Source organism: Carassius carassius, chromosome 4, assembly GCF_963082965.1.
Source record: "Carassius carassius chromosome 4, fCarCar2.1, whole genome shotgun sequence".
Taxonomy (NCBI): domain Eukaryota; kingdom Metazoa; phylum Chordata; class Actinopteri; order Cypriniformes; family Cyprinidae; genus Carassius; species Carassius carassius.
The window spans coordinates 29,260,511-29,332,236 of NC_081758.1; the positions used below are offsets into that span (position 1 = coordinate 29,260,511).

Here is a 71,726-nt window from a genome sequence, read left to right on the forward strand (position 1 = left end):
TGAACGGCTCTCGGCCTCCCTCTGAGTACACTCGGTCTCGGGGCGCCGGCCGTGGTTCCTCCCGCGCCCGTCCTTGGCGCAATTCTCCTACGAGGGCTTTAGACAGTTCAGACATCTGATCGCGGACATCTTTCAAAAGTTCAGCCTTCAGTGCTTGCTTCCAGTCAGGGCCTCCGGGTTGTGCTGGTGCTACTTCACTGACAACCGCACACACTGGGGAACCACTCACCTCAGTCTCATCACCTTCCAGGGCCAGTGCCTCTTTCTTCAGATCTTCGAACGTAAGACCCGGGTCCCTTCGAAACTGGATACGTAGGCTCTGTCTCACCGGACCCTCCTTCAACCCCAGAAGAAACTGGTCCCGCAATAGAGTCTCTCCATCTCCCAACCCGTGGTCCCGACGGGTCTGTAGTCGGGCGAATTGCTCTCGCAACCTCAGGGCGAAAGCTCTAATCGGTTGGCGGGGGCCCTGCTTACAATTGAAGAACTGGGAGCGAAGGACAGCTACGGGGGTGTGGTCACCATACTGTTCAGTGAGGAACTGGAACACGGTTTGGGCGTTGGCTCTAACGGCTTCGGGGGCGGCATGCACCTCTCGCCGCGCTTCTCCATCCAGGGAGTTTAACACAAATTGAAGCCGCTGGGCTGCACTAAGGCCCTGTAGGTCGGCCAAGTACTCTAGTTGAGCCTTCCATTCAGACAATCGTACCTCGGATTCTGTCCCCCCATATTTTTGAATCCAGGGGCTCCCCATAAAAACGGGCATGGCACGGGGTTGGGCTGAAAGCCCCGCGTTGTCGGTCATTGGACGACCTTGGTTACTCAACTCGAGGTGGAAATCCTGCCGACTACGCCAAATCTGTCACACCCAGGGGCTGGCTATGCTTTAACTAAGCCACACCCCTTCTCAACTTCCACCTCGAGGAGGTCCCCAAACCCGACCCAATGGCCAAGCAACACGAGAACAAGTAAGTGATAAAACAATCTTTATTTAAATATTTAAAAATAGCTTAGGGAATAGGGAAAGGGCAATTAAAACTAAACTCTGACTCGGCCCTCCAGATGGGCTATGGCCGGGAAGAGGTCAGGGAGCAAGGGGGCCACGGGGATCCGGGGCGTGGGGCTCGGGCCCCGGCCTGAGTCTTAGGTATCCGTAGCGCCCTCCTTCTTCCTCCTCTTCGCTGAATACAGCTCACGGTAAGTACTGGTTCACTCAGTTCGTTCTCGAGGTGCCCACTCTCTTTCTCTTCCTCCACAGGCAACAGCTCTTCGCTGATTACAGCTCACAGTAAGTACTGATTCACCCAGTTCGTTCCTTGGGTGCTCACGCTCTTTCTCTTTCTCCACAGGCAACGGCTGGGACACACAGGCACAGTTAGTTCAGCTTGGTTTTGCTCTCACCTCTTCGCTGATTACAGCTCACAGTAAGTACTGGTTCACACAGTTCGTTCCTTGGGTGCTCACTCGCTTTCTCTTTCTCCACAGGCAGCGGCGTAAGTACAGGTTCCCTCAGTCTCTCCTCGTGTTACCCACTCTCTCTCCTTTTCTCTCCACAGGTATCAACTTGGGCACAATAGCACAGTTAGTTTGCTTTGAATGGCTCTCACCTCTGGGCTGGACACAGCGTACTGTAAGTACAGGGTTCGCTCTATTCCTCCTCGTGTTATTCACTCTCTCTCTCCTTTCCTCTCCACAGGTATCAACTTGGGCACAATAGCACAGTTAGTTTGCTTTGAATGGCTCTCACCTCTGGGCTGGACACAGCGTACTGTAAGTACAGGGTTCGCTCTATTCCTCCTCGTGTTATTCACTCTCTCTCCTTTTCTCTCCACAGGTATCAACTTGGGCACAATAGCACAGTTAGTTTGCTTTGAATGGCTCTCACCTCTGGGCTGGACACAGCGTACTGTAAGTACAGGGTTCGCTCTATTCCTCCTCGTGTTATTCCCTCTCTCTCCTTTTCTCTCCACAGATATCAACTTGGGCACAATAGCACCGTTAGTTTGCTTTGAATGGCTCTCACCTCTGGGCTGAACACAGCGCACTGTAAGTACAGGTTTCCTCTGTTTCTCCTTGTGTTACTCACTCTCTTTCCTTTCCTCTCCACAGGTATCAACTTAGACACAAAACACAGTTACTCTGCTTTGGATGGCTTTCACCTCTGGGCTGGACACAGCGTACCGTGCTATCTCCGGAGATCTGAAGCACGCTCACAACATATACTGTACTGAACTAGGCCAGGACCAGCAATCTCCTTGTCCTCCCACGCCGAAGTGCGTGAAGGCGGGGGTTTATCTGACAGGACACACGGCAATACACAGCAGCCCACAGCAATATACAACACCACGTCAAAATTATAGGTTTTCACAGCACGAAGACTCACCCACCACACTCAGTGTACGGAAAGGACACCCGTCTTCCTTCACTTCGCTTGGTTCGGATCTGGCGATGGAATATGCGGCCTAGCTAGTGATGTCGTCGTTGCGACTACTTCAATAAGTATTCCTTCGGCTCTCCCACCACACTATATTAGGGGTAGGGCCACCCTCCTCCTCCTGGAGAGATCTACACAACGCCAGGTCAATATACAGGGCACTTTCGACTGGCTCTTAGTACTCACATCAATGCCACTTCCAATCCCCTTTTTCACGTCGTCTCAGTTCGCCGTATAATCTGTTCACTTCTCAACCTTTAAGGTTCGCGATGTCTTCACAATCATACAATTCCAGCCTGAGGGAGAGAGAGAGTTAGACAGCTACCAGCAGCGTACCAAGACGGGCACAACCCAGTGCTTCACACACACCAAAGAGAGCTTCCCAGACTGTAAAATAACTTGGCCTTAAGTACTGCCTTGTCCAGCGTATCCTCCAATCACCAACCGCTGTCCCTAACTAGGCACAGGTGCATCGAATTCCCTGATTTTCCTTCTTACGGCGCTACCGGAAGTTCCGGTGTTCTGTTTTTCCGGTCCGGGCGGAAACACTTCCGGGCGGAACCAAACTTCCCGAATTTTGGTTCCGCCCCTAAAGATCGTCACCTTGTGACATCGGCATTGCATAAGTATAAGGTAATATTAATTGTCTTTCCGCATATGTAAATGAGGACTTGCTGAGGCATGTTTAAACTCACTTTGATGGAATGCCATGCTATTCTCCTTCCAGGTGCTTCCCTGATAAACCCTGCAGGTATAGGTGTACGCGCGGTCATCGGACATAGGCATCCAGGTCAGGCGACAAATGTTAGGTGGCACCAGGGTCACATTGGCTCGCCGTCGGGTCTCAATAGGTGGAATCATGTGGACCGGGGTGTTTGGGTAGGTGGATCCCATGAGTCGTCCATCCTGTTTGAACTCACAGAATGGCCCAGGGATCTTGTGGGTCTCTGGGAATTCACAATCAACCCGGAGGTTCTTCTCAATGTAAGCAATGCAAGAGTACATCTGTGGCCCCCGATGGGTGTACCAGAACCAAGAGTTAAAATCCAAGAAGCTGGGTTTCTGGTATGGATTTGTTGCTGTGATCACACCCACCATACATGACAGACATGCTACTGGGAGAGAAGCACATGCACTTTAAAATATGAAATATGATTTTGCAGGTTTGCTATATGGAGTATACTAATTTTAATTTTCAGGAATAAGATGAGCATTTTTAAATAGTATAATTATGTGCCTCTAAATACCTATACGTATACATTTCAGATATATCTATGGCCTATTATAAAACCATTTTTACTATAAACAGACACGGAAAAGTGTTATGAGCACGTCTAGTAGTCTTGTATGAGCTTTAAAAATCTATTAAATAGAAACTTTTTTTTTTGTAGAAGAAGATGTATGGGTAATTGGAACTGATTTGTTTGCCCAGTATTGGAATGTACTCTCTTTTTATTTTAATTTAATTTAATTTTATTTTTATTTTTTACTTCATTGGAACAGTAAAAAATTTGGGAAAGTTTTTGCCACTTGCTATGTGGACACACTCACAAAATCATGGACATGTTCCTGAAAAAAAAAAGAGTCAAACTTGTATTGTTCACAGTTAAAAATGAACACATTGAAAATGAATTTCATCTAGTGGAAACGTTTAGTACTGCACCCAAGCAAAATCTTACGGAAATCACTTTTTTATGAGATATCTAGTTTCAGCCTCAGATGTCACGCCCACGGACTGTTGGCTGAACGTCTGATGCCTATGGGACACAAAAGTGAAAACACTTCAGGAGTGTCGAAGTCGTCATCTGGTTGAATTCTACAGGTTTTCTGGGAGGCGTGTGTGTCACATTCTTTAACGTTCCGCCTGGACACAAAAATGTTGGGGAGCCAAACTCCCTCACGAAAAAAGAAAGCTATCAAGTTTTAACTGTGACGATGAGTCCTTATCAGGATCAACTACATGCTGGATATTCAAAAGTATGTGAAATATTTAAAGTTTGTGGCATAGAATCTTTAAAATATGTCCGAGAGTTTAACACTTTTATTGTGGCGACATTTCCACACCCTGAAAAGTGACGCTGAATGAAACGAACTGTGATTGGTTGTTTGATATGTCAGTCAAACGGCCTCATGGGCCATGGGCAGACCTTGGCTAATGAAAGCTGCCATGGATTCCAGACCTACAGCCGTCTGAAGGACTGGCTATGTGAGACTGTGAGATATCAGTCTCAAATATGGAACACAACATGTGTAGGTTTATGGATTTCATTTTCTTGCCATTTTAGAGTAAAATATATTTTGGAAAATATAAATAGTATTTTTGTGCATTTTTCATAAAATTAAAATTGAACTTTTGTTTCACTTTTAAATGTTCATTTCAGCAATAGTCTTCCAAGTGTCTTCTTTAAAAAGAGACCAAACTTAAGTCTGTGCTCCAAAGCATTCAAGGTTTACGACAGTTTAAGTTGGAAACATCATTTTTTTCTCAAAAAGTGGTCAATTAACAGGTAATAAATGGATCATAACTATTCCATAAATATTATTTAGTACTATAAAATTCCCTTAAAACAGAAAAGAATAAATTAAAAAAACATTATTAAATTAAAATATTATACATTCATTTATTTGAAATAAAAATAATATAATAATTGTAATTTTTGACAGCCACGCAAATAACACTAGAGGTTTAAAAAAATTCATGTATTGTGGCTTAATATATAATTATTTTTTTTAAATGAAAAAAAATATTGGTTTGGGATTTTGTTCTATCCATCAGTTGTTAATTAAATGGAAATCTGAATCTACAGTTCTGAATTCTGAATATGCAGTCAATTGTACAAAAGAAGAGAAGTTTTAGCTGAATAAATGATTGGAGAAGTCTGAGAGTCAGAGTCAAATAAATAAATAAATAGGCTTTAAAGGAACTGATCATGAGGAATTTAAAAAATATATCAATTACCCTGCAGCATATCAAAGGGATTTTTTTAAAAGCTATAACATTCCATATAGTCGTTCAATTCAAATGAGGTCGTAATAACTTCATAATAATTATACAACAATTTTTAAAAAATTGTTTAAGATACTAAATCGATGAAGCATGTTGGAAAATGTTCCATCTACATTCCACCTAATTACATACAGTATAGCTAGAGTTACTCAAACCATCTCATAACATATAAATAAACAAGGACCTTTCTGCACTAATGTTAATGGCTAATTGTCAAGGCTTAGGAGGAAGAACTGTCCACTTGTATTTATTGTCTTAATTTTCTCTACAAAATTAATGTTAAAGGACATGTTACTTACATAACTCAAAACAAGCTGCTAATGATGGATAGGACTTCATTCTGTGCAGGGTCCAAATTTCCTTCTTTAATCAACTGTGGAGAAAAATGTTAAAATGTTGGTCCTATATCTTATCTAGCCTACATAAAAGCATGCATGAGCTCTGAATACAGAACCTGGGAGAGATATAAGATCATTATGTGACCCACCATTTAATAGGTCACGGTGACACAACCTGGGATATTTCAGGATCAGACATTTCACCCATACACCTTTCAAATAGGTCTATTCAAAATATGAATATACATTTAACAAATTCCGTCGGGTAAAATTACCGCATACCGCAGACCGACCCATCCCATATCTGTTCAAGGAGAGTTCATGTCATTCGGTTTACATCTTTTACTGAAACAAACGCTTGCGATTCTGAAAACGCATGCAAATGCATACTGCCATATAGCTACAGGACAATGTTTATGTTACCTCCACGCTGATACTGTAGCGCCGTCTCCTCTTCTGCACGTCACGTAAAGATGCGAGTCGACGGAGAAGCTGATGCTGAGGAAGCTCTGTTCCAACGCGGTCGAGCATAGACGGCAGCCACAGGGTTCTGCATGCACGAATGTCAACTCTCCTTACGGCGACAACCCTGTCTCTGACTAATCTTCAACGTCTTGATCTATATTTTCCCCTTTGTTAAAATAAGTGGGAACCCTTAACATCGCTTTATAACTACACATAGGCAGGCTGTGACTGGGCTTGTGGCTATGAATAGCATATAAACCGATTTTTAGACATTATTAAGGGTGTGATAACTTTTAAATGACACCATAGGACTATATAGGCAATATTTGGTCATCTGTGGGAATTCAGTCCGCCATAAATCGTGCAAATGATGACGCGGCAGATTTGAGAAATTACTCGTCTGTGTTAAGTTTTCCGCCAGCAGATGTCGCTGTAGGTACACTAGAAATTAAGAGCTGCAGTTATACTAAAAAAAAAAAAAGATTAATTATATATATATATATATAAATTATATATGTACTGTAATTATTATTTTATTATAAGTATAGCCTACATGCAATGGGGGTGGACAAATTTTAGGTTTAAGTGTCTTCTCTTAAATTGCTTGATTATTTAAAAATAGTCAACTTTTAGTCAAATAAATGCATGCAGTGCATGTACAGTTTCTACGCAGGAAATTTCAGGTGTTCTTGTTAACATTTAATCTAGGTGTATGCGGTTTGCTTTAGACTATGACTTGAATTGAAAATACAATACTCGTATTCTCAATGCAGGTTTTAAGCAAACAACTACAACCTATTGGATAAAGTGAAAAAACCGAATAGTTCAGGTTTAGTAATAACTCTTTTATTATTCCAAATGTTATGGCTATAATGTGTGTAATTAATTTATTAATCCAATATCCCATTACCATCAATAACCCATTTTGGTTTCTGCATCAAATGAAATTTACAAAAGTGATTTTATATCCATAGAAAGCATATTAAGTGGAAGTAAAGTGTCTACTTTGATGTTTTATAATGAAAATAAAATAAATATCAGTGAAATAATGTGCTTTCGTTATTCAGAGTAACAGCAGTATATTATAACAACAAATGACCCCAGCCCACATTTATATAATATAAGCCTATACAGCCCTACAGTGTTAGCCTATATTTTAAACAATAAAAGCATTGTGGAATAAATTTGTGGATGGTAAAACGAAGCATCAGTCGCTCACACAATACATAAATGTTGTATCCTGCTAACATACTACTAATAATATACATAATAAAATACATTTAAAATAATTTTTTTTCAGTTTGTGTGCTATCTTCTGTTTGCATCCGTTGTTCAATGCTTCCCTCTATCGTACTGGAGTGACTTTGGTATTTTAAATATATTAGGTTTTTGACTTTCAAAATGCAGCATATAACACTATTAAGTGTGCAAGCATTAAGTTCAAAAGAATCATAAGCTTAAATAATAACATCGCGACACTCGTGCTCACGGAAGCGTCCCATCTCCATGACAACGCAAGACGACCAGGAAGAAGGTTCGTGTCACGGCAATAGACTGTATAAAAACACGGCCTGTGAAATCGCTTAAATATTAAATATATTTGTGTATAACAGTGCTTTTGAACGGCAGATATCACATCAAGGTCCAGTAAGGTTTGTTTATCCACAGAAAGCACCCGGGAATCGTGTTTTCAAGCTGTCGTCTCGCCCTACAGGTTGGAGATATTCGTGTAATCGATATGTAAACATTTTTATTTTTACTTTTTTATGATATCGTACAATCATCTATACTTTTATTTTACAATTGTGGTTTAAAGGAGTCCGAAATGGAAAGTCCTCGTGTTGGAGTGGTGAGAGAGTCTATGCTGCATCGTCCTCTGTTAATTAAGGTCAGGACTGATATGATGATGGCTTTGACTAACTTACTGGGGAAGTTAACTTTGTAAACGTATTTCTATTCCTTGCATATATAATAAACAAACAAATGAGTCTTAATGTAAATCCCTGCTGTGTTTTCACAAATAAATGTTGGAATTTCCACCTTATTGTTTGGAAACGCACAACAAAATAACGTCCTAGCCTAACTAAAATGACCACTAGATGGCAAAGTTTGTCTCTGAATAAATCCGTGACACTGATGTTTGTGTGATTCTAGTGCAGTGTTTCTCAGCACTGTTCCTGGAACACCACAGCAGGACTACATTACACACACCCGCGCGGGTGAAATTAAGAAACCTTGGTTTACTCTTTAGCTTATTAATTTTCGTGCTACATGACTTGAGCGATGTGTGTGAGATAAAGTAGGCTAGACATGCACATGTCTACTTTATCTCACACACATCGCTCAAGTCATGTAGCACGAAAATTAATAAGCTAAAGAGTAAACCAGGGTTTCTTAATTTTTTATTTATTTTTTTATCAAATACACATCCAGAATGTGTAACTCACACTTGTTCGATCACTCCGTTTACAGTTTGACACTTTTAACGTGCACATTTCCTTAATTTAATAATTCAGAAGAAATAATACTAATTTGTTGGCAGTGTTGGGGAGTAACTAGTTACATGTAACGGCGTTACGTAATTTAATTACAAAATAAATGTAACAGTAATCAGTTACAGTTACTAAGAAAAAATGAGTAATTAAATGAAAATTGTAACGATTACAAAGAGGATTACATTTGAATATTTACACACATCCACATACAGCTTATTTCTTTCCCAAATTGCACTAAGACATATGGCCCATAATCTCCGAGACGCGGAAAACACATTCGTAGAATCCAGTCATAAAAGTGGAATTCAGCCTATAACGCGGACGCAATATGCCACATTTTGAACGAATAAATCAAAAGTAGGTCAGTACACTTGAATCAAAACCCGATATGGACTGATGTCTGTGAATATTAAGCCGCAAAAAGACTGAATATGAATCTTGCACGTTCTGCGTGTCTGTGGAAATCAGGCGCTGACTGGACATCGTGAGAACCGGGACTATTCACGGTGGCCTGGCAGACGATTTGGCCTTCTACTTTAATATAGTTATTGTATAATTGCAGGCCGAATATACTAAAGCGATTATTTCCGAATCCGCCATTCGATAATTAAATCTTTAATAAATCATGAATCGGTTAGTCGTGACTGGCAATGGTTGGGCTCGCGCGCTCTCTGCGCCTCCGACAAACGGTTTGGATCAGACTCCGAGTAATCAATGCGAGAGAGAGAGACCGGAGTGAACTGTGTAAGCGCACAGCTGGAGCAGAGAAGCGACACTTCTGTTCAGGGTTTCAGGTGCAGGTCAGTTTCATCTGTAAATATGCTAATGTAGTTTTGTCTTTGTTTACTTAGTCAAGCAGCAGCAGCACATTGCTCACAATCACTCAAAATACTGTATAAACGACGTCATTATTATCTTTTGTAATGTTACAGTAGTAAGTTAGCAGACAAATCATCATATTTTATCATAGGTTTAGGGGAGCTAGTGGATACAAAAACACAACGCTTAGGAAAATTAATGTAGCCTATGGTATGGCACTAACCGTGGTTTAACTATGGAATTTGTAGTAAAAATAAATACAAGTGGTAATTAATTTGCCAAAAAAAACAAAATTGCACTTACAAAACATGGTAAAAGTCAAATAAAAATCTTCAGTATTAAAGTCATGAGAGAGATGGATGGATAATGGAAGTGAAGGGGCAGTTCAGGAGAGAACTCTTAATTACGTTGCAAGTCCCCCAACCTAAGGATTCAAATCTTTTTCATGTCAGGTCCAAAAAAAAATAGGGTTGTCCATGTTTCAGAATGGGTTGTGGGTGTATGAGTGTGAGATTTCCCAGCCTATTTTTTTCCCAGTCCGCCCCTCATGGAAATTAATCTCTAGAACAGTCACTTCATGAGCATTTTTTACTTATTTTGAGAAACTATCATCATATCATATACAAAGAGACAGCAGTGTTTCAAAAAGACACCAATGTTTCAGGAGTTTAGTACACAAAATAGGACACATGCTTATTAGATAACCGTATTTGAGTTGATGTATATGCTTTTATTTTTTTATTAACTATTTTTCCCCAAACCATTGTTAGATGCAGTTAGTTGCCTGTAGTTATGCAAAGATTTGGTTTCAAAAACAGTATCTATAAACTATTTCTTTTGATTTTAAATCTGCTTTGAACTTCAGATCAATCTCGAAGTAAAAGGCAGTACTAAAGTCTGATTGTGTGGTGGATGTGTTCAAATTTGATCATCTTAATTCAGGTGATGAAGGATGGTGAAAGTCTGACAGTATTGAGCACTACTTTAAGGTTAAACCTGCATGGTGTAAAATGGTTGAAGATGATTAACAGTTGCAAATTAACATTCATTAGAAATTTATAAAAGTAATCAAAATGTACTCAAAAGTAATTAGTTACATTACTTTATTAAAGTAATTAAAAAAGTTACACTACTATTACATTTTAAATAGGGTAACTTGTAATCTGTAACCTATTACATTTCCAATGTAACCTTCCCAACACTGTTTGTTGGTAACAAAAACAGTAATTTAAACACAGAGTCCCCTTGAGACAATAAACAGGGCTCGACATTAACGCTTGTCCGAGAGACCGAGACAAGTGGATTTTTTTGATGGGACAAGTTCTGTCGATTTGTCCTACGCTGTCAGATTTTCCTACCTCCCATTAAAACAGTGTGTAGTACAATTCGATAACGCGACAGCACACATAGAAACAAACATGAACAAACATACTGCGGTAGAAAAAAATATAAATATTCTATGTATGCAACATCACACGACCAGGAGTGATGTTTTCCCGACTTTCAGCTCGATTGCAAATGTTAAATTGATTTTATACAACTTTAGTTAAATAAACAACTAATATTAACTTACTTACATTTTAAACACATTATTGTTCGCTTTTGCTCCATTTCGCTAACAAAAATAGTTCTAAGCGAAGCCACAGCACTGAGCAGTCGAGCACCTCCGAGCAACACACAACAGACTTTCGTTACTCGATGATTCATTTTTGAACGAGTCAATGATTCAGTGAGCCATTTATAAAAACGGTTACTTGCCATGTTACTTGCTTCGTTTGTTAGCCTAAATGAATCAGTTGTTTGAACAAATCGGTTGAATCAATGATTCACTCAATAAGAAAGTGACTTGGCAAAAAGTGTAACCGCAATCAACTTAAGGCTAATATCTGTTGATTAGTAATACCTGATAGAGCACTGATGAGACTGCTTCAGAATAAATTACATTTGTTTAAAAAAAAAAACTAATTTTTACCCCGGACAAGTAACTTTTGTACTTGGACAAGTGAATGATTGATTTACTTATCCGAAGGACAAGCTCATGTCAAAGCTTAATGTCGAGCCCTATAATGTTTCACGTTTTATGAATGAAATAAAATCATATTCAATAAATTTAACAAAATAAAGGCAAGAAATCACATACCATTAACAGCTTTCTGAGAATAACTTCATGTGTTTACAACAAAGTGTGTTGTAAAAAAAAAGTGTGTTTCCACAATAATGCCATGGAAAAACTTTCAGGCAATCATTTTTTCTTGTTTTTTTTTCTTACAGTGTAATAATCTGAAGAACCTTTAAAAACTTTTAGTGCAGTTAAAATGTTTCATTGATGGTAAAGGTTCGTCTATAGATTGCACCCAAGAACTTTTATTTTTAAGAGAGTGCAGTACTGAGATTTGAGTTCTAATAAAGATGGTGCAGATCATGTTTTGCTCTCTCTCTCTCTCTCTCTCTCTCTCTCTCTGCCTTCTCCTCTAGTTAACCCTCTTTCTGAAACCCAGTGCAAGTCTTGGATCTTTAACTAAGTACTTCCCGCGTATCTTTTATCTAATTCTGCTTCATTTCAACTTCATCAAGTCTTCCATTGGAGCAGAAGGAAGAATGAAATGAACCTGCACAATCCTCAGTGTTTCTCCTTTTCCTTCGCTCCCATGGCCTTTCTCTCTTTTTACACTCATCCAATCATCCTGTCCATCCCTGGTGGGACAAGAGACCTCTGTTAGACCTTTGCTTGCTCTCGCCCCTCCTTCCTCTCTAATGTTCTCTAGGGTTATTTGATATGCCCCTTTTGACTGATGCAGAAAATAGGATTACTGTATTTAAATGACTATGATAATGAACTGCCTGCATGTTCCTATAGTCTCATGAGATCAAGGATTTCTCATTCTTTTTCATTGTGAGCAGTCATATCTACAGGTTTTGGCAATGCGCTGGAACAATGACAGAGTCATCTGTGAGGATTTAAGCCTTTGTTCTTATGGCGTTGCCTGATGTTGCTCTATTTCTTCCCTCTCGCACATCTAGCTTTGAGAGCTGTATAGGTTTGAACATTGAACCTTCTTTGCTAACCTGCAATATAAAGGGAGATCTGTGAAAGGCTCATATTCATTAAGAAATAGGCCAACTGCAGCAAGTCCCTTGTGCTGAGCACATCTCTTGTCGGTCTGTGCAGCAGTTCATCATCGCAGAAGTTTTCTCTGCTTATGCAGGGCTGATGTATGGCTGTCCCGTGGGGAAAAGGGATATATATCTTAGTAATGTGCTAATGGGCCTCAAAGTAAAAAGGAGATGAATTAGTTTGCATCTAGAACGAGCACCCAAAGTGTGGTTTTCTGTGCTTGTGACCAAAAAGTCAATAGTGAGAAAAGTACAAAAAGAACTCTCCTCTCCATTCCTCTCCTCTTGTTAATTACTTTTTGATGAGGCATGGCCAATAAATCCTGTTTTCATGCCTGTATTCCCTGATGACCAGTAAATTAGAAATCAGGGGAGTAGATTTGGGGCTTTTGTTGTTCTCTGGTGTCTGAGAGAGCCCTGCTGTGCATCAGGCTGGCTGGGCCCCATTCACAGTCCGCTCTTCCCACTCATTACCATTCACTTCATTCAGCCTATATAGCTAATGTTAGACACACGGCAATCTGCGGTTCATTCTTAAGCAAATCTGTACTGTGGCCAATATTCGCCTGCAGTGCAAATCTATTATGTACATGTGGTCTGCCCTAAAGCTGTTTTTCTTCATGAAGTAACTAAACCAGATTAATACAAATATATTTTAAAAAGCATTATCAGAGAGAGAGAGAGAGAGTTGGTAAGAATTAAGCAAAAATTTTGTACAGTTGCCTAGAGACTTTAACTGGCCTGTAGATTTTATTTGAATTGCACAGGAACTGGCCTCATAGTTGACCTTCACCCAACCTAACTGTTCGAAGGCATCTACACTTAGGTCCATGCAAAGAGTGCCTCTCTATCACCTCTGCAAGGTGCTTTAGCTTCCACACAGTCTCTGTAGCAAACCAGGGCCTTATTATTAATGGGATCCAGCTGGGACTGCTGCAGACACAAGCAGAGAGACAGATACATGAACCCAATACATAACTGTAAACTGCTTGCATAATATATAAATGTAATTGAGATATGAAAAGAGACCTTTGGCATGTAGTCTGTTCACTTATGGTTTGAAAGAATGTTAATACATATATCATGCTTGTCTTGGTTCAGTTATAATGCTAATTATTTATGTAGACTGCGGGGTTCTTACTAGATTTCTTTATGAATTTTAATGAATTAATCTATTAAAATTAGTCATTTTCAACTTCAACTTAAATTTATTTGTATAGCACATTTATACACAACTTCGTTGCCCAAAGTGCTTCACAGTGTAAAATAAAAACAAAGTAGACATACAAATTTACAAGGACAGAATTAAACAAGAACTACTTAAAAAGCCAAGCTAAAAGACTTAAAGACCTCCTCTGATGGAGCTTGTCGAATATTAGGAGGGAGATTGTTCCACAGTTTAGGGCCTGCTACTGAGAAAGCACAATCACCTTTTAACTTATTTTTGGACTGAGGAGTAACTAGCAAAAGTTGATTTGACGATCTTAAAGACAAATTATGTAAAGCTTAAAAAAAAAAACAGTAAAATCTTGAAATCAATCCTAAACTTGACTGGTAACCCGTGAAGAGAACGCAGCGCTGGAGTGATGTGCTCTCTTTTTTTTGGTGCCCGTCAGAAGTCTAGCTGCAGCATTCTGTACAAGCTGCAGACGTGACAGTTGTATTTTAGTTCAGCAATTAAAACAGGTTCAATACAGGAGAGGTGTATTCAAGTCAATGCATATATACACTCTCATTAAAAAGTATGAAACAGTAAAAGCAGTAATATCATGAAATATTGTTACGGTTTAAAAATTATAATAGTATTTTATTTTTTTGTCATTGTAAAGCTGAATTGTCAGTAGGCAGATTTGGTGCTCAACAAACATTCCTTACTATTATTCATGTTGAGAACAGCAGTTTAAAATATTTGTGGATACCATGATACATTTCTTACAGGATTCTTTAAGTAATGGAAAATTAAAAAGAACAGAATTTATTTGAAATAGAAATCTTTCTAGAATTATGAACGTCTTTACTGCCATTTACTAATTCATTGTTTCAAAAAAGATCTTAATGATGGCAGACTTTTGAACAGTGGCATATCAATTGCATTGTTCATGAATTTAAAAATAAATTAATAGATACAGAAAATAACTAAATAAATAATGCTACTGACCCAGCTGCATGTTTGATTGTCCATGCACAAGTTTAGTCCAGGTTAAGGACAGCTTGAACTCTTGGACATGTCTAATTAATGTACCTCTTAAACACATGGTTTAAACGCAGTTGGTGATCCAAGTTGTGGACCGTTTTTTATTAAACACACTCATACATACATGCTCAAGCATACATACATCTAAAGCGGTAGGATAACACTCATCTGTATTGAAGAAGGGTAGCACAAGCTTGCCCAGACACATGCTCCCAATTAGCTGGCCCTCTTTATGGAAATGCCTCATCAATTATACCCAAAGCTTCAGGATTTGCCACACATAAAGAGAGTTAGCATCTTAATAACCAGCCAGACTATAGAGGAGATGAGATGAGATGAATGTGCGTGTATGTTTGCGTTGCACATATGCGCGCATTGACATTCTGGGGATTTTAGAAGTGGGCTGATATTAATTTAGAGTTGACGGATTTAGCTTGAGAAGAGAAAAGCTGTGATCTGATGAGAAAGTTATGGTTATGATTCCACTTTCTCTCCTCTCAGCATTTTGACATGTTGGCATTTTCTGGATTGCCTTCTTGCATATGCAATGATGAGGTAGAAATTATCAATATTTTTTTTTACTCTGCTTCTTCATGACAGGGAATATATTTGAATTCTCTCCCCATGAATTGTATCAGATCACATAGTGACAAAGATACAGATTCTTTCTTGTGCTTTCCCTCTTACACTTTCTCTCCGCCATTCCTTCCCTCTATTTAGTTTAGTTGAGATGAAGAGATTAGTGTTAAGCCAATGTGCCTGCTGTCCTGTAACCAGGCACCAGATGGCGCTAAACTGGGTTGGAAGAGCGGAAAAAGACAGTTCGGTGAGCATTACTGCCGTGATCCTCTAATCATCATTATGGGCACTTTTATTTGTAAGTCTGACGGAGAAACTCATGGCGAAGCTGTCTGTCAGCACTGTTGAGATGAGATGATCAGGCCTGGCTTGCAATTCTCCATGCCGCTGCCTGATAAGATTAAACCGGTTCCACGGGGACCAAATAAACCCACTAGGTCTTGGACAGGAGGAGCAGACCAGTTTTATCCAGAAGCTTCCTCTCTAAAATGTGTGCAAATCTAGTAGCAAATACCACATGGATTTCGCAACATTTAAAAAAAAACAAAAAAAAAACAACTTGTGCAAGTGTTCAAACAGGACGGTCAACGGGACGGAAAAATTCAGCGATGGACTCAGTGGTCAGTGCTAAGCTAATCACAGCAGCTCAAGCGAAATCCTAAAAGCACACATGAGTAAGAAAATCTCAAAGGGACGGTTAAATTAAAGCACAGGGGCCTGAATAGACTGAAGGGGTCTCCTTAATAAGAGATGATTATGCTGACCCTCGTGTAGCCTATCCTGAAGCGGCCCTATTCTCTTTGGCTCATTCAGCCTGGTTAATGAAAACACAAAATAGAGACAGATCACCAATAAATGACAATATAAAAGGAGCTTTTGCTTAACATAATCCTTTGCCTTACTTGCCTTTTCTGTTGTTCCCTTCCCTTTCAGTGCTTTTATTGCGAATGAAATGTCCAATAATGTTTTTAGGGGTCTGATTAGCCGTTTTACGCCAACAGTCCACACGTTCCTTCAGGCATCTCTAAGTGATCTCCTCAAAACAATCTGCAGATTAAAATTGCGAAGGGGATTATAGGGCTGGCCGAGAAGCCTGGTGGCACTTGCTCAAAAGATTGGTTCTTTTAAGAAGCGTTTGATACGTTTCAGCAGATAATGTTAACTAAAGGTTGGGTGTCTTTGAGTTAAAAAGGCCAAGAAAGATTTATATGATCTCAGTTTGGCCGTGCTTAGGAATTCGCCATAAAAAAGAGTCAAGCTTGGCAGTCGAATTCGGTTTTTGGTGGGCCTTACTTGCCCAGAATGATTGGTGGGAGTCCAGTGACAAATATCTTTCAAATCCATTTTTCAATGTAGACTATTCAAAGCTCAGAATAATGAAGGATTGAGGGTTTTTAACCAAGAATTAAGTCTTTAGAGCACAGCAAACACACAGAGATCTCCAGAGATGATGACAGACTCACTGCGCTGATTCCTTTCTCCCTCCAAAAATCGCATACGGCAGCGTGAGGAGAGCCGCTGACATGAATGTAACTCTGTGACTGACACATGAGCACACCTCCCTCATGTTCCATCACAGATCAAAGATATGTGCTTCTGGTGTGCTCAGGCAACATATTCCACCGATCACTTTTGATACATCCGGTTGTCACCTTTGCCGTGGTTTGATTCACAATTTTCCACTTTTTCACAGCTAATCTGCTCTTAAAACTAGGCTTTGAGCTGTTTAACAGAGCTTAGAGAAATATAGTGGTTTTTTTTTTTTCCCCATGAGAGCTTCTCTCTGAGTAGACGATGATAGGGGGTAAATATCCCCCTCCCAAACAACCCCCCAACACACACATGGCAGGATAAATGTTGCCTTTTTCAACTCTTTAGCTGTCAATCATCTTACAGTTATGACTCTGGAGACATAAATCATACTCTGCATGAACTGACTGGACTACATTGTGCTAGTGATTCAGACTGAGTCCTGACTGAAGAAATCAGCCATCAAGATCACTCACATCAACGTTCAATGGGAATTCGTTTTTTATTGTGCTGCCAGACACTGCAGTCATTTGGGCTTCTTTTGCGGCATTTTTTATGGTAATAAGTTTGTGCATAATTATGATTTTATTAATAGAAACAATCAGATGCTTTGGTGTGCTAGGGTTTGAAGGTAAGGGTTGGAAAACTGCCTGTCAATCAAGAAATCAGCCGCCGCTCTGGTCCATAAAACTTTGACATTGTGATGCATGCATTGTCTTGTGTCGTTAAGTGCTTCAGTTTAACAGCGCCTTTATCGTGGTGATGTAATTGAGGGTGATTGACAGTTTGATTGACACTTTATAGGTTCAGAAAAAAAAAGTTTTGAAAAACCAGAACTAGTGCTCTGTCAAAAAATAGACAAAAAAGGCTTTTGTGTGGCAAAATTAAATAAATATTTAGATTAAAGTAATAATTATTTATATATACTGTATATCAATATTTAGATTTGAATAATGATTCAAATGCACTTACAATTAAAAAAACTATATTAATAATAATAATTTCATTTATATTTAGAATTTAAGTTATGTTTATATCTATTTAAGTTCCCTTGCACACAGAAGGAATTTGTCTTGGTGAAGCTTCCAAAGCATGATAGAAAGATAAACATTTATTAAAAAAAAAAAAAATAAATAAGGAGGACACTATTCATGAAATATTTGCATTTATCTCATCACTGTGTTTTCTCGATAGCCAGCTCTTGGAAAGACCAAGTCGAGAGGTTTGTCCTATCCAGGACCTGACTTTGTTTTTGGGACAGCAACCTGTGACGTCCCTGAGTCTCCTGATCCCATTGGTCCTGGACGTGGGAGTTCCTGATTGGTCTTCCTCATCCTAATTGATAATCAGTTGTGTATAAAAGAGTGTTGTGTCTTGTTTAGAGCAGGCACTCCATGGGGATACTCTCCTCATGAGTGGCTCATTGTGTTTTGCTTACACATGTTGTCAATCTTTTGTTTTCCCTTAACCCTAGACTTTTGTTTATTATTATTATTGTTACTGTTTGTTATATGTTTAACTCAATAAATCTTATTTTTGAATGAACATTTCCGTTTGATCCCTCTTTTGTGTTATGGCTTGAGCTGGTCGTAACATAAAATTGGGCGCTCGTCCGGGATTGCTGCATGTGTAAGTAAATACATTAATGTCCTTAGTGTGTTTACCTTTTTGGAATGAGTAGACTTCATGTATTTAGTGTTCTCAGCTGGGTTAAAATCCTTCCATCGAGACACTGTTTGTTATTTTTTTTGTTATTTTGCCTTTCTTATTTTTGAAGGTTATTCTGGGCGGAGGTTTTAAATCTCTGTTGGGGGTACGCTTCAGGCTTTTGGTGTAAAACGCCAATTGTCCATGAGTTTAGCGTTTAAATACCACCCCGAGTCCGGTACACCTTTGAAGATTAGTTAGGTTTAGTTAGTGTTGTTTATAGTTAGGATCTGGAGTCTCTCATTTTTCATTTAAGGTAACACTTTGTTGTTTTTCTGTATCTCTGCGTATTTGAAGCCTGCTGAGTATGAGGATAATTTGAGCGATGACTTTCGGTAAGTCTTTATTTATCTCATAACCAAGGTGCGGGTTGAAGCTAGAGCGTGTATGTGTGACAATTCCGGGCGAAGTGGCTGATGGGATTTGTAGTTCTAATGCTCTAGTTTAGCGCGGCGTCTCACACGTGTTTTTGTTTTGCTATTGTGTTTCTCTGCTGCATCTTTTAACAGATATGTCGTCGGTAATTGAGGATTTCTTCTCATTTCCTTCGGAAATTCTCCTGGAAAGATGTACGAAGGATGAGTTGTTGCAGATTGCCGAGCGCTTTGATGTGGAGGTAACGAGTAATGATAAGAAGCTTAAAGAAACACTGTTGAAAGTTGTGAAAAATGCACTTGTTGAGCGGGGCGTTTTAGAGGTAAGAGCTCAAGATATTGATCCTGAAGAGTCTTTAACCTCTCCTCTTGATGCTGCCGATCGAAATGTAAAGTTTAGTGAGATGTCTCTGCAAGAGAAACAGTTAAGTGTTGATGCGGAAAAACTACGTGCTGAGCGTGATGCTTGTGCACTGAAAGAACGTGATTTAGAAATGAGAAAATTAGTGTTACAACAGGAACTTGAGTTACGTAAACTGGAGTTGCAATCTGAAAGGGAGGAAAGAGATTTTCAGTTGAGGAAATTGGAGTTAGAATTGCACGCCCAAACAGTTGAAACTCCACGTCGCGCATCGTCTGTTGAAACCTTGTTTACTGCACCTGTTTTTGATGTTTACAAAAACATTAGACTTGTGCCACTGTTTTTAGAGAAAGAAGTAGAGAAGTATTTCCAACATTTTGAGCGCGTTGCTGAGTCTTTAAAAAGGCCAAAAGAATTTTGGACCTTACTGTTGCAATGTGTTTTAGTAGGAAGAGCTCAGGAAGTTTATTCAGCGCTGACTATGGAACAAAGTGGTGATTATGAAATCGTTAAGACTGCTATTTTGCATGCTTATGAACTGGCACCTGAAGCATATCGCCAGAAATTTAGAAGTCATTTTAGGGTTGAAAACTGTTCATATCTTGAGTTTGCCAGAGAAAAGGAAAATTTGTTTGACCGCTGGTGTACTTCAGTAAAAGTGACCACCAAAGAACAGCTTAGAGAATTGATTCTTTTAGAGGAATTCAAAAACTGTGTTCCAAATGCTGTTGCTATGTATCTCAATGAGCATAAAGTCAGTAAAATGTCAGATGCTGCTCTTATGGCAGATGAATTTGTTCTTACTCATCAAATTGCTGTTAATCATTTTAATGATTCAAGTAGATCTAAGTTGAGCGTTTCTGTTAAACCTAAAAAGATGGTTTCACACCAGAATGCGGTGTCAAATTTTCCTGATAATACTTCCGTTACACGTATGAAAGGTGTGATGGTCTGTTTTTATTGTAAGAAGCCAGGACATAAAATCTCAGACTGTATTGCTCTCAAAAAGAAAGAGAAAGGTGTTAAACCTGTTGGTTTAATTTCTACATCAAATGTGAATCATACTCCTGCTCGAGTTAACAAACAGATTGAACAAGTAGATATCACTGAGATGGAGAGTGTTAAACATAGTGTTGATTTTGCACCATTTATCACCGAAGGGACCGTGTCTTTGCCCAATTCGGATGAGACTGTACCTGTACGCATCCTACGAGATACTGGGGCGGGGCAATCTTTTTTTGTTGGAAGGACTTTTGCCCTTGTCTGAACGTACTGATACAGGAACACATGTACTGGTTAGAGGACTTGAGATGGCGTTTATGGAAGTTCCACTACACCGCATATATCTTGATTCTAAACTTGTGTCAGGTGAGGTGATAGTTGGAGTTCGTGCTATGCTTCCTGTCTCAGGTGTCACTTTCATCCTTGGCAATGATTTAGCCGGGGGAAATGTTTGGGAAAAGTCAGACACTGGGGTTCCACCTATAGTAGCTTCTGCTGTTGATAAATTAGATGGATCTTCTGACTGTCCGAATTTATACCCTGCATGTGCCATAACTCGAGCAATGGCTAAGAAAAATCTGCCAGATGAAACTGAAAATATTCTCTGTGATACTTTTATCGTATCTGAAAATTCCTCTCAGCCAGAATTAAGTACTGTGTGCACAGATGTGGAAAATGTGATCTATGATCCACATGCTGTTGATGACCATAAGTCTAATCTTCTGTCAGAATGTCCATTTATCTGTGATGACCCTGTTAACACATCTTGTTCTTTATCTCCGCTCTTTAGTGTGACTCGAGATGATCTTATCAAAGCACAGCAGGCAGATGATACTCTTCGAGAATTGTTCTCTTTAGCTCGTGAACAAGACAAGACTTCATCTCCCTTCTATTTTTTTCAAGATGGTTTGCTATATAGACAACAACCTATGAGCTTTGACTTTTCACTCGATCCTAGGATCCAAATTGTGCTTCCACTTGATTTCCGTCAAGACCTCTTAAAACTATCACATCAGAGCATGACTGGACATATGGGGGTACGAAAGACCTATGATAGACTCTTACGAAAATTTTATTGGCCTAGGTGTAAGCGAGATGTGATTAATTATATACGTGCATGTCATACTTGTCAAATGACAGGGAAGCCAAATCAAAAGGTTCCATTAGCTCCTTTACAACCTATTGCTGCAGTTACAACACCTTTTGCACACTTGATTATTGATTGCGTTGGTCCGTTACCGCGATCTAAGGCTGGACATGCATATTTACTTACCGTAATGTGTCAGACTACACGTTACCCTGCAGCTTATCCTCTGAGATCCATTACTTCCAAAGCTATTTTAAAAGCTTTAACAAGCTTCATGTCAATTTTTGGCATTCCGGAAACTATTCAGTCTGACCAGGGTTCAAATTTCATGTCCCGAAACTTTTCTAAGGTCATGCGACAACTTAAAGTCAAGCATAATATCTCAAGTGCCTATCACCCGCAGAGTCAAGGATGTTTGGAGAGGTTCCATCAGACTCTTAAGTCACTTTTGAGGTCGTATTGCGTTGAGCTTGACTGTGACTGGGAGGAAGGTCTACCATGGATGTTGCTCGCCATTCGTGAGGTGGTGCAGGAGAGCATAGGGTTTAGCCCTAATGAGTTGGTGTTTGGACACACTGTTAGGGGCCCTATTGCTGTCTTAGCAGATGAGTGGACGAATTTTGATTCTCCTGAGAATGTCTTAGACTATGTAAGTAGTTTCCGTTACCGACTGTATGAAGCTAGAGCTATTGCTCTACGGAAGTTAGCCAAATCTCAGGGAAAGATGCAGAGGTTGTTCGATCGTAAAGTCAAGTCCAGACAATTTCAAGCAGGTGACCAAGTGCTGGCATTGTTACCTGTGTTGACTACTCCTTTTCAGGCTAGGTTTGCTGGACCGTATACGATCGCGAAGTGTTTTCCAAATAACAACTATTTATTAAATACACCCGATCGTCGAAAGAAAATACAGGTGTGTCATGTTAATTTACTAAAATCTTATGTGACTCCTGTTCCTTCTCTTTTTGTTGATGTTGTGACAGCTACTGAGACCGCAGAAACAAGTGTTTTGGAAACATCTATAGAGGCGGAAGACCATCTAGAAGAGGTGAAAGGTCCCTCTCGAGGAGAAGTAGAAGGCCGGTTAAATAATTCTGAGATTCTTGTTAACTTGGCTCACCACTTGTCTCATCTGTCTGAGTCAGAGAAGGCTGATATAATTGAGGTGGTAAGCTCGTTTCACTCTCTCTTTTCTGATATTCCGACTCGAACTTCTGTCGTTGAGCATGATATTGATGTGGGCACGGCTCAGCCAGTGAAACAACATGCATACCGTGTCAACCCTATCAAAAGGAAGTTACTTCAGAGAGAGGTGGATTATTTGCTTGATCATAACTTGGCGGAACCCAGTTTTAGCTCTTGGAGCTCCCCATGTATTTTAGTGAGTAAACCTGATAGTTCATATCGTTTTTGCACGGATTACAGGAAGCTAAATTCTTTGACAAAACCAGACTGTTACCCTCTACCAAGAATTGATGACTGCGTTGACCGTGTTGGCTCCGCACAATTTGTGAGTAAATTCGATCTCCTGAAAGGTTATTGGCAAGTGCCATTAACATCCCGTGCTAAAGAACTATCTGCTTTTGTAACACCTGATAGGTTTCTGCAGTACACAGTCATGCCTTTTGGCGTTCGAAACGCTCCTGCTACATTTCAGCGGTTAATAAATCGAGTGTTGTCTGGGATGACCGGTTGTGAGGCTTATCTAGACGATGTTGTTTTATACAGTTCTTCTTGGTCGGAACACCTTGATCAAATTAGAGAGCTTTTTGTGCGTCTAGCTAAAGCCAACTTGACTGTCAACCTTGCCAAGTGCGAATTCGGAAAGGCTACTGTGACGTACTTAGGAAAGGTAGTGGGCAGGGGTTGTGTGAAGCCGATTCACGCTAAAGTGAATTCAATCTGTAGTTTTCCCAAACCAACTACCCGTCGTGAGTTACGACGATTCCTTGGGATGGTGGGTTACTACAGGGGGTTTTGTCATAATTTTGCAAGTGTAGTTGCCCCTATGACTGATTTGTTAAGCCCTAAGAGACCATTTCAGTGGTCAGAGCAATGTCAGTGTTCCTTTGAGAACGCCAAATCCTTATTGGCAAATGCTCCGGTGTTGGCTACTCCTAATTTTGAAAACCCTTTTTTACTTGCTGTTGATGCAAGCGCTTATGGTGCTGGTGCTGTTCTTCTACAGGAGGATTCTAACGCAATCGAACATCCAGTCAGTTACTTTTCAAAAAAGTTCAATCGTCACCAACAAGTGTACTCTACAGTGGAAAAAGAAGCGTTAGCCCTTATTTTAGCCGTTCAACATTTTGAGGTCTATTTGAGCTCTGTATGTGGTCCGATTACAGTATACACCGACCACAATCCGTTGACTTTCTTAGATCGCATGCGCGGTAAGAATCAGAGAATAATGAGATGGAGCCTTATTCTTCAACCTTTCCACTTACAGATTAAGCACATACGTGGCAAGGATAACATAATTGCGGATGCTCTCTCGCGTATGTAGACTGTCCTAGTAGTGTCCGGTACTCTTCTTCTCTCTCTTTTCTTTCTCTTTTATCTCTCTCTGATATCCTAGGGCCCAGGATTCCGGGAGCGAAATGGAGTGGGATTTATTGAGATGAGTATTAAGTGTTGGATATTCACATTAAATGCTTATTTTGCATCAGTTCTATTTTTTGTTATTTCTGTTTTCTTTTGTCGGTTCTTTAGAGAACCTCCTTTTGGATTGGGAGGTGTGACGTCCCTGAGTCTCCTGATCCCATTGGTCCTGGACGTGGGAGTTCCTGATTGGTCTTCCTCATCCTAATTGATAATCAGTTGTGTATAAAAGAGTGTTGTGTCTTGTTTAGAGCAGGCACTCCATGGGGATACTCTCCTCATGAGTGGCTCATTGTGTTTTGCTTACACATGTTGTCAATCTTTTGTTTTCCCTTAACCCTAGACTTTTGTTTATTATTATTATTATTGTTACTGTTTGTTATATGTTTAACTCAATAAATCTTATTTTTGAATGAACATTTCCGTTTGATCCCTCTTTTGTGTTATGGCTTGAGCTGGTCGTAACAAACCTCAGTTCAGGATGGAAGAGTGCCAGAGGGTAGGTGGCTTTATTTGCCTATAGAACTTTACCAATGTTGGCTTTCCATTCAAAACCTGATCATTATGATTCAGTCATTATAAAGCTCCATCTACACTCACTCAAAGCCTTTGTTTATGAGACACCACACCCGTTCCCCATCAACTCTTGTCACAGGATGATGTCACAGTGTGTTCTCTTCAGTAAGTGTCCCCTCAGGCACTTAGCCTGTGCTGTCAGTGCGCTCCTGTTACCATACTAAACTGTGCTTGGCTTCTGCACTGGCTCCCCATCTCACACTTTAATTATGCACTTCCAACTGCAAGTGTCAAGCTCTTCTACAGTCCCATAAACTATGATGCAGTTCTAGGCTGAGTTTACCCTGTCATGCTTATCTAAGCTCACTCATCACAAATCCTTATGTAACGATTATTGCAGAAAACATACAAAACTGATCTCTACTTTGTTTTGAACATGCCCATGCCTACTTTTATTTACCTGGTGTCATGAAGGAGAGCTGTCAGTCACCAAAGCCGTCCTCAAACTGCTGATCTGTCTATGGCTGTACCTAACAGATTTGAATACTGCTAATATTTCTAACGTCAGTGTTATGATTAAGTTAGAGGTATTTTTAAACTTTTTAAACTTTTTTATATTGATATAAGTTTTCTAGAGGTCTTTTGGTACAATAAAATATAACTTATTTATGTCTAAGAAACCAGTGTGCTTTGCATCCTCAGTGTCTAAAGTTGCCACATTGCAAGAAAAACATCTTTTAAATAGTATTTGTATCGTCTGCAGTTTTGCTTCTCAAGTCATCTCAAGCTTCTTAAGTATTAAAGTTATTTTGTTTTGATATTTTTAAGGAAAAGAACTTCTCATCAAAGAAGGTTTGTGCACTGAACTAAGTGTTTCTTGATTTCATAGCATTTTTTTCTGCTGTGATTTCTCTCTCTCTTTCATTTTATAGCTATCTCCAGCTGGCACACTCACACTATGTCTACCAGAAACAGGCAGGCTGAAAGGGATTTTATGGCCCTTAACCTTGAAGGGGTCAAGTCAGGTTTGGTTACTGCTAAAGAGCTGCAACAGTACCGTGCCACCCATGACATTCGGCGCCAGCCGTTGACCAGAGAGGGGTTTCGCAGGTCTGCCCCAGCTCACATACCAGCAGAGGCTTCGCTTGGAGTTACTAACAGGTGAGTGTTGTGTGTTCACCGTTATGATCTCAGTCTTATCTCAATCAAATAATTTACATTTTCAAAAGAAAATATTAATACTGATATTCCAGTTAATAAGGCTGTTACTACGTTATTTTTTAAAGAAGAGGTTATTCATTTCTTCATACTGATAGCCATTTAAATTACAATCTTTTTCTGCCTCGGCTTTGTGTCTTTCCCACCGTCTGTTTACATCTCCCACCCACATATACACACCCTCGCATCAGATATAGGCAGCGAATCAAAACATACAAAAACAGTTGACACCGCACAAGAAGATTTTTAGTTTACCAAAAAGCTTTGTCTATAAGAACATTAAAAAAAAAAATTTTTTTTTCTTTGTACAGATATTCAGTAGTATTGCAGGCGTAATAAACAATTATATTTTAGACACATATTAAAGATATTTCACTTAAATTAATAATAATAATTTCTGGGGAATTATTTCTAAAATAATCTTAATATTTGGAAGAATTTCGTTTTGCTTGACTGCAAATTGTAGCCACTAGCCAAACATGTAAATAAGCATCTAAAGAAGCATCTGTCAATTGGTTGTATCAGTATTAGATTGAATAAATCCTAATCTGGTCGGCACCTACTTACCAGCCTTTCAGCAAATCATTTAGGACTTCTGGGCGAATATTATTTCTGTAATTAATATTCATGAGCTAGTCTTATAAGGCTTATAATTTGTCCCCCTCACTTTTCACATTGTTATGTAAGTGGATGCATTCCGATTTTTTGGTTCTCTAAAACTATTGTCTCAAGTAACACTGCTTTGTTTTGTCATTTTGCATTTGTTCATTTACTAAATACAAAATGCATCATTTAGCAACCACAGATTTCTTGTTCAGCAAATGTTCAGTTAGTAATAGAAAAAAATATCAATCTATCATTTTGTAGCCATACATAAATTGAGTTTTAAAGGACACTTAATTTGTGAAGTGAATTATGATATTTTTAAAAGGCATCTAAAAAGACAACAAAACCACAGTCAGAGAACAGCAAAACAATAATCATAACAATAACATAACAATAACAGTAACCACATAATTGAAAAGAATTCAATTTCTGTAATCTGGAAAAAGAAATTATAATTTATATACCTGGATATATTGAGGGAGCAGATCAATGAATAGGTCCATTAAAACCTAATTACAGATCTGTACTCCATTTTTCATATCCATAGGTCATTTTTGTGTGGGAATCAGAGATGGCTGGGTATTGATCAATTTGGAAAGTGATTTTGATGTTTTGCTTTACTGGATGAGGCAAAAGACCGGAGCAGGAAAGCAATAGAGAAATGTATGTTCAAAGTGGTACAGAGATTTCTATCTATAAGAAACAGAAAGAAAGAAGGAGAAGGAAAGGAGAGAGCACTCATCTTTGAGATATGACATGAGCACTCTGCTGAGAGCACAGGCAGGATTATTACAGCGGTCCTCAGCACCACAAGCTCCCTTCACTCCTTCCTTCTGCATGCTTTTTTTTCTCGTCCTCTTGGGCCTTGATACTGTTGAAATGGAGCTGAAATATTTAACTGAAAACACAGTGTCCAGACTTCCTCTCTTTTGCTCTCTCTCTCTCTCACACACACACACACACACACACACACACACACACTTGATGTCAATACATCTAGTGTAAGAAGTGCTAGGTGAGAGTGTGTTTCAAGAGCCAGTCAGGAGGAAGGCTGTCTGGAGCAATGAAAGGTAAGATCAGGGGTCCACAGGGACTTGTTTGGTCCTGCACTCTATCCATCAAATGCTGTTTGCCAATGCCACGGTCAGCCCTAATGAGGATCCTTGCACAAAATGTCACCATCCCCATACACACACATTAAAAACAGCACACACATACACACAAGAGATGTATCTGGAGATATCTATTTGAGGCATAAGAATGTTGTTTTCACAACTTTACACCTGGCAGTCCAAGATTGAATGCCAGTGAAAGGGAATAGCGCTCCTCATTCCACTGCACTACCCAGAAGCTCACCCAATGATAGGGTGATTGGATTGGGAGGCTCCCTTAGGTGCCATTAAGATGTTGAGCCATTGATCACAATGCACAGATTGAATATGCATAAAGGCATAGGGTACATACTGTATACTGGAGATGTGTACCATCTAAAGGTTTTAGTCACCGTCTTCCACAGGCGCTAATCCCATCAGTTTTGTGCTCCATATGCGAATCAAATAATTCAGATTTGGTGGATGAACACAACAGTTTTGTCACTGTCATTACACTGTCACTGTCGATTATTCGTTCATACAGAAGTGACTCAAATACTGCATGCAATCTGTTGTGGAAACGGGACCGTTTGAGGGTCATAGCCTATTCACTTGCAGAAGTGTAAAGTTGAAAATATTCTATTAAATATTAAAGAGATGGTTCAAATTAACAATGGACATTTTGTGATCATTTTACTCGCCCCCATTCCATTCCAAACCTGTGTGATTTACTTTCTTTAGTGAATCACAAAGAAAATATTTTAAATAATGTTGGTAACCAGACAGTTTGGTTGACTTCTGTTGTACTGTATATGGACCAAAAAAACTAAATACATTTCTCAAAATGTATTTTCTTTTGTGTTCCAAAGAAGAAAGAAATTTACACAGATTTGGAATGACACGAGAGTGAGTAAATGATGGCTGAAAATTCTTTTAAATATATTGTCTAATTTGATTCTGCTTTTATCTACCAAAAAAAGTGTAAATAACAGAATTCTGCGTATTCAGATGTAGGAAACCTGAGAAAACTGTTTTGTTCCACTTTAGACCATCCACCCCAATCTCAGAGCTCATTGAGTATAAGTATGCTCAGAGATGGCTGGAAGAGCAGCAGGCCAAGGACAAAATCCTTCAGGCCCATCAGCATAAGAAGGTCTGTTGAACATATCACAAAATGACTTTAATGTTAACCGTCACTTCTATGAGAAGAGTGATTAAACTGTAAGTGTCTACTGAATCCTTCACAGGCTCAGCTTGGACGTATACAGGATACACGAACGACCCTGCTCCGCAAGAGTCGCCCCTTGCCTGAGGCCCCATCCATGTGGAAAATGCCTCGTTTCCAGCAGGTTAAAACTCCCCTAGTGCCCACAATTTTACTCTTAATCTGTATTTTTTCTTCCACACGCTTAATTAGTCTAGTGTTTTTAAATAATACATAATTATATAATATTTGTGGCAACTATTCAAAACTGTATGCATTATTGTTTCATTCAGTGGTTTAGCTGACTCCCGCCGGAAGGATGAACAGGATCAGTGTACTGTGTGTGTTTATGTGACAGTGTAAAGTATGAGGATGGCTTGCTGAAAAGTCAATGTTGAAAGTAACTATCTGCCTCAAGCCCTTATGATTGTTCAAATGTACACTAACCCCTTTAGTTTTGGTCCCTCTGTCCCTCTGCAAAATCACCAAGTAAATCAAGTGCTTTGTGTTTATTGGTTTTTGCGTTGACAAGCGGACTACCAGCCAGACAGCTTTACCTGTCAGCAGTGCATGAAAATTCTCTATTGACAATCCCCACTGCTTCCAATTATTAAGGAATCAGACTCATGCTGAGCTAATGATGGCCCTTACACATATCCAAACACTCCTTTACAAGCATTGATGGAAAACCACAATACATATGCACTAGCCACAGTATTTATTTACACAGGGCTCCAGACCTTGAGTAAAAATGGACACAAATGCAAATGCAAAAAAAAAAAAGTAAATAAATAAAAAGATTATGTTTTAAAACCCAGTTGAAAACCCTGATTTGTCGATATTTGATATCACCTTGTTTAAGTGTGAGTTGGTGTTTCTTGCACACTTACAACAAAAAAAGCACTAGACCACAATCATTTGTGTTTGATTCATGAAAAATGACTTATGTAGTGATAATTAATCAGCCAAAAAGATTCACAAAATGGCTACAAACTTGAACATAGCTAGGTCCAATTTAAAATAAACTGGAGGCTGTTGTGAGACTTCTTACTGACGTTAATTTGAAAGTGTGTGGAAATGAAAATATGTATTCACAACAAGTTTGTTGGATAAATTAATAATATTCCCCAAAAAATATATATACAATTTTTAAATATTGTTATTGAGAATGATATTTGTTGTAAAACATCAAATTGGAAAACATGTACACAGTTTTTAAACCATCATATGACTTTTATTAAAAGATGAATTTAAAAGCTTTGGGAATTTAAGATTCTAGCAAATTCTAGGCTCCTAAATATTTTTAAATTTTATTTATCACAATTATAGGAACACAAAACAAGCACAAATGCAAAAACATGGGTATACATTTATTTGCACGACGCACATGGTTATACATGCATATTTTGCTTGTACTGTACATTTAAGCTCTCTTTCACACCCTGATATCCCATGCTGCTATGTTTTTATTTTAACTCTTTCCATGCACTCATCCACCATCCCATTTTTTCTCTCCGTCTGGATTTCCTCTGCAAATTAAAACCCCCACCCCAACCACACACACACACAAACACAAACACATACACCCCGTGGCTGCCTGTCCTATCGTCCACCCTCAGTCGGCTCTAATGAGGGAGAGTGTTATTTTGGTTCCACGCCTGCGCTAAATTCTCTCTTGTATGACAGCTGATGGAGAGAGAGAGGAGCGTTAACCTTATAAAAGATTTACCTCTGCTCATTACAGCCTGTCAAGTAGCTGTCCTGATAGCACCAGGTTCAACATTTGCATCCTTGACTCTCTTCTTCATTCTACACTCATTTCCTTTATTCCTGTTTTTGTTTGTTTGTATTGTCACCTTCCCTTACATCTCTTTCATACCACCTTTCTTGAGACTTGTGTTCCTCTTATTTAATTCAAAAAGGTTTGGAGGTGTCAAAAGTGTTTGTGGGAGGCAACAGATTTTTTTGAATAGAAAAAGGAAAAGAAAAACAAGTACATATATTTCAAATGTGATGTGACACCGTTAAAGTTTCAACGTGTTTTCACTGTTCAGAAATATGCCGTAAACATAAACTAACCTTTGGAGGATGGTAGACATATAATCCTAATTTTCATACATCTTTTTCTTACATATCTGTCTGTTTTGAGCCATTGTTCAAATTATAAATGTGCTGTGGCAACAACTTTTATTATTTAATAGCTGTCAGTATACATTATTACATACCAGCTTAGATGCTACAGAAGTAAAACATGGGCAAAGCGTCTCTGCTGCCTTTTACAGGGATGTGTTTTTTAATGTTTGACTATTCTGACTGCACTTTTGTGTATCAAAACAAGAAAGTCTTCCATGGTTCCATCAGTGCCATCCATGTTACTTTCCTCTGTCATTCAAACCTTTTTGTTTTCGTTGATGAACTGCAATAGGCCTCAATCTATATTCCTACTCTAGGACGATTTATCAGATCCGATGAGATTGCACACTCTTTTTGCTACAATTTAGTATATATTATGTATATGTCTCTCCATACCCAGACAGCATCCAAGTCTGCTGAAAACCAGTGTTTGATTTATGAGATACTCTGCTTTGTATTCTGCAGGTGGGGCCAGCTCTGGACACCTTTCGAGATCCTGAAGCCCGTAAGAAAGCCATGAGCACCCACCAGTCAGAGTCTGCAAGCAGGAGAGGGATTCTGGGTCAAGGCACTTACACGGTGGATTAACAGATTTAAAATTATTACATTTCAGCGCCTCACTGTATCAGGCATTAATCTCTCAATAAAATTACATGATTTGTTCTTCTGGTTTTTATTTTGTCTACACTATATAAATCTATAACTATATATAGTGTATATATAGCATAAAACATTTTAGATCTAATAAAAACCGAAGTGTTATCAATAGAAATCTAGCTTTTTATATTGGTCGATGGGATATCAGAGTTCTGCTGGGGATCTCTGTACATGTTTAAAAACCCTGCGGTTTAGAGGTTACTCTGAAAGAGGAAAAAAGGAAATAGTGGTGAAGTGGTAAATGTAAAATCCGGCACCTAGTGCTGGATCCAGATGTCACGTAATATGTGCCTGCTTTTTATATAGAAGAAAAGAGGGAGGGTTGACTATGTTTCTCCCCCTCCCATAACACATACGTGATCATCACCCCCCAAAAACACCTTTTAACCAATAACGACGTATAGCGCTCGGGACAAACGCGGAATCGACACCTTTTAAAGCTTGTTCCTCCTCCGGTATTGGCCGTTTCCTGGAGGGTGTCATTTTCAGGTCGTGGAGATCACTGCCTGTGTTTATACTGTTACACAGGTTTAGTCCTCGCAGACCTAGACGAGAATTGTACACATCAGCATCGGGTTTAGGTCAGAGGATTTGGGGCTAAGTATGGTTGTAGTTGTGTCTCTAGAAAGCCAGACATGTTTTCAAGCTGGTGAATAGTTTTATAATGAGTGCTGACAGTGCCGTTCTTATGTAGCCTAGTTGTACCTGTCCTTGGTGCTGAAACTGACCGGTGCATTTTACGGAATCGTTTTTGAGGGACTGCACGAGGACAAATTCAACAAAACTGACATGCATTCAACAACAGGAGAATCTGGTAAAAATCGCTTAAATTAAAAAAGTGGACCTTTTTTTCCCCTGGGACAGGATTACAAAGAGTTTGGCACACTTTTGTTTCTTTTTTAATGGCCATAATTATCATTTAATTTTACTGTTTTGAATCTACACATTTTCGTTGTATCACCAAAACCAGTGTCAGAAAGGACAAATGCACATTTGATATCGATCTGTCTCGCAATGGAAGTATCAAACGGGTCGAGCTTTGGGATCGAGTCTTTACTCTCTCACAGACCGAGCAGTCCGTGTATGTCGAAGGTGGGGTGCAGGTCTCCAGCGGAGTTGAGCCCGCGGTCGGACCTGGACAGCGGCTGTTCGTCGCCTCCCTCCCCGAGACGGACTTCGGTGGAAGACGCGGTGCAAAGACACGCTCGAGCTCTCGGACTGGACTCTCCTTTACAATTATCCCAGCAGCCGCGAACAGTCACGTCCTCGTTCTTGATCAGAGACATACTAGCGGACTGCAAACCCCTGGCAGCCTGTGCTCCTTATTCCAGCACTGGACAGTCAGCACAAGATGCTGAAGACTGTATGGACAAACTTCACAGCAATTCGTCCTCGGACAGTGAATACAGGGGTGAGACACACTAAGCTTGTTTTTATAAACACATCTTGAAAAAAAAACGCAATGCAAACAGTTAAATTATTTATTATTATTTTAAATTAAGATTTAAATTACAATGGTCACACGCCCTTAGGCAGTTTTACATTCCCAAGAAATAAGGTAAAACTTACAAAGTAAAGATAAATCTAAAAATGTAATTTATATTTTTGTTTTAAAAATATCTAAAATTAGAAATTAGGCTGAAAACGGAGGTTTTAAGAGATCACAAAATAAGTAGGCTGCGAATAGCCTACAGCATTTTCAAATTATTTATATTTTTATGATCATATTGTCGTTTTGTTTCCACTTCGTTCTTACAACAGTTCAATGCAATTAATCGTTACATTTATTTGCAATCGAAACCGTATTTAAATAAGAAATAACATCTGTTTTGGTAGTCATTTATTCAGAAGGATATAATGGTAGCAAAATAATATTAGCAAAATCTGTTAAGTGCTGTTTAAACGCCTGTCTAAATTTTAAATAGCCTAATGAAAATATCAGAATTTTCTAATGTGAAATAGGCAATATAACAAACGTGAGTGAGCTCTAGTCTTAAATGGCAATTCTGTCCAAATGGCAAATGTTTATGATGTAAATATGTGCATTGGGTTTTCAGTGAAAGACGAAGCTGATCGAGAAATCTCCACCAGCAGAGACAGTCCCAGCTCCCGGCTGAAGAAGCCTCGTAAAGCGCGCACTGCGTTCTCTGATCAGCAGCTCGCGCAGCTCGAGCGCAGCTTCGAGCGTCAGAAGTACCTGAGCGTGCAGGACAGGATGGAGCTGGCAGCGTCTCTCAACCTCACCGACACACAGGTCAAAACATGGTACCAAAACCGCAGGTGAATACAAACATCTTGTGAAACCTCACACACTTCTGCACGCTGACAAAGATGCAGTTGACTAGCAGCCATTATGTGGGCCGAACCACTTGAAAGGGGGGTTAAATTTAAAGGTTTTAAATAAAATCAGGTTTTATATTTATACAATTTTAATCATATCAGTATTATGCTGTCAAAAATTAATTGTATCAGTTTTGTGCTGTATCATGCTGTCAAAAAAAAAAAAAAATGAAACCACAACGGGAAAAAGTTGTGTAGGCTACAACCTCGCACACCACGAGTTCAACACATTGTCATAAATTATAAATTACTGCATCGTGTATCAATAATTTAGCTTCCGCGTAGTAATTAAACAATTGCCAAAATTATTAATTATTTATCTGAAATGGCTCTTTGCTGAGTGACAATTTGACGGGTGAGTGTTCTGGATATCACACAGATTCATCCTCGACGACCAAAAACTTTCCATTTAGCGCCAAATATTTGTTTACAGTTTGTTTGTTTATTTATTATTAATAATATTCATAGATCTGATTGCATTAAGGCGATGTTGGAAAAAGCAACTAGGCCTATTTGTAATTTTATCCATGTTGCTTTAAAGCATTTTTAAAAATAATTTACACCCCTTCCTACAAAGAAGAAAAAAGTATCCTACTAAATATTCTTCTTGCACCTTGAATTCTAAAACACTTTCAAATCACGAGGTGTTGCTTTACTTGACCTGAACAAAACGTTCCTTTTCATAAAAATGTCAAATTATGCATAAATAAATAAAACCTAAAAACTTAAAGACATTGACACACCTAAAGTGGTCGCCTTTGTTTTATGGGTTAGTGTCACATGCCAAAAAAGACGAAAAAAAAAAAGAAAATGAAAGGAAAAATGGCTTCACGCACGTTATTTGATGACAAGATAAATAATAAAATCTGTATTTAATTAACAACACCACCACCAGTAGCCTAAATATCATGCTAAACTACGGGAACGTTTTTAATAATGTCAGCCATTTAATGAGAATATGTAGATATAAAAACTTTAAAATTATATTGTAAGTTAATGAGGCCCCACGTTTTTGTTTCCAAACAGAACGAAGTGGAAACGGCAGACAGCGGTTGGACTGGAGCTCCTCGCAGAAGCAGGGAATTACTCCGCTCTACAGAGAATGTTCCCATCACCCTATTTTTACCCCCAAAGTCTGATGTCTAACCTCGACCCGGGAGCAGGGTTGTATCTGTACAGAGGGCCGTCGGCGCCTCCTCCACCGGTTCAGCGGCCTCTGGTCTCGAGGATCCTCCTGCACGGTCTTCAGGGCAGCGGAGATCCAGCAGCTCTCCCGGGAGTGATACCGCGACACACGCCGCGATGAACTGATCATCATCTAACCTGACAAAAACCTCCAACCTCAGGAACGACAGGGTTACGCTTGGACAATATGCTGAAAATATAAACGCGCAATAATAGACTTTCCAAATGACTCTGACCAAAAGGTGAATGCTAAATATTTATTAAACTCTAACGCCCGGTAGAAGTTGTCAGAAAATTATTTGATGAGATTCCATCACCTCATGAACTTCCTTACTGTTTTCTGAAAGAAGGTGCTCTTCCCCTAAGAAATGGCGTGGTTTATTTGCACAAAATTATGACACAAGCAAACCAAAATAAACAGTCTAAAAAAATAATTCAGTTTAACCGAATGCAATATTGTGGATTTTTGTCTACGTAGGCCTAATTATAAAAAATGCATTTTTAAGAACAAAAATAATAAAACTAAAACAACACCAATAGCCTTATGATAATTAACAAATGTAATTCCAACAAATGTAATTTGTCACCGATTATTGTGATGGTAACGCTGAGCAAAATAATACTATAATAACAAAAACAGTTTTTCTAATGAAATGCACAGTTCAGCGCAAAAATGATTAATGCAATACAACCTGTTCAGACAATTAATCCGTTTTTGTGGAAATTGTGTTGTGTTTACGGGTAGTTTACAAGCCGGTTCAACAGAAGCCAAAATAATTTCTGAATAAAGAATGTGAATGTCACATATGACGGTCACAAAGTACTTTATTCTCCCATATTCTCTTGGTCAAAAATTTTTGTATAATGGTTGTAAATATATGGTGCAATACATGGGCTTTAAAATGAGCAAAAAAAGTTTTTACACACACAAACTAATTTGCATAACTGCATTACACCTTCAACTGGCTTCAATTAAACCATCAGCCCCTGAACGCTGTACACTCACTAAATAAAAAAAAATTACATTATCGACAATGGAACATTTTGTGAGTTCTCTTCACTAGATCTTCGTGCAGAGAAGCCCAGCACCGAAACGAGCCTATCTGGGTTAGTGGTTTGTTGTGTGGGTTTAATTGACCAATCATAAATGGTTTCATAATTACAGACCAATACATTTTTTACAAGCAGCTTTCGCTGTAATAAAGCGACCGTGAAAAGCAATATTCCGGTCAAATTTCTTTTAGGGCTCGCAGCGAAGACTCGGCCAAAAGACAGCAGCTGGTGACCGCGCGAGTCAGACTCGACGCTTGGACAGCTGCTCAGCGTAAGCCTCCATACATATCCACCCCTATTTACCTGACCAAGCCGAAATTCAAGCCAGGGAAATGAGCTAAAAAGCCTTTAACAAAGATTATTTTTAAGCGGTGTTCTCATAACCGTGTGAACAACACGAAAGGCATGCTAGGTTTGGTCGCCAGTGACTCTGAATAACGTTCTGATTATATCCTGTGGAGATCCCAAATTCAGATTAAATGAAACAAACACCTATTAAATACAACCCACTTTAATATAAAATTTAGTGAGTGTTTTACAACATTTTGATGAAACTGCTTGCTTTCCTGTAAATCACATTGCTTAAATAGTCATATTTCTGGCCCCACATTTATGATTATGAATTCATAGATCAACAGTGACAATTGTAAGCGATAAAACATTCCTTATGCACTTAACTAATACGCTTATTTTACCATCTGTATCAAAGCTTTTTTTATGCAGATGGTAAAAGCAGATTTTCGGACCACGCTGCTGACAATTCGTGCTTTGTCTCAGGTAAAAAAAAAGTCACTGTATAAAAAACACCTGAGTGTTCAATCTGAGAATCCACCTGGCTGCAAAGGACACCCAACTCAGCACATCTCAGCCACAAAGAGTCTCCGATCTCTACGAAGTCCTCCCCTCCCCAGTAGATTGCTCTTCCTCGACTTGACCTTTATTCTTTTTCCTCTTCTTCTTAGACTTGGATTCTCCGTCTATCCCACTGAGATATTCAGAGCGCATTAGGTTTGACACACGCTCCTTCGCTGTGAGTTTCTTGGGAGGCCTGAAAAACATAAAAAAAAAACAAAAAAACAATTCTCTCTTATGTGTATTTAAAAAGCCAAAACTGATACAGAATAAAGAAAAAAAGGTCAGATATAAATCTATTAACTACAATGATTAACAGGAACTGTGTGAATTGCTCTGAGTGTTTCAAAAGCATCCCAAAGCATGAATCTGAGATTTATCCTGTCAAGGTAGGCTGGCTAGCTTGAGACCAGCTAAACAAATTTCCCACTGTCGTCAATAAAAGGCTTGTAGACAGCAGCGGGGGCCTGATGTAAAACTAGTGAATGTTTATCTAATCAATAACTCTGGAGAATGAATCAGCGCTTTGTCCCCGTGGGGCTGCTTTAGGATCCAACACACACACACCTACCTCATGGTGACACAGGACAGACTCTACCCCCAGGGCTTAGAGCAGCTATGAGATAGCAGTTATTGTTCTTTTGGTCCCAGAGCTCTCTACAGGGACCCCTACAGGCGATATGAAGCATGTATACAGAGCAAAGGTGTGTTTATATTATATACAGTATAGAATGTCACCATATTCACACATACTAAGAGACGTGTCATAAATATAATATATGCCTCAGCAGAAGTGGACCATCAGCTGGGTCAGCGTTAAAACCAAAGTTCTCTTTGGAAGTAAAGATTGTATAGAGATAGATCTACAAGCAGAGCTACAAAATAGAATGAAACCTGGGCACAATGGCATAACTAACTCTCCCAAAACTATTTAGCTTTAACAGCTAGACTAGAAAGACGGACCAAAGAACAACACAAAACATACTGTGGGACGTCCAGAGAGAGACACAAGGTCCCCATAATTTCTACTAATGAATCTCTGTGATTTGTCCATGAGTTTTCCACTCATTTATGAAAAAAAAACAGTTCATAAAGATTATGGTTTCCACAAAACTATAAAGCAGCACAACGATTTTCAATATTGATGATGACAAGAAATGTTTCCTATGCACCAAATCATCATATTAGAATGGTTTCTGAAGGGTGAAACTACAGACTGGAGTAATGACCGCTGAAAATTCAGCTTGGCCATTGCAGGAATAACTTGCATTTTAAAATATTAAAACAATTATTATTATTATTAAATAATTATTATATAATTATTGTACATTAATAATATTTCACAATATTAGATTTGACTATTTTAGATTAAATAAATGCAGCCTTGATAAGCATAAGTGTCTATATACACTCCATATTAATTTAAATTATATGATCAAATAAAATATATGAACAATAAAATATTAATACAACATGCAAGAAACTCTCAAAGGTACTGGAATGTGTGTGTCTGTGTATTTTTGGTTGCCTGTAAGGGCCTCTCTCCCGTGTACCAGAGGTCTTTGTTGTCGAGTCGCGTGTCCATAAGTGTGTGTGTGTGTGTGTTTTATTGGTGTGATCTGCTCATTACAGAAATCTTGTATGGACATGGACGGTGTACACCACAGCCGGCTGTAATGAAGTCTCTCCTGACACGACGGCTAGACTTGACTGAGTCCGTAAGACAGCACAGCACAACACAGCAATGTCACACACACAATTAGGCTGGGAATAGTAAATGTTAATAGGGCCAAAGCACTGACCAGTTAAGTATCGGCATAGTGCAGCAAGAATATTCTAAAGAGAGTGATGGCTGGAAAATAAAGATGTCAGCTGTCAGCTTTGATGGCTGATAAGTTCATTACGGCTGTTGTCTGTTGTCTGGGCAGCGGAGAGAGAGTGTGAGTGTGTTATGGCTGCTCTAGGGGCAGCTCCTTGGGGACTGACCTATTGTCCCGCTCCATGGGTTTCATTCACAGGTCCTTCTGCCGGTCACCCTGCCAATTACTAGTGGTTAGACACATGCTTCTCCCTACAGTGTCTGAGCCAGCATGGCACAAGTCAAAACTCAACACTACCATAAAGAAGTGTACATTTACAAATGAAGCCATAAAACGAATTAATATAAAATACTGAAATCATAAAAGTAGATGGAATGAGCAGGGCTTCAAAAAAATTAACAAAAATTGAGGCAGCCTCTGGCTTCTAATTAAAGCCAAATAACTTTTTTTTTTAAAGTTGACAAATTACAAAATCACCTGATAAAGATGGTTATGTTTTCAGTCACTGCTTTTTATTGCTACGACAAGATGACTATTACTGATTAGTGGGTACACAATTAAACATTACCATATGAACAATGCCAATAAACAGACTGACCGCAAGTAAAAAAACAAAATTATAATTATATATTATTACACACAGACACACACCCATATATATATATATATATATATATATATATATATATATATATATACATATAGAATAGAATAGAATACATATAGAATAGAAACCTTTCATGAAACGCAGTCCTGACGATCTCTTTTAAATTATGGTCACACTTTTAGATTTTGTCACATTTAAAGTCATGACAGGACTTCACGCTTATAATTTTACATATAAAGCACTCCATAATGAAAGTAGCAAGTTTGAGAACACAGTGCCCTTCCAAAATGGAATAAGATCTTCTGTAAAGAACGAGTGTTGGGCGTCTGTTTTATTACTCTGAAATAAAACAACGTGCCTCAATTAAATTTTATGTGTCACTAACCTTGAGTTAAACAACCTTAACATCAGATTTTACCAAACTGTACCCGACACCCCCTTTACAGAAAAGAGATAACACACAGAGGCTTTTGAGCCTTTACCTCAAAAGGCACACTGAAGAACTGAGGGTTAGATGAAAGAGAGTGAAGTAAAATACAACAGAATACACGCACAATAACAGAAATATTCAAATGACGGTTCTGGTCTGACAAGAGAACTGTGATCACTGCGTGTGCGGGTCAGCTATGAAACACATGCTGAACACTACAGGAGAGGCCCATATGTCAATATTCCTTATTTAAACAAAAATGCACACGTATTTAGATAAAGCTTTTCACTGTGTGACAGTCATGATGTTCAGGATGGTTTTTGGCTCTGGCTCAGTTTAATTAGGTGTCCTGTGGAGAATCTGACCACACAAAGGAAGGCCTACACCAACACATCCATGCTTGAGGGCTAGTCTGGACATGACCTTTGCTAACCAGACCCTATGCTTACAGTGTCACATTCAATCCTGTGGGAAATGACCACTAATAACCATACAGTGTCAAGCAGTGGTTAGTGGCCTAACAACCATACTGCGATGTACTGGCCATATCATCAGTACATAATCAATCATCACCATCCAAATTATGCCTACTTACACCAAAGACTCCTATCAGATTTAGTAAACCAGTTATTGGAACAAGAATACATACTTTGTGAATAATGCTGCTACTGCATCACACCTTAAAGGAAGGCGAGGGAAAACAAGAGGGGTGAGTGTGTCAGAGGTGAAAGGTAAAACTCGCAGCTGGTAAAAGCTGGACTTGACTAGTCCTCCTTGACCTTGTAAAGCTCTGCTACATTGAAAGACTCACAGCTGCCAAGAGTGTGTGTGAGCTGTGGGCTTTTCTCCAGCGCAGCCCTGCTGGCAATTTTCAGGGCAGCTGTGACAGGACAGTTACAGTAACGGAACGTCTTCTAACACAACTCGAAGTCATTTCTTTTCCTTTTTCTGCAAGAAGTGATAAGTGGATGCATCTTGCACCAGAAAGGATTTTGGTGGTTTCACATAAGCTGTGTTTTGCTAAACACAAGATTTATAGTCTTGCTAAGAAATGGAAAGAGTACTGGTTCTCTGGTACCTAGTCGATACTAAAATAAAAAAAAAATGGAACTATTCCTATTCTTTCTACAGCACACGTAGTACTGAGTCTACAGACTCAGTCTGATTTTGCAGTGGCTGTTAAACAGGTTTAAATTACTTGTAAACCTGAAGCAATGTTTGCTTAATAGAATACTCTTGAAGACTAACCCCTGGTTTCACAAACAAGGCTTAAACCTAGTCCCAGACTGAAATGTAAGTCTGAGCTGGTTCAACTGAAAGAAACTTGCTCCGACTGATCTTAAGATCCTACACACCAGTAATGTGTTTTCAAAGGCACGTTTAATCAAAATTACTTAAATGTCCTAATTGAACTATGGCCTAATCCTGGTTTGTTCTAAGCTCTGTCTATGAAACCAGGCCTAAAAGTTTTCATTAATTAATTGTTTTAATTAACTCTTGTTAGTAATTAATAGTATAATTTGTTAAAACTTATATAGAGAATCAAATTTATAGGTATCAATTACTAAAAGTTGGTATGACAGTTTAGTCAAACAATGTATAATGTTTAATATATAATCATGCACTTTTGGTTATAATATACTCATCACTGCCTTACTTATTCTGGGATACACTACCTAAAATGCCTTTACTATAAATTTTCTGTAATGCATCCTTGCTGAAAAAAAAAATTAACTTAATTTCTCTCTTTTTTTTTACTGACCTCAAACTTTTAAATGGTGGTGTACATGACATTGAATTAAACAGAACACTAAAAAAAACCCTGAAAAAGTTAAAGAAGCCACAAAGAAAAATATATAATCAAACAGAAAATGGCTAAATTTATCTAAAAGCAGAACTAGAACATATTTTCTGGCAACGCAAACTGTTTGACAGATTCATAAATTACGGTTCAACTTCTAAAACTTGCAGTACCTTTTGGCTTTGTCTTTGCCCTTTTTGGAGTCTTTGCTGTTGGCAGGATTGGTGGTTATAGAGCTTCCCAGGCCCTGGGGTGCGTCCCTCAGGCCAAAGCTCTTAGCAGCGTGGCCCAGGTGCAGGCTACGGATGTGGAAGATGTGTTTCAGACTGGAGGGGTATGTGGTGTATGCTCTCAGGAAAGACTGCAGTGCTACAGGGCCAAAAAAAATATGTATAGCTTAGATAGTAGACATTTCCAAGCACTTTAGGGGTTTCACTGGCAATAAAGGACTGATTTTAAATCATAATTTACACTTAATGCTTTATTGTTGTTGTATTTATGAAAATATTTTATTGATTACAAACAGTCACAACTGCAACAGCAATGTAAATAACAAAATTATGATTTAGAGGTTAAATCATTGTAAAAATGTTAAAAATATCTATATTTAGTTACATTTCTCCTATGTAATGAAAAAGTAGTTGGGCTGCAAAAGTCTAAAACAAAACATCAGTTTAACATGGTTACCCTAAATGACAATTCATTTTCTGGCTTACCGCTCTTCGCTGTTTGCAGACGCTCGTTATTGGCATGAACATAATTCTCAAAGTCAGTCTGTAAAACAGTGGCTCTCTCTCGCACCTCCTGCTCAAAAGCCGTAGCTGATCTCTGCACAGTCGTGTACAAAGAGACACACACATCAAAGATACACAAAAATGAGAGCAAAGTGAATGCATTACATTTCAGCAATTATGTGAAAAATCACATTTTATTATAATAAAAGCCAATAAAAAAACAAATGCATCACATAAACATCATTGGTTATACACACTAATGACACCTCCCCTCCCCATCAATGACCTTTGACCCTCAAATGAGGCTGCTAACAAGGGGGGAGGCACGGGTGAGGATTACAACCAGCCGATTGGTGCTGGGAGGGAAAAGGACATTAAATCAGGATTAGGACTGACTGAGCGCTGGCAGAAACATTTGCCCATTGTTGTCAGGCGGCTCTCATTGTTGAGAGGGAGGGGGGAAAAGAAGATGAAGAGAAAGCCATTCTTCTCCCACAGCTGTTCTCTAGACCTGCATTTTCAACCACATCAATTCTTCAAACAAGACAGGAAAGTTATAACAGTTATGCACAGTCAAACAAGTCAGCATTGACTCGTTGGGTCAGAGTGACTGTTTTCGAGGCTTTGACGTCAGAAGTTACCTTACTGTCCCATTTGCCTCTGCCTTTAAAACGCTCGTCCTTCATCAGAGTGGCCAAGATGTCCTCCATCTTCATCTCGGACAAACTGAGAGAGCCAAGAAGTGTAGATGGATATAATAAACAGATATATTAATCAATGGGAAAAAATAACTTTTTTCCAGACTGTCAGTTGTCTGGGTTAGATAGTTTAGATCAACACAGAGCCCTGCTAACCCTATCAAACTCCTTTTGATCATCCTTTAGTACTGTAAACTGTAACGTGAGCCAAATATCATAATCCTTGTGCCAGCAGAACAAATTCTGCTCTCATGCAGAGAGACTGCGAGTGTGTTTTCTCTCTGCACTTGGAAGCCTGTAACAGAATCATTAGTCCAGCTCTTGACTATTATATTGTGAGCTTTGGAACAGAGACAAGAGCAGTTTGACCATCTTTAATCACAATGTCATGGACTGGACTTCATCCACACATCAGACAGGACCTGCCCCACAGTCCCCTACTGCTGCGTGGGAGTTCACTGGAATGATAAGTAAATGTGATATAGATGAGATGTCAGTCAGCACACCTGATGTTGTGGTTGGCCAGCACATCCACAAAAGCAGTCTCAGAGGGGGTGAGGAAGAGCAGGCTGCTGCCCTGAGCTCCAATTCGTGCCGTGCGGCCCACACGGTGAACGTACTCCGCAGCGGAAACAGGAGGGTTATACTGCAACAGAAAGATGATATTCATTGAAAAATAATACTAGAATTTTAAGAGTTATGAGTTTTACACAGAAAGAAATCTAACCTGAACAATCCATGTAACCTGAGGCAGATCCAATCCACGTGCAGCCACATCCTAGGGAAAAACAAAAAAACATTATATATATATATATATATTTAAATAAAATAAATAGGACAAAATATTTACATTTTTGAGATTTAAAATACTAAGAATTTCTACAATGATATATAATTAAGATTGTGATGGAGTAAGAAAATTCACTTAATTGTGATTAGGGATGGGACGATAACCGGTTTTATCGATAACCGTAATAAAATGTGCTGAAGGTTAGTAATATCGTTTAAAAATGAATTATCATTAAAACCGTGTTTGATTATCGCGGTTTTAATAACTCGCTATTAAATCATGTCCAGCCAGCAACAGTCTGACGCAAGCGCAGCGCACAATGTTTTTTTGTTTTTTTCCGAGAAGGAATGGCGAAAGTCAGTGACTTTTCTATGCTTTTCTATGCTTCTACACTTTTCATTGTAAGGAAGGAAATGCCACAGAATTTAATCTTTCTTTAAGTTAAGTGCATAGAGTTGCTTGTTTTATTAGTTGTTTGTTGATTATTAAATATAAAACTTGCTGAAATGTTTTCAGTGTGAGCATCAACTATTTTTGAACACTTATCTCGTTTCAACAAAACCGTGATAATATTGATAATCGTGATAATTTTAGTCACTATAATCGTGATATTAAATTTTCATACCATCCCATCCCTAATTGTGATCAAGTTGGCTCATTCTTGCTCCATAATATTCAGTTATATTCTAGCTTGGTTTGTCATGACACTGGGATCTTATTTGCAGTGTTGGGAAGGTTACTTTGGAAATGTTATAGGTTACAGATTACAAGTTACCCTGTTTAAAATGTAATAGTAGTGTAACCTTTTCAATTACTTTATTAAAGTAATGTAACTAATTACTTTTGAGTACTTTTTGATTACTTTTCTAAATTTGTGAAAATTAAAGAATAATAAATGAAAACATATACATCAACTTAAATACAGTTATCTAATAAGCATGTGATGTATTCTGTGTAATAAACTCCTGAAACATTGGTGATTTTTTGAAACCGCTGTCTCTGTATATGATGATAGTTTTCTCAAAATAAGTAAAATGCACATGAAGTGACACAGAGCAGTTCTAGAAATTATATTTATGTGCTCGTGTACTCCTATATTGAGGCAGCAGAGTTTGAAAACACTGCAAGCTTCAGTAGGCCTATGTGTAGTAAATGAAACCATGTCTTTGCCATTAATTTACAGGAGGGGCAGACTGGGAAAAAAATTCAGACTGGAAAATTCAAACTCATACAAACCAGTTCATGGACAAAACTATTTTTTTGTATGGACCTGACATAAAAAAGGTTTAAATCTTTAATTTGGGGACATGCAAAATAATTAAAAGTTCTCTCCTGAACTGCACCTTCACTTCCATTTTTTCTCTTCAGTCTCTTTATTTTGCCCTGTTATCCATCTCTCTCATGACTTTAATACTCAAGATTGAACAAAACTATACTTTACAATACAATACTCTACAATACAATATCTTTATAGAAAAATCCTAATACTGTACACGAGTCATGTTTTTCCCTTACAAAAAATTACCATGCTTTTATTAGCCTATATAAAAGTAAAATAACCTTGTTTTTTTTTTTTTTGCAAATGGATTTGTATTTATTTTTAAATAAATACATTTGTAAAATAATTTTACATTTTTGGTTACCACATTTAAACAATAGTAATCATTTTCTCTGGATTTATAGTTAAATATTAAAATGTTAATTTTCGTAAGGGTTGTGTTGTTGTCTGTCGTAGCTCCCCCTTAACCTATAAAAAAATCGGATTTTTTTTTCAGCTAAATTACTACTGTAACATTACAACTGATAATAATGATGTCCTTTATATAGTATTTTGAGTGATGACTGATGAGCAACGTGCTGCTGCTTGATTAAAAAAACAAAGACAAAAAACATCTTTACAGATGATACTGACCTAAAACCCTGAACAGTAGTTCTGCTTCTCTGCTCCAGCTGTGCGCTTCCACAGTCCACTCTATTCTCTCTCTCTCTCTCTCTCTCTCTCTCTCTCTCTCTCTCGCATTGATTACTCTGAGTCTGATCCAAACCGTTTGGCGGAGGCGCGGAGAGCGCGCGAGTCATGACTAACACTTCATGACTTATTAGAGATTTAATTATCAAATGGCGGATTCGCAAATGATTTTAGTACATTCGGCAGGCAATTATACAATAATGATATTAAATAGTGGGGCAAAATCGGCTGCCAGGCCACCGGGAATTGTCCCGGTTCTCCCGGTGTCCAGTCCGCGCCTGATTTCCACAGACACGCAGAATGTGCAAGTTATATAGGCTATTGCATTTTTTGTGCTTAATATTTACAGACACTAGTCGATGTCATGTTTTGATTCAAGTGTACTGACCTACTTTTGATAGTCATCCAAAATGTGGCATATTGCGTCCGCGTTAGGCATTCCGTTTTTATGACTGGATTCTACGAACCAGACTGTGTTTCCGCATCCCGGAAATTATTAGGATGTATGTCTCAGAATAGTCAGTGCAATTTGGGAAAGAAATCAGTTAAATCTGTATGTGGATGTGTGTAAATATTCAAATGTAATCACCTTTGTAATCGTTAAAAATTTCATAAGTAACTGTAATTTAATTACTCATTTTTTTGTAGTAACTAACTAATTACGGTTACAATAATTTTGTAATTAAATTACGTAACGCCGTTACATGTAACTAGTTACTCCCCAACACTGCTTATTTGTTGGTCTGACAAGAGCAAACAATGTCCCTGATTAACCTGATTCACTATACTAAATGTACTATATTGCCTTATTTTAAAAATCCACTGCCACACTATGCTATTATGCTCTTGGAGCAACAATGATATTCATGGCTCCCTCCTTGTGGGACTGAATCTGCTTCCTTATGGATAGCACCAGCCCTGAGCTTTCACCACTATGCCACACTATTATAAAAAAAAAAAAAGTGCATTTAGACAATTTTCAATCTTAACCCTCCAGCTCAACCTCAACTAGCCTAAACCCTGAGTTGAGGCGTCTGGAGCTGGTACATATGGAGACCAACACAATGCAATGCCAGGCTGTCAACAGGAATAAAAGCACTCATTCACTCCAGGAGCCCTTCTGCAGAGTGACAAGATAGAAGAAAAGGGGGAGGAGGAAGGGGACGCACACACCTGTCCATAACACTTTTGTATCAACGGACATCATTAGATCAATCAATGCATTTAAGAGTCAATTAACAAATTATTTTTTTTAATTAGGAACCCTTAGATTTTAAGAGTTTCCCAAAGAAAGTTCACAAATTTATAAAAAGCTAATATTTAATTATATCCAATATTAAATTACATTTTTATACATATTATATTTTAACATATATATTTAGACTGCATTCAGGGTCAGTTACCATACAAATGGTGTAAACCTGAATGACTTACCGTGCACAGCAGAATGCCAGTTTTACACTGTGAGAACTCCTGGAAGGCTTCGGTGCGTTCCTGAAAGTTCACAAAACAGTTGCCGTTATGTTTCTAAGGTGGTCAAACACGGTATACAAGAGAAACACTTAAGCTTAATCTTTAATTACAAAGTTATATGAGACAATATTCCAGCAAAAATAAGTATTTGCATTTATATTAGAACAAAGGATGAAGCAGAAACATGGATGAGAGCCCATGTGAAGATGGGATGTCTGACAGCTCCTCTCTCTTTTTCTGCAAGGAGCACAATCTGTTGTGTAGTGGAACAGCTGGCCCTCTCCTGCAGCTCTCCTCATCGGAGGAGACGTTCAGAGCTCAGCCAGTGCTGTCCCATTACCAAACCCATCCATAACACTACAGGCCAGCACCACACTCAGACCTGCTCTCTCACACATCTGACCGAGAGACTTCAGAGTCCCCTGCCCTTCCAGTGCCATATGGGCGACCCATGGCAGCTCCATTTGTGAGGGGGGTGAGGGTGCAGGCTGGACAGTGGCAGGATGCAGTTCCCCCGACACTGCCACAGGGCACCAACTGCTGCTGCTTCCTTAAAGCCAGCTGGCCGAGAGACGGTGGACCCCACCAGTCAACCAGACCATGATGGTCTAACCTAGTGTCATATGTTGCTAGTGATTCTGGATGCTTTTAAGAGACATGATCATTTTAGCAGAACAGAATCATGGGCTCCTTTAAACTGGTGTTGTAGTCCAAGGCTGGAATACACCACACGACTTTACTTAGCCCAGATTCAATTTACAATCTGGAGGAGTCGACGCTAATTGCTGAAAGTCAGAGGCATTCTGCAGATTTGAGTTGACAAACTTTTTTAGAAAATCATGTAGAGTATGATGGTCACAGAATATGATTCCATCAAGTCAGAGAATATCAAACATTTTTGCAATTTTGATACAGTTTTAGAACATATCATTGGTCACGCATCTCCTGGCAAAAAGCCACATTTTTCAGCGTGACTTTGTCATATTTGGAATAGCTTGAAAGTCTGGTAGTGTGTGGTCCTCAGTAGCGTATGATGCCACTTTTTTTTTTTAGCTTTTTACAAATTCGGTGTATGGTGCCTGCGGTTTTAAAAATCTGTTCAGATTCTAAAAGTCGTGTAGTGCATTCTAGCCTTAAGGTAAAATCTGAATATTTAATTCCTGACTGAAAAACATCAGTGAGGCTATATAGGACAGATGCATACCAGCTTACCATGCATTTAAATACAAAATCATTATTTTTTTAAATTTATATACATTAAACATAGAAGCAGTTGGTAACAAATAATTTACATGCATCAAGTTGAATGTTAAAGCTACAGCAGCAAAAACAGACGAACAAATTCTGTGCATCCTGTGAACAAAACCTTGACTATGATTATAACAGGACTTGACACATAATGTCTCACCTCTTGTCTCATGTTGCCATGGAGCCTGTAGAAGTAAAGGGATGTAGAGGTATGTTTGGTTGATGCAGCGCTGGGCTTCACACAGAGGACTGCAGTGAAGAGAGCAAGCAGGAACTCCACAGCCTCACAGCTGGATATGAAAACTATAATCTTCTGCCGCTGCTCAAACTATGTACAAAAACAATAAAATGCTGAAGTCCAGTGAGCACTTCTGTGTAACATGAGCAAACTAGTTTCTTTGTTACAGTTCTAGCAGTAATAACATTGTTGGTTATCAGTTATCATATTTTGGTAACTGTACTTCTGTTCAAATATTTGTGGTAAGAAAGATATTTTTTGAAAGAAATGAATACTTCAGCAAAGATGCATGGAATTGATCAAAAGTGACAAAGTCATTTATAATGTTTCTTGAGCACCAAATCAGCATATTAAAAGGATTTCTGAAGGATCATGTGACAGAAGCAATGGCTGCTGAAAACATCACAGGTATAAAAAAAAACATTTTTAAATATATTGAAAAAAGAAAACTTTCCATCTTATTTCTTCCCACATTTGGTAGATTATAAAACATTTCAATGATACATCAGGTCAAACTGAAATGATTTGAGGTGATCTACAGTATAACACAACAATACACTGAGTGTTAATAACAGGGCTTTAACATATGGTGTCCTGTACCTTGCATTTGGCCAGAATAAAGGCAGCCAAAGAGACCAGGTGGAGTTTGCTGGGCACCACCACCACGTGCTGCTGCAGCCTCTCAGGCACCGCGTAGCTGTCTGACAGAGCCTGAGGGGCCGCCTGGGGACACGCTTCAACAGTGTCCTCGCTCCCCTCTGACACATGGATACTCACAGGCTCCTTCATACTGATACTGGCTAATCGGGACAGTCCTGGACATGAAGAGAACAGGGTCAGCATAAACGGTTGCACACCTATATAGATTGTCACCAAAATCCTTTTGTGATCAAAATGTCGTGAGAGTAAGAAGTGTCCGTGACTTAGCACTGTCTAAAACTGGAAGTTGCTATACTAGGCTCAAAAACGTTCAGTCTTCACTGGGATAAAGAGCCTGTTCTGTCATGCAAATTAGAGACAGACTGGACCTGAGAGACAGCAGCTGTCAGCTCATCCTAGTCTTCTTCTGCTAGAATAAAGCCAGTGCTGTACCTCTGAGCGCTTATGCCACTCTCTACTTTAAATCCAGACAGACTCTGGACAGTGGTAGTGAGCGGACGATGAGCTTACCCTCGGTGAGTGTGGCTGAAAGCAGCACATTCTGCCTGGCAAGTCCAGTGGCGTTCAAAGCATTCAGAATCACAGTCAGGTCTTTCTCAAAGCCCAAATCCAGAGTCCTTCAAAACAGCATGGATAAACTAATCATAAATACAGGGATACGGAGACACCTTCAAAATAGGGCAGCAAGAACTAATAAATAAAGCTGATAAAAATAGCATATTTAAAAAAAAGTGAAAAACATTTTAATGATTAAAAGAAAGCATATTTATTTGAATAGCAGTTTAATATCCAATTAGGATATTAAGATATTAATAAAATTAACAATTAAAGGTTAGCAAATTTGTTGTTAGCCACAGCCCTAATGTAAATCACATTGTGTCATTTCTTCAATTCAGCAAACACACTGACCTGTCGGCTTCATCCAGAATGAGCCAGCACACAGCACTGAAAGCAATACTTAGAGTGTTCTTTATGTGGTCCACCAGTCGGCCTGGAGTCGAGATCAGGACATTTATGCCCTTCCTCAGTCTGAGATCAAGACAAAGACAAGCACTAACATAAGGAAAAACACAGCAAGACACAGTGCAGACTGAAGTGAAACTGCAGAATGAACTACACACTACTGTTAAAAGTTTGGAGTCTGTAAGATTTTAATGTTTCTGACAGAGGTCTCTTACACTCAACAAGGCTGCATTTATTTGATCAAAACCACAGTAAAAACAGGAATAATGTGAAATATTAAAATGTAAAAATGTAAAAAAAAAAAAGTTTTCCATTTAATGCTTCTGTAACGCAGGATACAATTATTTTAGATTTGACTAAACACCGGAAATCTAATTCAGACCTCTTGCAGTAGATGTATGTATAATTTGTGTTATTGTGCTGTTAACCTGGCTTTTTCCGCTTTTCTTTTCTCTCCTCCCATCAGAACTCCCGGCACAATCCAGGTGAAAGGCTGGAAGGAATAAATACAGTGAGTGACTTTTAAAGATTGAAAATGAAGTTGTTCAATTATGACAATACAGCATAATAATCTAGCAAAAGTGCAAATCCTCACTTTTAGGAGCTTCTGAAACATCTGAAAGCTCTGCAGGGCAAGCTGAAGGACAACCAGAAACAGATCCATGTGGAAGGAAACAAAAAAGGGTACATGTAAGGGGAAAAATATATGGTATAAGATAAATCAGAAAACGATGATTGTTTTGTATCATTTAATACAATACCTCTCTGGTCGGCACAATCACAACAGCCAAAGGTCCATCTGATCTCTGATGATGAAACATCAAAAGTTGATGCACATGACTATAAATAAATAAACTTGTAATGGTGCAATTCTGACTCAATTTTACCAATTTATTTGAATTTATATTATAATGTTCAGTGTTGAATGTCTGACTGCTAATGACCCCAATTTCTCCATAGAGAATAAATAAATGGCCTAACTATTTCAGATAAACAAATGTATTCATTTTAGCCAACTATAACAGAGTAAAACATAAAATGAAAATGACTATGTGATCAGTCAGTAAAGTCTTGATGCTGAGTGTAGGTTGACCTGCCTTCACTTTAGGCTGCATCGCTTGTAAGAACTGAACCACTGGAATTCCATAAGCCAATGTTTTTCCTGTAGGAAAAATTTAGGAAAATAATATGAATAATCACACCTTTTAAAGTCATTTCTGTTTTTGTTCTTTCTTTGTAACTTCTAACTTAAACACTTTGGTGATTTTCGATATTTTATAGCTCAGAGTAACTACTACACACGGAATCTTTGTAAGCAATTAAAATAATGGTCTGAACAGTCAATATCTTATTAAATTCGATTTACACGAAACAGGCCAGGAATCCCACCTGATCCAGTCTGGGAGCGCACCACAGCATCTTTACCGGACATCAACACTGGTATGGTTTTTTTCTGGACGCTGAAAGCACAGATGAACATGAGAAAAATGCAAAGAGATGGACAATAAAAGTTAAGATAAAGTGACAGTACCTCGTCATACTGTTCACATTCAACACCTTATGGAGCGTTGCCACCTGTAAAATGGTTTAGACCAGGAGAGTAAGGCAGAAGACTAAAGACAAGACACAGTGTTTAAGTTGAGAGATTTGTTAAGTGATATTAAAGTTTGTTCGTACCAGATGAGGATGTAGATTCAGTTCTTCAAATGTGTTGCTGGTGAAGACTTTCTCCTTTACTTGATTTACAGCAGGACTGGAAAAAAAAAAAAAGAGCACGTAAAAGTCAATTTTAAGAAAGATGAGTACATTCACACAAGCTAAAATGCGTTGCATCTACTGTACCTGAGGACATCAGGGATCTCTGGGTTGTTTCTGAAGAGAGACGATGTCTTGATAAATGGTCTGCCATGGTCTCCATGCTCTTCGGGAGCTTTCTTTGGAAATGTTTTCACCTTTGATTGGGACTTTGCGGCAGACTTTTCTCTCTGGTCCCCGTTCTCCTCGGTGTCTCTATTATTACTCCTCTGAGAGGGGCTTCTGTGGGTTTGCAGCTTTTGCTTGTGTGTGTGCTGTTGACCAGTTTGATTAATCTTCCTCTGTTTGGAGGCGCTGCTCTCCTGGGGCTCGAAGACAGCCTTCCTCTTTGATTCCCACTTTTTCTGTAACATCAACACAAGCGGTACAACACTTCACAATCAGGCTGAAAGAAACTTGTATGTACATCAGTGTGTAATGACAATGCCAGCAACAACACCGAGTCCAGGACTTATTCACCTGTGTCCATTTCTCTGCTGATGATAGAGGTCTTCGGTTTGTCTTTTTGTCAAACTTCACGGGAGCAGAGGAGATGTTGAGCATCAGCATGTCCTCAGCCATGACAGTAAACGGGTTGTATACTCCTATTAAAACAAGCCGTGTACTTGCTAAATAATTGTAATAAATTACACTGTCACAGAGACACTGAACTACTCACAAGATGAGATACATGGCGCATTATCATTCAGTTGAATACCGGAAATGTATTTGTCAAGCTAAATGCAAGTAATGTTCACTTTTAAACAGTAAAAACACAACATAAACTATACATGTACATACTAATGTTCCACACGTGTTTTTCCAGCATCCACTACAACGTGAGGAAACTTCCGGGTAGGACGTTACCAAAATAAAAGTCCGGCTTCAGTGAGCAGTCGTTTTCATTCCCCCGAAAGTGTCAACATATTACCACCGTTATTTTTGTTCTTGTTTTTCCGAACTGTTTTAATTAAACTTTATTTACACTTTTTACTTAATATAAAATTAAGCTACATTTTTATAAAAGTTGTTGAAAATTTAGCATTTTAATTCAATTAATTTTAATTAAATAAATTTGATTAAATTAATTTTTAAAGCTTTTTAATTACGCATTTTAATTAAGCACCCTTAGAAGTTTGACAAGGCCTCTTGGTTGAGAACAATTGTTTAAAATATTATAAGATACACCTCCTGTCTTACACCATAACCCTAATCAAATAATTTTTAGTGTTTACTCTTATACTATATACATTATATATATATATATATATATATATATATATATATATATATATATATATATATATATACATATATATATATATATATATATATATATATATATATATATATATATACATATATATATATATATATTCTTCATATATATTATGGAGTTATTTACTTCTGCTAGAAGTCAAGCTTACTTTAAATTAATACATAGTATTAGGACCATACTTACATGTATTTAAAGTGTTTCCCATAGAAATTCTCATTTTTATTTCAGTGGATTGAGAACACCATGTCATTTATAAAAGACAAGATGTGTTATAGTGCATACTTGTGTACATTTTATGGTGTAAAGATGTTGAGGGGCCTTTTAAAGGGATACTCCAACCAAAAATGAAAATTCTGTTATCATTTATTCATGTCCTTCCAAACCTGTATGACTGACTTTCTGTGGAACACAAAACAAGATATTTTAAAGAATGCTGGTTTTGGGTCCCACTGACTTCCATTGTATTTTTGTCCATACAATGGAAGTCAACGGGAACCAAAACTGTTTGGTTACCAACATTCTGTATTCCAGAGAAGAAAGAAAGTCAAACAACAGAGTGGAACAACAGGGTGAGAAAATCATGACAGGGCTTTCATTTTGGGTGAACTATCCTTTTAAGCACCTTTTCTCTGCACATTATATGAAGCTTAAATATGAATTTTTCTAACATTATTACAATCACATTATATTTGTTCTACATAGTACAAATTTGAAATAAAACCTCTGTTGAAAATCATTTTTTGTTCAGACCAGAGGGAGCTCAGGGAATACTTCCTCATTCAGAAGCATTTTTGTAGCCTCCTCTCTTTCTTTGGATATACACAGGACCTTGTGTTTACATATTCAGAGGAGATGCATATTCTGGACCTCATCTGCTCTAATTAAGTCAGTGTGTGCCTGTCATAGCACACTATCTGAGGGGAATTTAAAAATCAGCCTGTTAACATGTTCCTCTAACCAGTGTACTTAACTCCTTCCTCCCAAGTGGGAGTCATCCAGTGACCTCAACGAAAGGAAGAGAGATGGAGTGTGGATTTAATAATCAAAGCTGCATGCACTGGTTTCCTTAGCATGAGACCACTGAAGCGGGACTAATACTCCCCACCACAAAAGGTCTGGCCAGTCTGCTTTTTCTCGCTATGTTAATCAAACATACATCTGTATGTTGAATGACTGCATCGGTTGGGTAATGTAATTTTTCCCATGATGAATTTGGAGTTGTGGCAGTGTTCATTAAAATATTAGAAATATGACCAAGAAAAGATAACCAAAGTCAAATGTATAAGCAATTTATTAAGCTGCCTATCAGACTTATGAAATGTACAAGATGAAATGAAAATTTAAACACAATGGGGAAATCTAAAATTTGAACTAAATTTACTCCACCCAAAATTGGAATGGAAAATGTTTTTTTCATGCCATGCCAAATGTTTATGACATTCTTTCTTTTGTGGAACACAAATGTTGATTGATAGAAAAAAAGTCCAGTCCATCTCTGTAAGTTCATATAATATGAGTGGACGGGACCATCAAAGTTGATGCAAATCACACGAAACAAACACATACAACACCAGCGGATGAATCAATGTCTTCTGAAGCTAAACCATAGGTGTGTAAGAAAAATATTAATATTTTAAACTTTTATATAAGCATTAAACTATAAACCATTGCTTCCAGCCAACTGATATATAAACTAACGCTTGATTTAAATGTAACCACATGAAGTGTGATGTAATCGTGTTCCTCTACTGCAACACTTCTTGCATTAGTTTCACAATGAGTTTATGTCATACTGAAATTTACATCAAGAGTAAACTCATGAACCTGCATTTGACAGTTGTCCATAGTGCCCAGAAGCGATGGTTTATAGTGTAAAAACACCCACACATCATTTCACTTCAGAAGACATCCACAGGTGCCATATTAGTAACTAAAATGTTAATTTTGTGTGGTTTTGAAGTGCCAGCTTTGAGGGGCCCCATTCACTTGCATTATATAGATTCACAGAGATTATTATTTTTCTTAAAATCTCAGCTTCTGTTCCACATGAGAGTCATATACCTGGGATGGCATGAGGGTGAGTAAATGTTGAGAGAAAATGTTTATGGGTGGAGTATCTTCTATAACACTGTTTAGCTCTCAAATGTTTCTCAGTTAGACAGGACTTTAGGTAGTCGACCCACAAGCCTACTCTCCAGTGACTCAAACACTGTGTGTGGGTCCTGGTCAGCATTGATGTATACTGCCTGTAGGTAGAAGGCTTGCAGGTCCGCTGTATGGTTCCAGTACTCCTTAAGCCTCTTTAGCAGTTGTGCCTCTGAGTGCTGTGGGTTAAATCGAAGCCGGGCCTGAACTTCTGGACCAGGGACAGGTTTATATATGTTGTGATACCTGCAGAGTTCAAACGTGAAATTCAGAATGCAGATATGTATTTAGTGGAACCTAAAGGAACGGATTCTTTATACACAAATTTACAGTGTACTAAGCTGAATCTTTCTCACCATTCTCCAGTCACAGGATCCACACCCCTAAGTGTTACCCTCTCAATAGCAATGTCATCAGTTATCTCCAGGAAAAAGACCCTATAGGGGAGAGTGGCAGATATGTGGAAGTCTGTTATGATACTTGTGATCCTCTCAAATCGCTGCTTGGTAAAGATATTAAATGCCAAAAACATAGGGTAACACAAGCGTAATTTAATAAACAATGCAAGACAAAAACAATTAGGCTTGGGAACTGAGGTTAAAGAAAATTCATTAAACAAAAGAAAAGGTGAGTGTGATTAGCGTAGTAAAAAAAAATAATAATAATATAATGTATTTATTAATTGTGAGACCATTCAGATATATGTAGAAAGATACACACCATGTGTTCTGTCAGTGTCATTTAATACAAATGAATTCATGAAATGTTACCAAAAAATGGTAAAGAGTGGTACCCTGTAAAAAGTAATTGTAAGTCTGGGTAAACATACAGTGCAATTCAAAAAATACTTTTATTCCGCAAAGACATTCAATTTATCAAAAGTGTCAGTAAAGACATTTAAAATGTTACAAAAGATTTCCATTAAAAACATATTTTTGGTAAAATAAATGCAGACTTGGTGGGCATAAGAGACTTCTTTCAAAAACATGAAAAATCTTACAGACCCGAAACTTTTTGAACTGTTGTCTACATTTTGCGGAACCAGAATTGTAATAGGAACTGGAACCATTAGGGCAGTCGTGGCCTAATGGTTAGAGAGTCAACTTGTAACCCAAAGGTTGTGGGTTCAAGTCTAGGTACTGGCAAGGATTGCAGGTAGGAATGTACTGTGGTCTCTTCCACCTTCAATAGACTGAGGTGAGACCCTTGAGCAAGGCACCGAAGCCCCAACTGCTCCCTGGGTGCTGCATGGCTGCCCACTGCTCCGTGTGTGTGTTTAGTACTCACTGCTGGACACAATTGGTTACATGTCACTTTAAATTCTTTACAATTCCAACATACAATTGTCAAAATGCCTGCAAAAATCATAACATGCCAAGCGAAAATCATATAAATCCATTATATGAAGACTCCATCTAGCATTCAGAGAGGAATGATCATAAAGCACAAGTATAAGATCTAAATAAATTATGAAGAAAATAATGGAAAGCAGGGATACTCTCCTGGGCCATGAGGGGAATGTTGGTGTCTCTACCCAGGGGTCATTATGCTTTGACATTGTGTAGACACAAAGTGCGCCAAATGGTGTGGTCAGGTTGGGGGTGGGGGGGGTTTACATGCCAGTCTTGTCTATAGAAGACAGGAACCTCACAGCCGCCACATCATCATTTTTAGCAACCTAAACATGTTACGTAGACTGAGATTGTTGTGAGATGTAATTCTGCACTAATCTAGCTATAGATAAAGACCAATAGGAATTGTACATCATGTGGTCTTTTCCACAAGAAGGGGTGAGAAAAGAAAGGAAAATGGGAGAAAGAGATCTAAGTTGGTGCTTTTGATAAAATATTTAAATGTCTTTGTGTTCCTGGCTCTCAGTACCACTGTGAACCAATGGGCCCTTTGAAATGGACAAAGGAGACACTGAGCTTTAACTGACTATTAGTCTGGATTGAAAATGCGGGACATTTGATGTGTTTAAGAGGCATGATAATGTGTGTGTGTAGGTTTAATTATTTCAGAAAAAGGCTTCTCTCAATTTTTAATGAATATTTGTCTTAGAAAAGAAATAATAACTACTCTGCAAAGCTATTAAAATTAATATTTATGCTTCCTCATGAAATATTTATAAATGTGGAGGAGCAAAAGGATGGTGCACTGTGTATGAGGCTGGAGGATGGGAGGTTGGAGGCTTGTGTCTTTCGTCTCCTTCCCCCACTTTTTATGTGTGTGTGGGGGGGGGGGGGTACAAGAGGAATTGATTTACATTAGATGTTTCTTACATGACAGTTTGAGATCCCCTAACAAATGACTTACTAAAACAATACAGATAACAAGAGCCTGACAGTCCTCAGCTGCTACAAATGATCACAAACCGCACAATATCTTGGCATATCGTCATCAGTAGATGCGTGTACATGTGTGCATTTCTGTTCTTCCACTGGTATATGTTATACATTAAGTAGATGGTAACCTTTGACCTGTTTGTTCTTCAGTTTACTCGCTGAGCTGAAGTGAGCCAAGAAGGTCTCGGTCCATCCGATCTCTCTGAGCACTGCCGCTCCTGTCAGCCCCTCTGCCTCCCTTTCTATCTCTCCAAATTAAGAAATGAATGAGGGAAAGATTCTTTACAGGTGGCCACGGCAATGTTTACCACTGATTAAATTGTAATGCTGCCCCTGTTGTATAATTGACAAGCCAATCAGAGGAAGTGTTGCTTGATTTGATGGGGAGCGGACACATGGAATACATTTAAGTAATAGAGAGCAAGAGCACAGTGCAGGTGGAAAGAGAGAAAGACAGAGCAAGGCAGGGACGAGAGCAGGTAATTGGGCCAGACTCTTAGCTTACATGGCTAATTGCTCTTCTTTATCTACCTGTCACAGGTAGCCATGCATATTTCAAAGCTCACAAAGACTCTGATTGTTTGTAAGCATGTCAAGGCTGTAAGAGGCTGATGACTAGCCAAACTGGAGAGTAGTTAAAGACTGGTAAGAGGGGTGGGAGTGAGACCAGTGAAACTGAAGTAGTAAAGCACCATAAAAGTGGTCTATATGACATGTGATTTATATTTCAAGTCTTTTGAAGTCAAACAATAGTTTCATGTAAGAAAACAGACCAAAGAGAATTTGAGAACTGGATCAGTTTGATTTCTGAATGAATCACTGAAACCTGTTCATGAACCAGGGCAGATGGTAAGATTTACAAAAGATAATACATTTCTGTTTCACAAATCTATTACACAGCTTCAGAGATTTTGAAATATAGACCACACGCTGTAAGCACCACTTTTATAATACTTTCACGGTACCTTATTGTCATTTCACATTCATTAAGTGGAAAAGCGCAGCCAGGCTATTCACCTAAAAAGTCATACGAATTATTTTTGAATGATGACAGAATTCTACTTTTGAGAAAGCATCCCTTAAACCAGTGGTTCTCAAACAGAGGGCCTCTACAAAATTCATCAATTGGACTCGAGATGACTTCAAATGACACAAAACAAGCATTAAAATATGCTATATAATTTTAAGCTGATCTGTTTTATGCTAAAACAACAACTTTTAAGTCTAAAGTGTAGATTTAGTCATGTAAATTGGGAATTCAAAATCCTGTTCCAGTAATTCACAAATAACTTCAAATATTGATGCGGTCAATGTGGGGCCTTACACGTTGCTCTGGGGTTCATACTGTACATAACAATAGATAATTCTAGATTTCCTTCTAAATGAAAGTGTCACACATCCACAACTAATTGTGACTGATCAGCTTTTGAAAGAGGATCAGATGATTGCACCATCAGAAACCAGAGCAAAGGCATCTTCAATTATCTGATGAGAGGATTTCATTAGCGCGAATCCTTTTTGCTTTTCTTCCTCTTTCGTCTTTAATGGATCAGGTAACTTCCTTTAGATGACAAAAGAGGGAGCACTAACTGGAGCAGACAGCTACTACTGTGAATCACCTGCCACTACAAAATCTTCAGAAAGGCAAACAGGCCATAGGTTTATTTGAAAAACACAAAGCCAAGTACACTCTCAGAATAAAAGGGAGGGAAAAAAACTGTCACTGGGGCGGTACCTATTCAAACGTCACACCTTTGTACCTGATGGTACCATATTGGTAACTTAACATTACATATTATATTATTATCTAATGTGTGCATGAGTACATAAATTGTACAAAAGTGTACCTTTAAAAAAAAAAGGTACAGTGACATTTTTTTAAGCAAAGCTCTTAAAATAAGACTAACCACTGGGTTTTAATCCACTTAACCATAGAATTAACAACACAAAGTACTACACAAGTACCTTGTCTACACAAGCTAAAGACTTTGGTGCCACACAAACAACATCGTCTTGGCACTTATCGCAGGCAATGACTCTCTGTTAATAGAGCCCTTTCAGGAAATGGGTAAAAGGATCCCTCCAATCTAACCAGTATGCCAACACTGCTGCACTCTGTCCCCTCTCCCTTCTGCCAGTGACACCTATTAAATGCCCATGCCCTGGCACTGCTCCAGGAGGAACTGACTTATTCATCCTCACTAAAGCCTGGTAACTAGAGAGCTGTTAATTAATAAAGCTGTCAGGTACAGCGCCGCCATCAGGCCATCATCGGCCCCTCTGAAACATTATCTCCCCATCGTTTCAGGGCCAGGCTAACCACAGGCCTTCGAATCAATTACACTAATGCTATGCAAATAAGGTCTCCTGCCATTAGCCCAAACAACATGGGCTGTTAATGGAGGAAATAAGGCCTTGCTACACAAAAGTGGTGAGGGAAGCAGACACCATGGCTGCTTGCTAATCTCTGGGATCCAATCTTAATACCAGAGAGCACAAAAGATTGGGTTTATATGGTGAGAAATCATAATGAGTAGCAACAGGTTGAAAAGGAGGCCCTACGGTGATCATGTAGAATTTTTCTAATGTCATTGCACAGATTTGTGCTCCTGCTCTTGTTTCTGTGTCAAAGGAGACAGAATTGGGACACGTTATTTTCACTGATGACCTAACCTCAAAGTGAGCTCTCTGATGAGGGGAAACACACAGAGGACGGGTTGTATAATCTTAGTGGCATCAGATCCTCCAGGGCAACTGAATTAAGTGTAATCTGAGAGGGCAATCTGAGCCCTGCTGTTACACACTCACTATTTAGGATAACGGTAGAGACGCAAATCACAAATAATAACCTGAAAGTTTCATACAGTGCTGTTCATACACTTGTCTTCTGTTTTGTTTTTGTTATCTAAACGCCTACTGTTTGTTACATCTCTGTTTACATCTCTCATGTTTGTCACTGTGAAGGTCCTACAGCTGGTAAATGAATAAGAATCAAGTGGATAGATAATCCATAGGCTGAAATCGATAGAAGACAGAATTGAATGTAAACTCAGGGTTCTCAATGTGTGGCGAACCCCAGCTCTCATATATTTTGCACTTCCTTACTTGCAAATGCACCATGCTTGCATAGATGCATAGTTCCTTGCCCATTGTAACATACACTGATGTCAATACATAAAACATTTAATACGTTTATTCAGCAAGGATGCATTAAATTGATCCAAAGTGTCACAGTAACATTTTTTTATATTGTATACTCAATGTGTCCAAAAAAAAAAAAAACGTGTCTTGGTTTCCACAAAAAATATTAAAATGGTTTTCAGCAGTGTTAAACTGAAGACTGGAGTAATGGCAAATTCAGTTTTGCCATAACAGGAATAAATTACATGTTAAAATATATTAAAAAGTTACTTTAAATTGTAATAATATTTCACAATGGTACTATTTTCAGTAGCGTGTTTAGACATCATGCAAACCATGCAATTGCGTGTGTCTAGGTGCCCAAGCGCAATACGATCTGTGCCGAGGGGAACCCCCTAAAATGCAATTTTGGCCTATTTTTGCTGTTTAATAAATGCAGCATAAGACATTTCAAAAACAAACATTCCCACATGTATTATTAATGAGTTTTTTTTTATATCTTCTTTTGGAACAACATGAGGGTTAGTAAATTATCACAGAACTGGGTAAACTATCCCATATAATCAGATTACGGTGGTGGTGATGGTGGTGTAGATGTTCTAGTTTCAAAGGGAGAAGGGAATGGAAAACAAACTGAGAACCATTGGTACAAATCACTGTGATAATAGTTTAGATCCCTGTACAGTCATATGCTTTCCACCATTATGAAATGGCAATTAACATGATGAGTTTCAACATATACAGCCATCTAAATCAGTTTATTAGGTGTCTAATATACCTGTTTGGTATGAAATTAGACTCTTGGAGTTCTTCTGCCTGCTCCACATCTTGAGGAAAGCCATGGAGCACCCAGCCTCGAGTGGTACAGTCCATCCTGCTCAGTCTCTCAGTAAGGATCCGGAGAACTATACTGGATGGCACTGTACAGATTAAATAATAATATGATATGGTTATTGCTCATTCAGAACTTCTTCCTAATTACATGATAGAAGCACAACAATACAAAGAGTAGAAGAAGATAAATCACATTAAGGCAAACTTCGAAAACCTCAAAAATGTTGAGGATTTGATGCCTGAGAACCAACTTGCTGTGTCCTTTGAATGGCTATAGTCCTATATACTGTAAATATGGTGTACAGAGGGGGTTTACCCCATGAGATGCACACACAAACACACCTGCTTAGCATTTGTTTGAAACACTGTATACGTTCCTCCCTGTAGGACATCAGATCACAGTGTTATAGATCTAACGGTTGTGAGAAAGGCCTTTCATTTGTTTACTTCCTTCCAGGTACTGGAAGAAGTTTTTGAAATACGAAATATGCAAATATAGGATGCAGTTTTAAGGGTTTTGAAGTACTAAATAAACAGTTACCGTAATAGAAGCTGATTCGAAAACACATTGGCACAAGTGGACAGAAACCTAAATTAATGTTTCACTAAAACTGAGGTGCAGGGCATCTAGAGAGCTGGAAAGCACCATTACGAGGATTAAATTAAGGAGATGATCTGAGGAAAACTGTAACAACATCAACTCCATGCTAAGCATCAGTGATCTCATCATCAAGCAGTTTTGTCAAGGACGTGCCTTTTGTTTGTATCTGTATCAAATTAAGGCAGTTGATTCAGATGTGAGGTGATAAATAATTAGCAGACATGGTGATTTTTAAATTCATATGTGCACATTTTGTCTTTTAAAGATATTTCAAGTCCCTCTCAGAGTACAAAAGCAGGCAATGGCTGACTGACAGGCAACATAAGCGAACTGTTTAAGGGGATGATGGCACCTCTTATAACTGACGGAAAGCACAATAGAGGACGGTGGTGCTCGTAATACTGCGGGAAAATTAACGAGAGCGGCAGAGGACAAACAAATAATGAGGGTGAAGAGAAAATAGAACGGCATTCTTTAAAGAAAGCAATCTGGCACCCAGGGGGGTCCCCACAGCTGGTGAAAAATTAAAGTCGACGGTTTCAAACTGTCCAATTTCCACATCAAACAGCCTCTTGCCTATCTCTACAGCCTTGCTTCAAACATCAGGCAGCCTGGAGAGGCTTCCTCTTCTTTCTTTCTTTCCTCTCCTTCTTCACTTCTCCTAAGACTATTTTTTGGTTTGATAATAATCTGGCTTCTCAAATCCCAGAAGCACTGTACTGGTTACACTAGCCACTAGCCAGCTCTCCATCGCCTAATTATACCCCTGTGAGGCCATTAATCAACTTGTAAATTATTTAAGCATGCTCTCTGCCTCAAATCCTCACCATCACAGCAAAAGGGAAAAGAAAGCCAAAGGAGAGAGAGAGAGAGAGAGAGAGAGAGAAGGCACAAAAATCCCCCTCTCCCAGGATACCGCAATGGAATACGAGCTAACAAAACATTTACATAGCATTTCTTATGCACACATTGCTACTTCATCAAACACTCAACATGATTTTATGAACATATGTTGCATGTGACAGATACTGCTAGATACTTAACATGCTCTGACAGATCTGACAATCATATGGGTTGTGCAAGGGTACTCTTCAGAGGTAATAAACCTACTTTGAGTCTACTTTCAAGACTTCTGTATGAGCCATAATTGGATTTATTATGACAATATTCCATGTACTAAAATTAGTATTATTTGGTAGCAAGAAATGTGCATCAAAGTTTTGTGATGTGTAAATATTTCATTATACAAAAACTAATTATCTGTTCATAATCATAATTGTTAGTTATGGTTATCCAAAAAATTTTTAAAAGAGTAACAATATAATTTAATAATAATTTAGAAAGTTATGTTGTTAATGGAAAGTAATGTTGTTTGGACTCCACTTAATATATCATATATATATATATATAGGATTATTATTATAATTATTTAGAATTATATACTGCTAATTATATGACAATCATTTAGAATGCAGTTACCATAAACTAATATCATATATCTGAATATAGGACAACATGTTCACCAATCAGACTATTGTGGCTGTAGGGGGTCCAATTATCTGGTCAAAAGCAGGAAACAGAACTCTGCTGCATACAGACTGGGGTTTCACTTGTTCTGTATGATTGACCCATTTGGCAGTAGGTATAGTGGGAGTGAGGAGGCATACCTTGCTGTTCTGACTCCAGGTAGGGTTTAATTAGCTCCCCCATATGGCTCTCATCAGCTGACACAGCCTTCAGAAGCTCTCCACAACAAACTACAGCGACAGAGAAATAGGAAAAAAAGTTCAAATGAAAATAATAATAAATCAACAACAGTTGACCCTTATGCTGTTATGATTTTTGTGTTATTTTTTAAGCTTGGCAATACCAGATCACTATAAACAGTTGTTGTATGGCAAGAGCTGCATAATGATTCTTCAAAAATGTCTACTTTTGTGTTCCACAGAAAATAAAATAACAACAGTATAGTCATTTGAAATTACATGAGGGTGAGTAAATGATGACAGGATTTTACATTTTGGCTAAACTACCCTTTTAACAATGTTGAACCTTGCAGATGAGAAAGCGTACAGATAAAAAGTGACAGCAGAAGTTTAGGAGGAGCTTACTGTTGACAATGCCGTATTTTTGAGCAATTAGTTTTGCCTGAAGACTCTTTCCGGAACCTGGGGGTCCAAACAGCAGGATTCTGGGAATGTAGGGTGAGGCAGAGTGATGTGGAGTATGGACATAGTTCAACACTGCAATATAAATACAAAATAATCAAATAAATGCAAACATTCATGTGATATGTAACAATATGGTAGTGCAATATGGGTGGCCAAATTTTTTTTCTCATTTTCAGTGAATGAAAGACAACATGTCAGGCAAATAAATGAGATTTTCTATTATTCTATTCTATTAGAATCTATTATCTATTATTCTATATCTATTATTCAAGCTGAAAACTAAATGTAACTATCAGTGCCACTACAAATGCATTAATGATACAGTAACGTTCTAAATTGGAGGCAGCTTTGGCCAAATGGTAAGAAACATGGACTAGTTATAGTAATGGCTGCCCACTGCTCCGGCTGTGTGTTCACGGTTTGTGTGTTCACTGCTGTGTGTGTGCACTTTGGATGGGTTAAATGCAGAGCACGAATTCTGATTATGGGTCACCGTACTTGGCTGAATGTCAAGTCACTTTCACTTTTTTTTTTTTACATTTGGGATTGGTCAGGTTTTTAATTAAATTTTTTCTCTTATGAATGACGAATCTCTTATGCTCATCACTGCTCTATTTATACAGTTACAAATACAGTAATTTTGTGAAATATGATTACAATATTCCGAAGAAAAATGTCTTCCATGTCACATAATTATTCAGAAATAATATGCTGATGTGTGCTCAGGAAGCTCAGCTCAGTTGTGCTGCTTAATATTTTTAATATTAATATATTTATATATAATATATATAAATATTTTTATATTTTTAGGAATTTGTGATGAACATAAAGTTAAAAAGAACAGCATTTATTTCAAATGACCAGTATGCATTACAAAACATGTTTGTGTAACCAAACACAGATTAAATATAATTTTCTCTAACCCTATGGTGATTGTTTACTGCTGTATCATACTTTAATGCAAAACAACACAATGCAGGCACAGACAGAGTCTAATGAATGTTTAACAGAGTAAGATAGATAATAGAGCACATTTGTGAGGCTGGTGATAGCCCATTCACTCAGATCATAAACAGAGATTGCCACTAAACCGAATATAAAGCCACTTGATTAATTAATCATTAGAGTCTTCCTTTCATGTCCATGGGGGCATTTGCTTGTAGTGTGACATCCACGTTGAAGCCATCTGTTTGCAGCTGGGTTTCTCTCACAACAATGCTGTTTGTCTGGAACCTGCACTGAGCTGCCATTCTAATGTGTGATGATTAACAGCAGCTTAATCATAACTAACGAGTCCCTCTCATCCAGCCCTTTATGCTGCAAATTGTTATACAACAGTATGATAAATGCTTAATATGCAAAACATGTTAATGCGCTAAAAGGCTAAGTCAGGGGGAAACTAGCAACGTTACAATCAAACTGCATGCTGAATTAGCGCTAATCGAGATTTAAGATGACAGTTATTGCTGTTTGTACCTCAGTATGGGTTTATGGCAGAGTTTATCTCAAATATTTATTTAATGTCCTCCATTTAAATGTATGAAGAAAATCAGGTGCAGTTAAATCAAGATTAAAGCATAATGGCACACTGTCCAAAATCTACAATTTACAAATCAAGCCCACAGCGCAAAACTATTAGGCCGGAGGGTTGCTTCCTTGATAGATACTCAATGGACCATTTTGGATTTAATACTTATGTGCCATGAGACTAAATAAGGCTTTAATTCGCCCCAGATAAGCCTAACTTCTATGAGAAAGCGAGAGAGAAAAAAAAAAGTCCAAAACTGAATTTGAATTCCTCCCAGCTCATGTTTATGTAGCTTGAGCTGGCAAAATATTGTGAAAGTGATAGACAGACATTGGTTTATAACAAATCTCTCTTAAAGTGCTGCCCTTAATATTGAAAGACTGGCTATAAAATCCATACATACTCATTTGTATGATAAATATGCATCTTTGTTATTAAAAAACTGTGGTATGAATTTCACAAAATGCTGTGAACCTGCCCAAATGCTACAGTCAAAGTGATGTATGCAAAGAGTGGTTTAAATATTCCCTGCCTAGCTCTACCTCATAACTAAAGGAAGGGAAGTGACAAAATTATTTTGTCAAGTTGAGCGATATAATATTTAGACAGGTTGTATTCAGATGGTTTTAATGTAATTGGCGAGGACCGCTTATCCCTGCCCAGGTTCTCATGGGATAGTCTGTGCCTGCAGAGCTGCCGGAGGCAACCTCCTCAACTGGCAGACTGCTTGACAAGCTGGTCAATCACTGCCTCTGAATGCAGCCGCTGCGCTACTGACCTCCGACCAATAGGGGCGGTAGATCTTGGTTCATCACAGTAGGTGAAATTAGTAGAAATGTTTAAAAAGCTCTAAATTTAACTCAGTGACCTACCTAAGCCTAATCTGCAGACATTTTTAAAGATACAGTCTATATTTTGAATTCAAACGATTTGATTAAATTAGCAACCAATGGAAAATACCACATAATATCAATTTCTTGCATCAAAGTTATTGATAACCAATAGTTTGACAAGAAGATTTAAAGGGATAGCCAAAATGCTGCCAAAAATAAAAATTCTGTCACCATTTACTTACCTATATATATCATTCCAAACCTGTATGACTTTCTTTAGAACATAAAAGAAAATAATTTGAGTAAAGTCTTTAAAACATCATCTTTTGTGTTCTGCAGATAAAAGTCATACAGTTCTGCAACAACAAAATGATGACAGATTTTTCACTTTTTGGGAGAAGTATCCCTTTAATGCAGATGGATGGCCCTGGTACCAGACCAGGTAAAGGTGGTGAGGTTTACCCTGTGAGAAGACGTCTACATAGGGCTGGTCAGCATTGATGGTCTTCAGGCAGCTGTGGTATGTGCGCTTCAGAGCATGAGCTTCTGTGTGGAACTTCTGCAGCTTTTTGGCTATAAGAGCAGCTGGCATCAGTGTACTGGGTGTTTCTAAACGCTGCACAACCTCTTCACTTTCAGGCCACATGAAGGTGATGTGATATACATCTGAAACATGGAAAGGAAACGTGTGGGTAAGTTCACATTTTATACACCAGGGTATGTGATGTACTGAGTTGGAAATATTCCAAAAATACAAATATACAAAAAACGTTATCATAGCATTTATTTTGACAGTGCATGTCCTAAAAAAGATCATACATAAACAAAAGGGAAAATGGCAATTATGGGAAAATAGTGCATTCGCACATCACAAATCTGCAGGGAGCTCTGGCTTTTGTTCATTACAGCTGGGCTTTCTGAAACCCTGAGGACACACTGGGCCCGTTTGGGATTCGGCAAACAGGTTGAGTGCTGTCAGGGTCCACAGATAATGAAAATCATTCTAACAAGGGTGCGTGTTGGCTACCTGTCTCCCAGTCCCACTCTCTGAACTAAGAAAAGAGTAATGATCATACAGACATTACCTCCTGTGACAGGGTCTATCCTCTGGCCCGAGCTCCTTTCAATCAGGACGACATCAGGAGCTTCCAGCATCACTGTGAGGAAAGAGTTAAAAGAAAGCGCTAGAGTTTGACACATCCTCAAGGGAGTGTTAGCGAGTCCGAGAGGGATATTCAGCCGATCTTATTATCGAGTCCTGATTCAAACCTCTTGTTTTTCAGTTGGGAACAACAATGTGTTTGGACAACATGCCACTAACCAACATGATCTGGAGTGATGCCTGCTTCTTGTAGATATAGTGCCTCTTCTTGAGTCTTGGGAATGGCTTCCAAAACCCATCCCTGGAAATACAATGTATATAATGCACATACTTCTCTTGAGAAGGAACAAATAATCTGCTGTAAACAATAATCTAACTCTGCTGGTGATACAAACGATGCTGACACCTTCTGCTATTAACACAGCTGAAACCTTGCATTTTGTCATAAACACACACACACACACACACGATTTTTCTGTTACATTTCTATAAATGCACTCGCTTTTCCCCATGGTCAGATACTGTGCTTAAATTGTTGTTTGAAATTGTTTTCATATAGGCAAAACAATATTCTTCCAGGAAAAATACTTTAAAATAAAAACAATAATAGGCTTTGGGTGAATCATTTTATATGAATAATTCATATAAATTTGTGCCCTGAACCAGTCTAAATAATGAATGTATAAATTGTTGTATGAATAAGGAGTAAAACTGGCCCATATGGGGTCTCATGCAGGGAGGTAAATGGAGGGTTAAATCCATAAAAACCTCGAAAATGTACTTAATTCTCCAGCTCCTCTCCACACTTCTCACTTAGCAATAAAAATAACATAAGAAGAAAGAAAACCGCATGCATATCATTCATTAGCAACAAATCCATAAAAGAAATCCTCCTCTCTAATAGTCTCCTAAATCCCAAGGCTTGCTGTGCAATGGTGCGGTAAAATAAAGAACAGTCAAAGAACCATCTCCCAAAAGTGCTTGTTAGGGGCCAACTTATTACTGCAGCGAATAATCTTAAAATAAATAAATATATGCAACAAACATTTATAGATCTAAGTATTATCAGAGGAGCTGTGGGTTTTTGCTGCTGAGTTTCGAGTGTCTGTTTGATATCAGTCTTTGTTTTTTTAAGCTTTGATCTTTATTGCTTCACCTGATCTCAGTGCGCAAGTTTCCTCCCACTTACTGTCCCATTAAGCATTTGATTGCCTCTGTGGCTGGGAAGCCCATGAGCAGGGTCTGACTCACAGATTGCCTGAAAGGCCTCTAGCCTACACAATCTAATGGCATGAATATAGAAAAATACAGCGTAGATGTTGAGCAAACTACAGCCTGTTGAAGAACATATGTCAGTACACTCTTAAAAATAAAGGTTCTTTATTGACATCTATAGTTCCTTAACAGTGGAGAAACGTTCTTCACATTTTTTACATTTTTCTTCACACTAAGAAAAAAATCAAGTTCTTTACAAACTGTTCGAGGTTCTTTTTGGAACCAAAAATGGTTCTTTAAGATCACTATTAAAACCCCCTCTTGGAACATTTATTGTTAAGAATGCAGTGAGGTGTCTTTAGTTTATTGGTGTGCAGCATTTTTAGAAGAGCATAGTGCAATCATATTTATCACAGAACACACAGACATCAGGTGAGGAGCAGATTATATAGAAATATTGCAACTGTAATCATTCAGAGGTTTGACAAGAAGACTGAGTTCAAACCTGCTTCAGTCAAACTTCCGCACACACATACACACTCACTGCACACATTAACTCCAGCGCACACATACATCTGAACATAGAGCCCCACTGCGACTTGTTTCATTCCATTTCATCCTCACATCAAAAGAGGCTGTGGTGCTGTAGCAGTGGGCTCAGACAGAGACCCCAGGACTGAAACATCTGCAGTGAGGCCAGCTATCACAGGAGGGACATGCGTGGAGCAGATGTCACCAGCCAGCCCAACAGCAGGCAAGGCAGGAGAGCAGAGCAGAAGCGGCTCACAGACCCCAACACACAGCCCCCCCCAACACAATGGACTGACAATAAGACAGCATGACCGGCTACAAAACACTCCACTTGACTTTTACAGCTAGATCTCAATTAGTTGTTCACTTAGCTTAGTTAATTTCTTTATTTTTGCTCTTTTTTAAATATAAACACACACAAAGTGAAGTAACTTGATATGTTGTCTTAAATGCAGTGTTCACTCAAGTCAAGTGAAAAACAGCAAGCATTTATTTATTTTTAAGTTAATTTATATACACTATCATTCAAAAGTTTAAGGTCAGTAATTCTTAAAAACATTTTTAACCTTATATTCAGCAAGAATGCATGTAACAGTAATGATTATACATACAGTATATATTACTATAATGTTACAAAAGATTTCTATTGCAGATAAATGCTGTTCTTTTCGACGTTCAATTCATAAAAGAATCCTGAAAAAAGGTATTTTGCTTTCACAACAATATTAGGGAACAAAACTGTTTTAAACTTTAATATTAAAAATGATAATAATGATAATTTTTCTTGAGCACTAAATCGGCATATTAGAATGATTTCTGAAGGATCACGAGACACTGAAGGATTGAAAGTGAAAGTAGGTTGAAAATGCAGCTTAGCCAACACAGGAATAAATTACATTTTAAAATATAAATATATATATATATATATATATATATATATATATATATATATATATATATAAAAATATATATATATATATATATGTATATATATATATATATATATATATATATATATATATATATATATATATATATATATATATATATATATATATATATATTTTTTATTTATTTTTTTTTTTTTTTGTAATAATATTTCACAATATTACTGTTTTTATTGCATTTTTGTTCAGATAAATGCAGCCTTGGTGAGCATAAGAGACATGTTTCAAAAATATATTTGAAAAATCTTACTGACCCCAAACTTTTGAAAAGTAGTGTATGATTGTCTTTAGCTGTTCAACTAAATCATATTTTTATTATATATGTCTGTAACATGTCTGTAAATCATTATCCACATTGTGTGTTCTCAAAAAGTTTCAATATCATTTCAGCTTTCCTTTAGATTCCTCTTTTCTCCCTCAAAATAGAATTACAGACATTCAAACTGCATAACTTTATTTGGAAGCCTCATTAGGGATCCGGATGACTGTGACATGCGCCCCATGATCGTTCCTTCTTTCCTTCCTTCCTTTACTTTAGGGTCCATTTTTTTTCCAGGACTGAAAGGCACTCATTAAATTGACATTTTACTTTAAATCACTATTCATTACCTATGCTCCCTCGCTTCATTTTCCACAAGAGTACAAGTCTAAAGTTTTACAAACAGTAGCCTCATGAGAGAAAGAGAGAGTGAGGGAGAAAGAATTAAGACAGCTTGAGAAGCAGTGACAGGCGGAGATGAACTAGATGACCTAGATTAGGCATGATTAACATTCATTGTTGCTTAATTTGGAAAAACAGGTAGACAAGCAAACACACACACACGTAGGCATCAGTGGCAGAGCAATTAAGCTTAGCTGTCTAGGCTCCAG

At 38.2% G+C, this 71,726-nt stretch overlaps 4 protein-coding genes across 7 annotated transcripts in view; 2 read left to right on the forward strand and 2 right to left on the reverse strand.

Annotated features, from left to right (window-relative positions):
• Positions 1-7,754: 7,754 nt before the first annotated feature.
• LOC132130895 (cilia- and flagella-associated protein 77-like) lies at positions 7,755-31,533 on the forward strand. 2 transcript variants are annotated; one of them, XM_059542764.1, is made up of 9 exons: positions 7,755-7,958; positions 8,061-8,132; positions 18,170-18,242; positions 18,559-18,561; positions 24,580-24,603; positions 25,553-25,781; positions 28,583-28,688; positions 28,783-28,884; positions 31,338-31,533. In XM_059542764.1, exons 2-9 carry the CDS (start codon positions 8,070-8,072, stop codon positions 31,458-31,460), a joined length of 723 nt encoding a protein of 240 aa, XP_059398747.1. In that variant the 5' UTR covers positions 7,755-7,958; positions 8,061-8,069; the 3' UTR covers positions 31,461-31,533. The 2 variants fall into 2 exon arrangements, with proteins under 2 accessions (XP_059398747.1, XP_059398739.1); XM_059542756.1 differs by lacking the exons at positions 7,755-7,958; positions 8,061-8,132; positions 18,170-18,242; positions 18,559-18,561; positions 24,580-24,603 and adding an exon at positions 24,682-24,785.
• Positions 31,534-32,429: 896 nt separating this feature from the next.
• On the forward strand, positions 32,430-35,488 carry LOC132130906 (barH-like 1 homeobox protein). The gene is made up of 3 exons (XM_059542776.1): positions 32,430-32,940; positions 33,587-33,809; positions 34,896-35,488. Exons 1-3 carry the CDS (start codon positions 32,544-32,546, stop codon positions 35,173-35,175), a joined length of 900 nt encoding a protein of 299 aa, XP_059398759.1. The 5' UTR covers positions 32,430-32,543; the 3' UTR covers positions 35,176-35,488.
• Positions 35,489-36,602: 1,114 nt separating this feature from the next.
• On the reverse strand, positions 36,603-53,020 carry LOC132139707 (probable ATP-dependent RNA helicase DDX31). Of its 2 annotated transcripts, XM_059548272.1 has the most exons (21): positions 52,922-52,991; positions 52,665-52,838; positions 52,233-52,549; positions 52,068-52,143; positions 51,922-51,965; positions 51,780-51,850; positions 51,488-51,552; positions 51,152-51,196; positions 50,986-51,027; positions 50,819-50,883; positions 50,337-50,456; positions 49,938-50,044; positions 49,368-49,582; positions 48,690-48,857; positions 47,243-47,302; positions 43,777-43,827; positions 43,556-43,695; positions 42,993-43,077; positions 42,334-42,445; positions 41,791-41,986; positions 36,603-37,155 (listed from the first exon to the last, which is right to left on the reverse strand). In XM_059548272.1, exons 2-21 carry the CDS (start codon positions 52,764-52,766, stop codon positions 36,996-36,998), a joined length of 2,241 nt encoding a protein of 746 aa, XP_059404255.1. In that variant the 5' UTR covers positions 52,767-52,838; positions 52,922-52,991; the 3' UTR covers positions 36,603-36,995. The 2 variants fall into 2 exon arrangements, with proteins under 2 accessions (XP_059404255.1, XP_059404254.1); XM_059548271.1 differs by having other exon boundaries at positions 52,665-53,020.
• Positions 53,021-55,162: 2,142 nt separating this feature from the next.
• The window catches only part of LOC132139708 (adenylate kinase 8), a 20,139-nt gene continuing 3,575 nt past the window's right edge, over positions 55,163-71,726 (reverse strand). For both annotated transcript variants that reach the window (XM_059548273.1, XM_059548274.1), the window contains exons 7-14: positions 68,383-68,464; positions 68,147-68,218; positions 67,524-67,727; positions 64,641-64,772; positions 64,197-64,286; positions 61,873-62,014; positions 55,965-56,045; positions 55,163-55,854 (exon numbers count right to left, since the gene is read on the reverse strand). In XM_059548273.1, the coding sequence (XP_059404256.1) occupies positions 55,614-55,854; positions 55,965-56,045; positions 61,873-62,014; positions 64,197-64,286; positions 64,641-64,772; positions 67,524-67,727; positions 68,147-68,218; positions 68,383-68,464 (1,044 nt within the window). In that variant the 3' untranslated portion in view covers positions 55,163-55,613. The remainder of the gene's footprint in view (positions 55,855-55,964; positions 56,046-61,872; positions 62,015-64,196; positions 64,287-64,640; positions 64,773-67,523; positions 67,728-68,146; positions 68,219-68,382; positions 68,465-71,726) is intronic.

What these genes read in the sequence shown, in the direction of transcription:
- LOC132139707 (XM_059548271.1), bottom strand. Translation starts at nt 52,766, where the DNA reads ATGGCTGAGGACATGCTGATGCTCAACATCTCCTCTGCTCCCGTGAAG. An exon ending in TGAATCTACATCCTCATCTG is followed by an intron (nt 51,966 to 52,067) that starts GTACGAACAAAC and finishes ACCATTTTACAG; the next exon opens with GTGGCAACGCTCCATAAGGT. An exon ending in CTGGCATTCTGCTGTGCACG is followed by an intron (nt 43,828 to 47,242) that starts GTAAGTCATTCA and finishes GTTTTTCCCTAG; the next exon opens with GATGTGGCTGCACGTGGATT.
- LOC132130906 (XM_059542776.1), top strand. Translation starts at nt 32,544, where the DNA reads ATGGAAGTATCAAACGGGTCGAGCTTTGGGATCGAGTCTTTACTCTCT. An exon ending in CTCGGACAGTGAATACAGGG is followed by an intron (nt 32,941 to 33,586) that starts GTGAGACACACT and finishes TTGGGTTTTCAG; the next exon opens with TGAAAGACGAAGCTGATCGA. An exon ending in ACATGGTACCAAAACCGCAG is followed by an intron (nt 33,810 to 34,895) that starts GTGAATACAAAC and finishes GTTTCCAAACAG; the next exon opens with AACGAAGTGGAAACGGCAGA.
- LOC132130895 (XM_059542764.1), top strand. Translation starts at nt 8,070, where the DNA reads ATGGAAAGTCCTCGTGTTGGAGTGGTGAGAGAGTCTATGCTGCATCGT. An exon ending in GGATGGAAGAGTGCCAGAGG is followed by an intron (nt 24,604 to 25,552) that starts GTAGGTGGCTTT and finishes TTCATTTTATAG; the next exon opens with CTATCTCCAGCTGGCACACT. An exon ending in AAATGCCTCGTTTCCAGCAG is followed by an intron (nt 28,885 to 31,337) that starts GTTAAAACTCCC and finishes TGTATTCTGCAG; the next exon opens with GTGGGGCCAGCTCTGGACAC.